A 72,089-nucleotide genomic window follows, 5' to 3' on the forward strand; every position below is an offset into this window, starting at 1 on the left:
AAGAGAGGTGCGCCGATTACGTCACTCGAATAAACGTATAATAGAGCAGTGCTTATTTCGTCACTTGAATGAGCGTTAAAAGAGAGGTGCGCCGATAACGTCACTTGAATAAACGTATAATAGAGCAGTGCTTATTTCGTCACTTGAATGAGCATTAAAAGAGAGGTGCGCCGATTACGTCACTCGAATAAACGTATAATAGAGCAGTGCTGATTTCATCTCTTGAATGAGCGTTAAAGAGAGGTGCGCCGATTACGTCACTCGAATAAACGTATAATAGAGCAGTGCTGATTTCATCTCTTGAATGAGCGTTAAAAGAGAGGTGCGCCGATTACGTCACTCGAATAAACGTATAATAGAGCAGTGCTTATTTCGTCACTTGAATGAGCGTTAAAAGAGAGGTGCGCCGATTACGTCACTCGAATAAACGTATAATAGAGCAGTGCTTATTTCGTCACTTGAATGAGCGTTAAAAGAGAGGTGCGCCGATTACGTCACTCGAATAAACGTATAATAGAGCAGTGCTTATTTCGTCACTTGAATGAGCATTAAAAGAGAGGTGCGCCGATTACGTCACTCGAATAAACGTATAATAGAGCAGTGCTTATTTCGTCACTTGAATGAGCGTTAAAAGAGAGGTGCGCCGATAACGTCACTTGAATAAACGTATAATAGAGCAGTGCTTATTTCTTCACTTGAATGAGCATTAAAAGAGAGGTGCGCCGATTACGTCACTCGAATAAACGTATAATAGAGCAGTGCTTATTTCATCTCTTGAATGAGCGTTAAAAGAGAGGTGCGCCGATTACGTAACTCGAATAAACGTATAATAGAGCAGTCCTGATTTCATCTCTTGAATGAGCGTTAAAAGAGAGGTGCGCCGATTACGTCACTCGAATAAACGTATAATAGAGCAGTGCTGATTTCATCTCTTGAATGAGCGTTAAAAGAGAGGTGCGCCGATTACGTCACTCGAATAAACGTATAATAGAGCAGTGCTTATTTCTACACTTGAATGAGCGTTAAAAGAGAGGTGCGCCGATTACGTCACTCGAATAAACGTATAATAGAGCAGTGCTTATTTCGTCACTTGAATGAGCGTTAAAAGAGAGGTGCGCCGATTACGTCACTCGAATAAACGTATAATAGAGCAGTGCTGATTTCGTCTCTTGAATGAGCGTTAAAAGAGAGGTGCGCCGATTACGTCACTCGAATAAACGTATAATAGAGCAGTGCTTATTTCATCTCTTGAATGAGCGTTAAAAGAGAGGTGCGCCGATTACGTCACTCGAATAAACGTATAATAGAGCAGTGCTTATTTCGTCACTTGAATGAGCATTAAAAGAGAGGTGCGCCGATTACGTCACTCGAATAAACGTATAATAGAGCAGTGCTTATTTCGTCACTTGAATGAGCGTTAAAAGAGAGGTGCGCCGATAACGTCACTTGAATAAACGTATAATAGAGCAGTGCTTATTTCGTCACTTGAATGAGCATTAAAAGAGAGGTGCGCCGATTACGACACTCGAATAAACGTATAATAGAGCAGTGCTTATTTCATCTCTTGAATGAGCGTTAAAAGAGAGGTGCGCCGATTACGTCACTCGAATAAACGTATAATAGATCAGTGCTGATTTCATCTCTTGAATGAGCGTTAAAAGAGAGGTGCGCCGATTACGTCACTCGAATAAACGTATAATAGAGCAGTGCTTATTTCATCTCTTGAATGAGCGTTAAAAGAGAGGTGCGCCGATTACGTCACTCGAATAAACGTATAATAGATCAGTGCTGATTTCATCTCTTGAATGAGCGTTAAAAGAGAGGTGCGCTGATTACGTCACTCGAATAAACGTATAATAGAGCAGTGCTTATTTCGTCACTTGAATGAGCATTAAAAGAGAGGTGCGCCGATTACGTCACTCGAATAAACGTATAATAGAGCAGTGCTGATTTCATCTCTTGAATGAGCGTTAAAGAGAGGTGCGCCGAATACGTCACTCGAATAAACGTATAATAGAGCCGTGCTGATTTCATCTCTTGAATGAGCGTTAAAAGAGAGGTGCGCCGATTACGTCACTCGAATAAACGTATAATAGAGCAGTGCTTATTTCGTCACTTGAATGAGCGTTAAAAGAGAGGTGCGCCGATTACGTCACTCGAATAAACGTATAATAGAGCAGTGCTTATTTCGTCACTTGAATAAGCGTTAAAAGAGAGGTGCGCCGATTACGTCACTCGAATAAACGCATAATAGAGCAGTGCTTATTTCGTCACTTGAATTAGCGTTAAAAGAGAGGTGCGCCGATTACGTCACTCGAATAAACGTATAATAGAGCAGTGCTGATTTCATCTCTTGAATGAGCGTTAAAAGAGAGGTGCGCCGATTACGTCACTCGAATAAACGTATAATAGAGCAGTGCTTATTTCGTCACTTGAATGAGCGTTAAAAGAGAGGTGCGCCGATAACGTCACTTGAATAAACGTATAATAGAGCAGTGCTTATTTCGTCACTTGAATGAGCATTAAAAGAGAGGTGCGCCGATTACGTCACTCGAATAAACGTATAATAGAGCAGTGCTGATTTAATCTCTTGAATGAGCGTTAAAGAGAGGTGCGCCGATTACGTCACTCGAATAAACGTATAATAGAGCAGTGCTGATTTCATCTCTTGAATGAGCGTTAAAAGAGAGGTGCGCCGATTACGTCACTCGAATAAACGTATAATAGAGCAGTGCTGATTTCGTCACTTGAATGAGCGTTAAAAGAGAGGTGCGCCGATTACGTCACTCGAATAAACGTATAATAGAGCAGTGCTTATTTCGTCACTTGAATGAGCGTTAAAAGAGAGGTGCGCCGATTACGTCACTCGAATAAACGCATAATAGAGCAGTGCTTATTTCGTCACTTGAATTAGCGTTAAAAGAGAGCTGCGCCGATTACGTCACTCGAATAAACGTATAATGGAGCAGTGCCGATTTCATCTCTTGAATGAGCGTGTTTAGTTTGAAGAATTAATTATTATTTCCTTCAACGCCGAACCATCAATTCCTTTCAGACCTAGGAAAACCTGCAAGCCTTTGATTGAGTATAATACTTTCAAAAATTGGACTGGAACGATAACGTAAACTATAGTTAAACTTAATTTTATTAAACTTAATTATTAATTAAATATGAAATTTAGTTAATTGCATTTTCTACGAATGGAAATTTTTAATGAAGCTACTTTCGTACATTTTCATAAATACATTGACGTATAATACGTGATTTAAATCAATGATTTTTTCAAAAAATAACTTGATTTAAATCAGACAACTCTGATATACAGGGTTGGCACTTTTTGTTCTTTTTTAATAAATATCTGATCAATCGATTTTTTATTTAAATCGGATTTTATTGAATTTATTGATTTTTATACAATTAATGGCTCTTTTCCTATATAATTAACGGCTATTTTACTTTCATCAGCTAGCTAATCTTGAATTAAATGAAATCTTAAATATAATTACTATTTAATATTTTATTTTGATCAGATTTTATATGTTATTCGATTATTTAAGAACCTTTTTTACCAATTTTATTCCTCCATTGAAATACATTGTGGCTTTTAAATAAATGATTTTCTTTTAAAAAATCACTTGATTTTAATCAAATTGATTTAAATCAGCTAAGCCTGATGTTATACGAGACTGAAAGACTTGTTTAATCCATTTTCCTTGGCACCACAGAGAATCGCTTAATAGAATAAAGTCATTGCGAATATTTTGCGTCTAATATATATTTGGCAGGGTGGCTAGCACTTTCGCCTCGCCGCAAGAGGAGACGGGTTCGATCTAAGCTGTGGTTCTCCTTCCGCGTTGGGTTTCCAAGTTCTCCCTATTGGTTGAAGGAGGTTTCCCCCGAGACCTTCGGTTTCCCCTTTCCATAAACCCTTACTGAGCAGTAGCACCGCCAGGATTTTTTTTCCGGGTAGCGCTATTTGATTTTGAGGCCCGCGCCCTATATATTTTTAATTTAAATTACTTGATTTTTTAAGAGTTCGGGAGTTCTTTTGACCGACCGTTTAAAATAATTATACTTTATAAAAATATTTAAAAAAAAAACTTATCTAAACATCCAGAGAACTGTAATAGAAGTTTTAAAGGACACTCTTCGATTTGACCTTTTTCCAAATCATCAACTACTAACATTGGGTTAGTTTTCAAATAATTCGATATATCACGATTAATCGACAATGTGGCCAGACTAGAAATTCTAGATCCTCCCATTGTTGAGCGTAGACGAGTTTAAATTCTTTTGAGAGAACTGAAACTCCTTTCTGAAATGTTATTGGGCACTTTATAGTACTTGGCTAGGTCCGGAAATTCATTGTCCGTCGTCATCTTATAATTAAAGCACTTTGTTACGCTGTTTAAATATTTAGATTTAATCAAATTTCTAGCTATTTTAATTTGACCCTTTAAGGAATCTAGGTCAAAGTTAAACCGGCTGTATGTTTGGCAATGGGCTAGGACGTTGTTTTCGTTAAGAAAGGTTTCTGACTCGGGATCAGAAGCAATTAAATTCTTCATTAACCCACTGTTTTCCAGTAGTCAAGCCTTCATTTCCGATAGAAATTTATCGATTAATTGGCAACGAATTATTTAGGGTATTTGCTTCCGTTTATCTACTTCCCGTCGTGCATGTGATCACACTATGTCTTAGCCTTTTGTTGGGGATTATTTTTCATTTTCTTAAAGCTAAAGGTTCGCCAACTTCGAAACTTCTTCCCAAATGGAGTCGAATCGTTCAGAGTTCCTAATTTCCTCTGAGGTAGTTACAGTAGCCGAGCAAAATGGCAACGACTTCCGTAAAAACAACTTTCGCAACAATCAAAATTAAGTTGTTAAAATTCTGTAATTGAGAAATTTATCCTCGACATTCAGCTGCTTCCTCAGGTTTACCTTTCTCAACCAAATTTTCTAATGCTAAAACAACAGAATTGAACCTATTTCTAAAATAATGAATTCCCTTCTTTTTGCTCCACCATCTTGTCTCGCAACTTTGAGGCATTTTAAGAACGACTTCATAGCCCAGCTCTTTCTGGGATTCTTCAAAACATTCGCTTCTAATAACTGAATGGCTTTGGAAATTGTAGTTTGCTTGAACTAAACCAAGCAATTCCCTCACTGCCAATATACTAGAGCAAAAACTAACCAAAACTAGATTTAACCGATGAGCGTAGCAGTGCATACTTGTACGAACAATTACCACCAACTGCCACTTCTATTCTAACTCTAACACCTGACACGTGTCCGCTCATTACACTAGCCCCATCGTACGCTTGCGCAACTCAATTTCCAATTAATAAACCGCTTTGCGTTAGAAGGTTTATAATAGCTAAGTTGATGTTTTCAGAATCAAACTTATGCAAATCTGTGCACCCGAAAAATCTCTTTACGAAGAATGTTTGTTTTCTAGTATACCGAACGCAAACACTTAATTGCTCTACACCTGCATTATCACGAGTTTCATCGGCAATAACAATGTAAAAGTCACCGGATTCATTAACTTATTGGACTATGGTTTTGCTAGCTAAACTAGCAGTAATATTAATTAGTTAGTTTTGAATAGTACTATGCATATATTTGGCATTATTTGGCATACTCTCGTACTTGGTCTTTAAATCAGGACATTTCCTTTTCAATAGTTGAAAAATTTCAAACAAATTCCCTGTATTTTCATTTTCGTCGTCTGACGCGTGTACCCAAACCTCGAGATCATGTTGGTCGCGTAATAAAACAATTTCGACGTGAGTAGCTAACACCTCTCTATTTCGAATAACGCCCGGTTTATGGTGGTTTTTGTAGGATTGTTGGTGCAGCGATTTAGACAAAGTAAAATGTTCTTCGAATTTTTTGCCTATATTTTTATAAAAGCTGTAGTTCGGCCACTGATAAAATGCCGGCAACAAAGACAATAATCTTTATCTTTCGCTACCGAGTATTCAAGCATTGGGTACCAAAAGGAATTAAAGCCCCGATTTTGACCATCAATTAAAGTTTTGGGAAAGGAAGTGAGCGTAGGTTGAACGGGCAAACAACTTTTTCCCAACTAATATCTAAAATGTTGAACGGTCTAATAGTGAAATTAGACGAGGCGTTGAGGCTTTCGGCCTCTTCGATGTCAGAGTTGCGTTTGGGGTTTTCAACTCAATCTGTAACATTAGGCTCGATATTAATTGCTACTTCCGAAATCTCACCAACAGTTTGATCGATTTCCATGGCCAGACTGCCGTTTGGTATAACTTCAACGCTATTTTGAACTTTCATGATGAAAAAGTATGATCTACTAATAGGCTTGAAAAAGGCTGTTTGAAAAAGTATGATCTACTAATTGGCTTGAAAAAGGCTGTTTGAAAAAGTATGATCTACTAATTGGCTTGAAAAAGGCTGTTTGAAAAAGTATGATCTACTAATAGGCTTGAAAAAGGCTGTTTGAAAAAGTATGATCTACTAATTGGCTTGAAAAAGGCTGTTTGAAAAAGTATGATCTACTAATTGGCTTGAAAAAGGCTGTTTGAAAAAGTATGATCTACTAATAGGCTTGAAAAAGGCTGTTTGAAAAAGTATGATCTACTAATTGGCTTGAAAAAGGTTGTTTGAAAAAGTATGATCTACTAATAGGCTTGAAAAAGGCTGTTTGAAAAAGTATGATCTACTAATAGGCTTGAAAAAGGCTGTTTGAAAAAGTATGATCTACTAATTGGCTTGAAAAAGGTTGTTTGAAAAAGTATGATCTACTAATAGGCTTGAAAAAGGCTGTTTGAAAACATATCTATTACTAACCTTGAAAAATACTTTTTGAAAAGAGTAAATACTAATAGCCTCTAAAAAGGCTGTTTGTTAAGAATTAATAATAAAAGCCTTGAAAGGCTGAAAATAGTAAATACTAATAGCCTTGAAAAAGTAGTTACCTTTAAAAAGACTGTTCGAAAAATTACACTGACTATACTGAATGAGAGACTTGAAATAGTGAATTGTTTACTTCTCGTGAATAAATCGAAATGAAGACTTCGATAGAGGTCCAACGATTCAAGGAAGTCACTTTAGCTCCATGTTGCAATCCAAAACCAGTATGTACAAGTATACAACCCGTGTCCCCTCCGCCCTATCCCCGAACAGTTATTGGCCGTTCGTCGGAGTTCTGAGAAATTCACCTTTGCACTCCATTACCATGGTTGGTTTATCTTCCCCCTTCCCACTGCCCCACATTGTCCTCTTAACAGGTGCCAAAGGTCACAAGCGTGGTGGGTATTTCGGTGGTCACTAATAATTCAAAGAAAAGAGGAGAATTTGCTCTATAGCGCCAAGGATACTGTATTCAAGGACAGTAGATACAGGGACGAGAAAGTGTATTGGCGGCTTCTGTTGGAATATATCACCTAAAACGACCTAAACGCAAGGAGAGTTAGTTGTAAATAAAAAAAATGGTGGTCACCTAATTTTAGCGGTTCTTGACGAGGCTTAAGTGTTCAAAACAAATGGGCATTTTTTATTTACGCTCGTAGTTTAATTTTAATTTAACATCAAAATGGTAAAAACTAACTACAATAATACTGTCCATGGTGAACCATGTCTTAACAATGACCGCGGTTTGTTTACATCTAACTCCCCGTGAATATGAAGACGTTAAAAATAAATTTTTTTCCCCTGCTTTCTCGTCCCTGTATCTACTGTCCTTGCTGTATTATACTTTTTATAAACAAGTTCGCTAAGGCGATAATATAATTTCGTTTACCTCTTGGTCTATTTTTAATAAATCCCTTGCTTAAACTAAATTTAGGATCACACTGTTCAATATGAACCATTTCCTTTATATACTGTGCTGTTATGGGGGATATCATTAACCAGCTAGGCTAATACCCGAGACTCAAGTCAGCTAGCGACTTTTTATTGCGTTTTATCAGAAGTAAATGAAGTTATTGAAATAGTGCTCAGAATCGGAGGGCGTTTTCCTTATGAAAATGATGAGAAAATCGAGTCAAATAAAAGCTAATTTCCAACCCCGTCTTTTGACGTGATAAATTGCACTTGGGAATTGTTGGTATAGCTATTTCTATGTATAAAAAATGGTTTCATAAAAACAAAAACGTTTTTTTTTGGCCTAGGAGTGCGCAAAATTTCAAATTCGAGGTAAAAAATTAACTTCATAAGGAAAACGCCTCCAACATGGGGAGTATAGCAGTCTGATAACCTCATGCAAAAAATATATTTAATTTCTCTAAAACATAGATGGCAGCAGAAAATTTTTCTCGTTCGCTACGGCGGCGGCGGCAGCGGCGGAGTCGCAGCCTCTTATAAATTCCGTTTTTCACACCGACGTGCTAAACGAAATTAACAAGTTAGCAAGCCAAAATATACCTCTCCTCGGAAGAGTTTTTAATTTTCAGTAAAGCGTAACTGTATCCGTGGTTCTGTGGTAGAACGCTCACCTGTCGTGCAAGAGGGCTCGGGTTCGAATCCCGGCCGATTAAGAGATTATACTACACCCAATGACAAAAAGAGGGCGCTTTTGGAAAACCCTTTTCCCTGATTCTAAGAAACTGGGTACGCAGTGATTACCCTTTGCCCCGAAAATGCGAACGCGTTCGCAGGCCTGACAGACAGACCCACAGACAGACAGACAGACACAGTGGTTGTATAACCCCTCCTAGGGTACAAAATCCCCTTGGAGAGGTAAAAACAGTACTCAATATTGGGCGACGACCAATGGTTTCGCCAAATAATTCTACACCTTAAGTGTAGCCTTCCCCCCCCCCCCCCCAAACATATCTCGGCTACAATTTAAAGTTTTAACCGGTGTCTATTAGGTTGTTTTTCCCCCCGCTTTTTTTGGGTTTTTTGAGCAGGTTAAAAAGTGTAGCCATATGACGTCATTTTACTCCAATTCTGTCTTGACGAAAAAAACGAGTTGGAGTAAGAAGGGAGTAGTTATTTATTTGCCGTAGCAGCCGTAGTTTTGTTTTAAGATGGCGACCGGTGGTGAAGTCATCAATATGTGGCTCATTTTTCTCATTTATTTAATAATAATAATAATAATAATCAGCTAGGCTAATACCCAAGACACCACCTTAGGCCTAAGTCATCAAGCAACTTTTAAAGCTATTAAATAGCGTTAAACAATTCGAATACAAACTTTGCAAGAGAAGCGATGAAAAATATCAGAATTTCGGAAAACAAATATTATAAAATTATATTTTCTTACAAAATCGGAGGCACTCTTTCCCAAATTTGGAGGCCCTTGAAATAGGCTCAAATATTTTTAACGTACCTACTTGTGCCTACTGCTGGTGGTGCTACTGCACTGAAATTATTGGAATTAAATATTATCACAGGGGTTTGGAAAAACAATCATTTCAAATATATGATGTTTTTTTAATTATAAAGAAATAAATTATTATTTATATTAATATTACATATAATTATTTAAAAACAAAAATGCAGTATTATCAATTTATTAATCAAAACATCCCAATTATGAAGTAGAATAGACTAGATTAGCTAGATTAGAAATTTGTTTTTCGGGTTTTTAAACTTTTTATATATCTTTTTTTTAATTTATCCGTATACAGGTGGAAAACCACCGGCCTAGCTGATTATTATACTTTTCTCGACAAAATTGCTCCAAATTAACTGATTTAAAAATTACATTTTTAAGAGCGACACTGCCATGATGAAGTCAAATAGATAAAACCGGACAAGATAAGAAAGGTAAAGATAATACTTGGAACCCTCAACGACACAACAGCGCGGTACACCTAGCCATTTTGGAAAGGAATTACTTCTTCGTAATTTATTTAAGTCAAGGCCTAAGTTGGGGGCCATTAACGAAGGGGGCACGTGCTTCGGAGTGATTTTAATAATGAAGGTGTACGACGCCCTCATTAAATATTCCATGACGTTTCCGCTCGATTTCGAAGCCCCCCCGCCGAGGGTAATCGTATTATCGAAGGTCATTTCCAGCATGATTTGCCCCCGTAACGAAAACTTTAAGCGGGAGACGCAACGAACGAGGTTGCGTTTAATTCCTCAAAACGAAATTATTTAAATCAGGATGGCCCGGGAAACAATGCAAAGGGGGGAGGCGTAAAGGGGGGTAAGAAACGCGCTCTTTCGAAGGGTGGCGAAGCAAATTCCGCTTTTACCTCATTGTTATTGGGACAAGCCGTACAATAACGAACCGATTGAAATGGCTACGCTTTAGAATATCAACTTCACGGGCGACGTGACCCCTTCTAGGCGGCTTCCATCTGCCATTCAGCCGCGCCACCCTACGGCGCCACCCCATTCCGTTATCGCCCGTCCAAAAGCGAGACGAAAAGGGGACAAGGGGGAATTATATCAACCGATTTTGGCGTCACCATGACAACCAGCGCATTCCGCGGAAGAGAAAAGGCGGATGTTGGAAAGATGTAGGATTCGGGAGGGCAGGAGGCTGGAGAGGGGGTTGGTGTAAAGAGCGGAAGGGAATGTTTAAATCCGAACATACTAGAGTAATCTCCTTAAAATCCTATTGTACGGCTACTCAGTACATCACGCTCGGTATTAATAGCCCCGCAGGTACCTATAGGAAGCGGCCCCGTCGTCAGACACCGAAACGGCGAGCTTTATAAGCGGGGAGTTCCCCGAATAAACTTCCGGATTGATGCGCTTATGATAAAGCGGTTATTCCCCGTAGCTAATAAGAAGGCGGAGTGGAGGGTTGACGTTGATGGGGATAGGAAAGGACCGCTCCTTGGGCGCAGTTGACTTAACCCGGCCGAAGATCTTAATCGAATCTCGGTTAAGCCTTCTGACACGGAACCCCGTGTCCCGTATCAGTCCGCGTGTGGGCGCCGTACCGGGGTATTATTAAACGAACCCGAGATGCCTTCCAGCGACTTCCCCTCGTCATGTATGTACGTCTAGTACTCTTAATGCGTTTTGAAGTCCTCGGCTAATTCCCGAGTTAAGATTCCGTTTGCGAAAGCCTCCGCTCGAGTGTGGATCGTACAACCGGATTTTCGTTCTGGCTTTTCGGGAACGCCGATTACGAGCGGAAGTACTCGGCCTCCTCCTGACTCTAATAGCTGTTTTAAGGAAACACGAAACTTCATTAATCTCGAATTCCATCGTTCTCTCTCCATAAATTATGAATTCATTAGTGTTTGTCTCGTAACGTTTAGGATTTCACATTTCAAAACTCCAACTAAGCTTATTTTGGTCTAATAAATAACATTCCAATATTCCTCATCATTTGAGAGCACGCTAAATGTTATATGGTGAAAAATAAACTCAAAATATTCTTTGGATTACCTATTTTCTTATTGATTTTATTTTGGGGTGGCGGAGTGGTTAGCAATTTCGCAGCTTGTGGCATTGGGTGAAAACTCGAAACCACTCCTTCCGCGTTGATTTTGCAAGTTCTCTTCCCATTGGTTGAAGGATTTTCCCCCGAGTTCTTCGGTTTCCCCTTTACATAAAAACTTGTAGAGGTTAACGGTAATAGTGAATGTAGGGAGCTGTTGGCTCGCGTGGCATGTAGGGTTTGCCACCACCCTCTTACGCATTGTAACCCGGTCATCTGTTTAAAGGCATTAAAATTCGCTAGATGACTTGGGTATTAGTTTTGCTGATTATTATTATTATTATTATTTAGTATACTACTAATTAGAGAATTACAAAATAGTTAAGTTCTGTTTACCTGAAGGCGGTGCACGGTTGCACCTGATGCAGATATCAAATTAATATTTTTTTTTGATTTTATGTGAAAACCAGAACGATAATGAGTTTTCCTGTCACGAATTCGGAAAATTTTACGAGCGTAAATAGAAATTATCTGAGCATTTTCAGAAATTGTCTGACATCTTTTAAGTTAATAATTTAGCAATTAAACTTAATTTCTGTACGATGATTAGTCTTTCCAGTAGATCACTTGAAGCTAGTGTGAAATATTCTTTTTCAAATTGGAAAGATTAAAAGAGGCGCCAAATTCAATCCTCAAATCGTAACCCTCTTCATCCAAATCGTTCCTAACACTTAGCTACATGTTTTATGCAGTGGCTTAATTGACCAAAAAGTAAATTTTTTTGTGCCATTGTCATTTAAAGTACCCTTAAATGTTGCCAAATTACAGCTCAATAAAGGAAACAACACACAAAGAGTACCAAGTTTCTGTATTATGGATTTGCTAATCCGTCTACTAGTTTGTCAGTGGGGAAGAAACGTAGTACAAAACAGAAATTAATTTTTAAAGTTACAAGAATCATTCTTACGCTATTAACGTACTTAATACGTACTTGACACAAATAAAGATGGCCGCAACACATAATTTTACTATTTTAAATCGCCGTTAATTACGAAGTTCAAGGAATTCGCTAATTGATGTTTTCCTATTCCAATGAAACAGGAAACGGTATTCTTCAATAATGTAGCGAATATTTTTCTATACATTTAACAAGCAAATCCTGAAAGTGGAGGCCTTTAAGCATTTGATAATTTCCTATCTACGCGTACGAGGTAAACGGCGTCTCCTGTTGCCCATGCATTACCGCGAAGTTCGGTACTTCTCAAATTCTCCACTCCGCTTCGCAATAACTACTTGTATTTTCCTTATAATATTCCCCGGACATTTCTTGTAACATCGTCCATTCTTTCATCAAATATCTCAACATTTCCATCAATTGTCTGATTAATTGGACACGCGTTGTTTTCGATTAATTATAATAGGACACCGCTATTTCCCGTTTCGATATAATTGACGACAATTAAAGTCCTCGTCAGACATTGTCCCCGTCCCTGTCCCAATCCCTCCTTCGCGCAATTCACCAAAGCGTATTAAATTTAATTTCGTCAAAGATTTCCCCCCAATTAAAACCTTCGGCGTAGAAAATGGGCCAAAAGCAATTCTAACCGAAAGCGAGGAGATATAACTTCTTTTATCTCTCGATTCCTTCGCTAGGAGGCGCTGGTGACACGCGCGTCTAAGGTAAACGGCCGAGCGAAGACAACGCCGATTAGCGAGCCAAACTAACGATAATTCGGGAACCCCGAAATCGCCGCTTCTAATTGCCAACTAAAAGCCGCGGACTTAAAATGATCTACGCGACGGCACTCCGTTAATCCGACCCCGTCGACTAGACCCCCTGTCCCGCCTTTAATAGCGATGTTAATCGACGCTTTCGCAAATACTCTCTCCATCTTCCGGGTTTCCAAAAGCGAGAGACCCTCCCGTTTTAAGCTCGTCGGCTGAAGAGCACTCGGAAGTTTAATTTTGAGCGTGGCCGATTTATAGGATAATTATAGACCGTTTTCCTCGCTTCTTACGACCTGCTAATTATTTCGTAAATACCTCTTTACCATATTGAAAAAGGGGGGGATTGGGAAGAGCCCTCTTTGCTTTAAATACGCGTTTTTATCCGCTATTCCTTAAGATTGCTCTTCCAAACTATGTATGTTGTAATAAGGGATGTCCTATTGGTATTTCTATAACGTGATGGCTAATTTAATGATGCGGAAGTTAACGCGTTGGGTCTCTTGGAATTTAGGGAATTAAATTACCAAATTTAATCATTAGGTTTTAAACAAATCACGTGCATTGTAAATAAATATTTGTCGTAATGGAAAATAAAAGATGAAACTTTAGTTAAATTTACGATACGAGTACTAATTGACTTATCAAACGATCTAATTTTAATTGTTACATTTAACAGCTGATGTGAGGGGAAGAATTTTCTAAATTAATTTCCAAAATAACATTTTTATACCAAACAAAAGGTTTTAGAGGTGTCAGTCTACAAAATCTTCAACCGTGGACAGTAAATTAAGAGGACAGGTTTTCGATATCCTTCCACAGTGCATTTTATTTATCCCCGCGTATTAATCAGCTCGAGAGATTCCGAGGGAGTCTTGCAAGGTCGTTACTTTGTACCATGTGATCTTAAAATTTCTATTGCGGTTGATATTGTTACGCAATTTTTGCGCTTTATATTTTAGTAATGTTTAATTTTGGTTTTTTAATTCAATAAAAACTATCAACTGATATTAAGTATATCATATTTAATCTATAAAAACGTGAAAAAATACCTTTTGGCGTAAAAATGTACTTCGTGTTTATCTTTTTTCTTTTTTCGAACAGTATCGTCCACTCTTAGCGATACTTGTTTTTTTTTTCAAATAACCTTGGCCCACTCCCTTAGTGTGATTGATTTACGGGCGCTAAAAACCAGGCTTTTTACCGATCCTCCAAAATCTACTATCCATGCTTCAACTTAAACTTTTTACAACAGAAGTATACATCCAGATAGAAGCTATTTTGAATGGGTGTTTGAACCAATAACTTACATTCCGTAGCGACATTTTCTTATTTTAAACAATAATAAAGAATTACCCCAACACTAGAAAGGTATTTTAAGAAATCAACTTGAACTCGCGAAGGTACATCGTTAGAAAAAATAATACTTTAACTATACAGGGTGTTTCAAAAGTATATGCCAAAATTTTAATGGTTTTGCGCATGTGGCAGCCTACTTCCAGGGGCTAGTAAGCCACACTTTGAAGCTCTCTGGCGCTCTCATCGCACAACTTCTTCAAATTTTTTGCCCAAACTTTAGAAACACCCTGTATACATAGTTTAATCTCTTCGAAAATTCGCTAATGAAAAACTGCTGTTATAGCCCATCATATGCCGAAGCTGTTGGGGATTGTAGGTCAATATTTTCTGTAAAAAAAGAAAGATTTTGGTTTTTAAAATCTTTAAAGTGGCGTTTAGCATCTTAACAGAACTTTAGAATATAATGAAAGTGGATTGTAGGCGTATAATGGTTTATCCGCGTGGGGTGGCTATTTCGTGAATCGATATATCGGACCAGCTCGTAATATGAAAGTTTGACCTCCTTCTTAAACGGGGGGGGGGGGTGAAGTTTTTGCTTATAATATTACTCTTATCGAAGTTTTTGCTATCGTAAGGGAATTAGTGATCCGCAGCGGCCCATACTCCAAACTTTTACGATATTAGGAGGCAAAAGTATGATGGCCCAAAAGGAGAAAAAAATTAATAGATATATATATATATATATATATACAGTATTACCGATTTACTACATAGCGTACATTACGGCTGGGGAAGTGGTAAAGTTTGTTCCTCGTAATTGGTAGCGGTACCTGTAACTTGAGCGGAGGAACCATCTTGTTTATTCATTCACCGTCCGACTATTAATCAATAGCGGTTGGGAGCGAAGTATAAAAGGGACGCGTAACTAGAGTTTGGAAAAGTTGAACCCGCATCAGCGGCGTCCGTTAGATGGCGCGGTGGTAGGTCGAAAGGGGAGGAGCCACTGTCTTTGATATCGTCTCGGCGGATGAATCGTGCAAATACGGAAGCGTTGACCGTATTCTGATTTTCTCTCTTATGGACTTATCTCATACCACGAAGGCCCGTTCGAATTTGAATCCCCTACGTCGATGACGATCTTACCCTGTCATGGCAACCGGACACGTGGCGCCATCTCTAGATTCGTTGCCGAACTATTTATCAGCAAAAGCTATTTTTATATATTTCATAAATACATTGTTTCTTTTATTTAAATTTAAATTTATTATCCATCATGGCATTGGAAAAAAGATTATTAATTAATCAGGTCGTGGCACTCTACAAACTTTCCTTTGCCAAATTGCGGTTCAGTAACGAGTCTAGAGATCGCGGTAGTGTAATTTACCATTTTTCGCCTGCCAGGACAAAAGTATTTTTTGTACCAACTTAGACTGTGTGATAATATTATTACTGCATAATAGTAAAGATATTTTAGAAAATATAAAATATTTTTTTTTAATGCGAGCGTTAACTACGAGATGGCGCCAGCGTTACGGGGTCACGCGGTAGAACCTCGCAATTGGGAACAAAGTCAATTTGACGTGACTATTTTGAAACCCGCATTTTCAGCCGAACAAGACTTCTTAGCAATGCCTTGAGCGATACTTTCGAGGGTTCATAGAGGTCACGCCAGGGGTACAGGGGGGGGGGATTCGGTCGTAAATGTCGCTTTCAGGATGGTCACGCGGGGGTAAGAAACCACTCACGTTCTCTTTACCTTTTCTCTCGCTTGATAAAAAACAGCTGGGGACCCCTTTTATGCCTAACAAGATCAAACTTTTTACGTCTATATTTATTCTCTCATAGACAATATATAGAAGCTACGAGAGAATCAATACAAATTGGTTTCGTCGGCCCCGAGCCCGATGTGGCTCGCACTATATAGTTCCGGAGTACGCCACTAGATGGAGGTTTTCTCGGGGGCGGGGGATCAAGCGTAAAAAGCGCGGGTTAAAGACGGAAGGAGTGTAGTTTGATATCTTTCTCGAGCCATTTCTTTTTCGTGTACTTTGGACGAGATTAAGGGTAGAATTTTCCTAAGAAAGTCGTAAAAAAGAGAGAGAAACTGACTCTTTATTCACGGATGGCGAAATTTCCATCAGTCCGGGCTGGCCTCCACGCCCAAAAAAAAACAACATTTCGTCCCTCAATTTTTTTGAGCTTTTTTACCATCTAGCAACATTTACTGCCTCTATCTGTATTTTTTTGTAGTTTTAACACTTATTATGCTAGACTCGTATGGTATAAACCCTTAAATCGCGACATCTATCATCCGTATTTATTATGAGATGCCCCGGAACTTTTCTACCGGAACGAGCCGTCCTGATTTTCTTTCGGATATTTTTCGACTGTATCGCAATTCTATATTACAATTCTGTAAATTCCACCAGATTTATATTGTCAGTTTTAAGAGATAGGATTTTGTTCGATTCGTTGAACTTGGTTTTCTATTTCGAGATAAAGGATTTAGTAACTCGAATGAAATATTTTACTTAAATTTGGATTTCGTTGCTTCTTTCTGGGGATTTTTTTTATTAGGGAACGGGAAATCATATATATCTAATCCAATTTAAAAATGAAGATTCTAGGTTATTCAAGTTCTAAATATACCTTAAAATCGTTGTTATTAATATTACCAAGAATGTATTTATTGTTGCTTGAGAAAAAATTTAACGCTTGAAGAGTAATATCCTTCCACCAAATCTCGTTAAAGGGGATGGTCAAGTTTTAACCAGTTAGTTAGCCCTATAGCCCGTTAAATACTAAAATTTATATCGAAAACCGCGTCAAATATATTGAGTGGTTAATTTTAAATAAAATAAAGAAATTTCGGGAAATCGAAAAGCGCGCGTCCGCCGCGACACCTGGTGAGAAGTCGGTGAGACAGAAAAACTACGTAAAACCGCGCGCTGCTGATGACGCGAAAAGTATGTTTTGCACGCGCGGCGCGTTCCAGTTATAAGAGACCTAAGTTAGGATAGTTCGCAAATCGCTCATACGGGGTTAGGGGCGCTGGCGGCAGCCCCTAAGATGGCGGTGAAAATTCAAACCTAAACACCTGGCGTTATTTTTCGTTTCAACTTTTTGGGTCAAAAGCTATTTTTTCGAGACAAAAAAAAAGTACGTGTTAGTATATTGAACGTCTTGTTAATCTTTTGATACGGAAATAAGGCCATATTTGGAAAAGCTTGGCCGTTCCCCTTTAAATAATCCCTGTATTTCATTGGCTACAACTGACGTCTTGCGAAGCGATTAAACTTTTTTTAACCCCTTTAGTGGCTGAGGATAACTCCATCATGATGCCCCTGGATCATGTCTTTCACCATAAATACAAATAAATAAAATTAGTGTTGAAAGTCGGAAATCTTTCCGGAAAATGACCGAAGCCTTTTTTCCAAAAAAAATAAAAAAAGTTATCATTCCATGATAAGTCTAATATATACCCCTGATGACGGACCAATAGGGCGTCCGAAACTAGTAAATATTTATGTTTTTAAATAAAATATTTTTGTGCACTTGAAATAACGTTGTGTACCTACCTTTTTATTAGTATATTTGCCCAAGTTAAAACTAAAAATTTTAACCTTTTATAAAAAAAAGTATAATATATTGTTTGAAAATTTAAATAAAGCGGCATTTTCGCCTCATTTTTTTAATCTAAAAGTAAAACTGAACCTCTACACTAGCTTTAATCTGATTAACAATGTAACACTATTAATTTTTTCTAGCATGTTTACTGATATTAGACATTTCATATCGATAAAAAGTTTAAAACATTAAAAACCCTTAAAAAGTGATTTATGTTTCAATTTTTTATTTTTACGATTGGCGAAAAATTTTCCGCATTTTATTTTTCCGGTAAATTAACAACACTAAATAAGATCTTGATTCTATTCAACGAATTTAAATTCAATCCGAAATATGATCTATTTTTGACCTATATACGCCTGTAGAAGTGTTTCAACCGCCGAACTTTGATGCTCAATGGGAAGTTACCCACCAGGAGCGATGCAATACAGCTCGTCGGTGGTTGTCCCGAACGGGAAGTTATAGATCCGAGGAAAAATGGGGAAGGAAGACAAAGATTCGGGTGGTCTGGCATAATAAATAGCCGTTTCTTTTTGCACGTCATGTCCTCTTTTTTTGTCCTATACGCTAGCCTCGTTCCGGCTGTCCCGTGATTTTGCGGTGTCTTACCTGGCGCGGGTGTGAGCGCTGGCGGATTGTGTCCGCGGGAGCCTGACACCCACGCTCGTTTATCAGCCACTCTCTGATTAGAAGTGACAACGCCGTCTGTATTCGGCCATCCGTATCGATGGCTCCGGGACTTCGGACGCGCTTCTCGTAAAAGAGAGGGGCAATTCATCGCGGGGCCTTTCAAAAACAGAGCCCGCGAATTCTCTCTCTTCGACATCGCTCAGATTCCAAGATTGGGTGTGCGCGCTCCACTCCTTTCATCTCCAGAGGAAGCGCTGTATTTGCAAATGGATGGATATCAAGGGTTAAAAATTACGTTCCCAGGCCTGGCTAGAGTCCTCTAATCTGTTCGGTTTGGCCCCGAGCGCCACGGACAAATCGCGAACGAATTTTCGCTCCGTTATTTCTCTAACGTTACCCCCGAGGTCTTTATTAAAATTTGAAGGGAAGATCGTTATTGGGATTACTTTAAACTAGGAGTAACAAACACAAGGAGAACGCAGCTAGCCTTTAAACACGCTAACGAAGGGTTGTGTACGAGCGTCACGAGCCTTTACGCTGAACGTTTTACGAGCGGGGGGAAGACAATTTCCGAATTTCCCCCTTCCCTAACCAATGAAAAACGTAGGCAAGAAAATCCACGACTTTTGACGGGTTGCGTTCTCCTTGTGTGGGGTGTTGTGTTTGTTGCTCCTAGCTTTGAATTACTTAATCACGACTGAAAAATCGTGATTTCAATCAAACTATTAATTTTTAATGAAAATTTCTATTGAATAAGTAAATTGTTTTAAATTTTCTTTTAAATTGCGTATTTATGGAGTGTTTCTCTGTAAATACGATTAAAATAATGTGATAACTATTTAGAATGGCGGATTAAATTTTCTCTCTCGACAGAACCCTTTTCTATCTGAATCTTGATTAATCCTGAAACCCAGAGTTATTCCCCTCGTAAAAGGTCAACAAAAGTGTCGTTTGGGAATGGTGAAAGCTATTCTCCTATACCTTTGATCTAGATCCTGTTATACTTTCCTCAAACACCTCTTTTGATGCCATTTAAAGAGTCACGGAATCGTTTTAGTTTTGAAGGTGAAACTACACAATCAGATATTTTGGGAAACGGAATGATATGCCCTTTGGTCACTCGGGGTGGTCCCAGAATTTGATACCCCTCTCACGAGGAGATAATCACCGATTTTGTTGAAACTAGGTGGGTAGACCTTATGGTAACATGAAATTTCACCAAGGGAAAAGTTGCAATGGACATCCCCCCTGTGAAAATTTTCAAAACCAAACAAATAGATCAAAATTGAGAAATGAAATTAATTTTATGATATTTTGATGAATTTTGGTCAATTTGATCAGAATCGGTAAAAATGGAGAAAAGCGAAATACAAAAATAAAAAGTGGTATTTACCAACTAATCGCCAAATCGACGGTTATAAATGAAATTTATCAAAATTAACAAAATAGAATTTAGTTGCTTGAATTTGATCAAAATTATTATTATTATTTTTTAGAAGTGCTCAGATTCCCATGTCATTTTCAATCCATGAGAAAATATACATACTGTGTTGTCAAAAACATTTTCGTTTGCCATGGCAAAACTAATGCCCATTGCAACTTTTCCCTTGGTGAAATTTTTTGTTACCATAAGGTCTACGTACCCACCTAGTTTCAACAAAATCGGTGATTATCACCTCGGGTAGTCTCCTCGTCAGTATACACCAGATTTTAGTCTCCCTCTCTACTCTACTAATTTACATGGATAGCTCATATCAATAATTACATCCCCCAAAAAAGAGCCCCCCCCTACACCCCTTGCAACGCCACTGAGGCCCGTAACGGATAGTGCATTTTTCAAACTATTATACGTACCTTAAATAGTGTTTCGATAAATATACACTCACCAGGAGAAAGATATTAAAATGGTGGACTTTGATGAGAATGGAACTCGTAGTACTAATTGATGGTATTTAATTTATTTATTAACCGAGTTGTGTTAATTTAATTTAAGTGTATATTTATATAATTTATTTCATTAGCTCCTTCTTACCTAATTTAGTTTTTCAGCGCTTCGCGAAAGGATCAAAACTGAACTTGCTATTATTGCGCGTCTACGCTGGTATCGTGTTTGTTCCATCTTGAAATCGTTTTCGAGTAGGGCGCGTATAGGTTTAATATCCTCTCTTTTACGGTCCTCCCTAATTTCGTAACAACTCTGGATCGCTATAGATATCAAAAGGAGGAGGGGTAATATCCGGAGCACTTTCGGAGCGTGTGTTTTTATTGGGGAGAGATACCCCTTTCTTTTATGAAATTCTCTCGGCGTCGCTTCGATTTCGTTCTTTTATTCTGTCTGCGGGAGATAAGGGCCGAGCCTACGCTATAGGCTTTTTTCTCTTCAATTCTATTTTCTTCCAACTGCGGAAGAACAAAATCATGGTTTGTAAGCCGAAAACAGAAGCTCTGGGAACAGCTTTTTTTGGCCCTTTTTTTTCTGCGGAGATGAGCGCGATTATCTGACACTTTGATTGTCTTTGTTTTTGAGAGCCGACTCGAAAATGCCGCCAGAAATCTCCCGACCGCAATTTGTCTGACTCTCTCTCTCTCTCTCTCTCTCTCTCTCTCTCTCTCTCTCTCTCTCTCTCTCTCTCTCTCTCTCCTCTAATACTCAGTCCTTGCACTTCGGGTTTTATAACTATTACATTCGTTTCAAATGTGGCCGCTGCTGTATTGCTAAACTGTAGTCAGCTTAAGTTTGTTTGGGTTATCTTGGAGAGTTAGCCATATGATAATGAACGGGGTTATGTTTACGTGTATTCCCATTCGACCGAAATCCCATTCGACGGAAAGAATTTTAAAATGTAGCCCAATTGGCGGGGTGATTTGGTATTTTATTTAAAAGGTATGTACTATCGAAGATCCATGTTTTGGTTAGGTTAGGTTAGGTTAGGTTAGAGTTGGTTAAGTTTACTATTTCGGTAACTAAATTGAAAACATAGCAAAGGCCAATTTATATAGCAGCGTTCGGTCAAATGGGACACATAAAAACCGCACGTTTCGGCGGAATTCGGTCGAATGGGACACCTCAAAAACCGCCTTCGGTCGAATGGGATTTCGGTCGAATGGGACTAAAGCTATTTTTAGGGTAGGCACATCCAACAGATTTTGGCGGCTGTAAATGTCGTTTCCCTATTTAATACAGACTGCTGCTCGTATATCTATGGGTAGGCCTATATTCCCTCGTAAGGCTCTCGTGTGTTGTCTCATTTATTTCAAATTTTCGAGTCTGATAATTTCACAACAAAATTTTCAATCGGATAATTTCGCAAAACGTTTGGAATCTGATAAAATCGCAACATGATTTTCAGTCGGATAATTTCATAACACGTTTTACAATCTTAAAATTTCACAAGTTTCAGTATCTGTTAATTTTACAATATTTTAGAATCGGTTAATTTTACAATATTTTAGAATTTATTAATTTTACAAAATTTTAGTATCTGTTAATTTTAGAATATTTTGATATCTGTTAATTTTACAATATTTTAGTATCTGTTAATTTTAGAATATTTTAGAATATGTTAATTTTACAATATTTTAGTATCTGTTAATTTTAGAATATTTTAGAATATGTTAATTTTACAATATTTTAGTATCTGTTAATTTTACAATATTTTAGTATCTGTTAATTTTACAATATTTTAGTATCTGTTAATTTTACAATATTTTAGTATCTGTTAATTTTACAATATTTTAGTATCTGTTAACTTTACAAACTGAATATTTGAGAATTTGTTAGAATCTGAAAATTTTACCAATTCTTGAATTTGATAATTCAATTTTTCTTTGTCTGATATTTTACAAACTCTAGAGTCTGATAGGTTTTCACATATTATTCTGATATTTTATATACCATAATTTTGATAATTTCATAGATTTTGGTTTACAAAAATAAGCCTCACCTTTAAAAATGTCCAAAGTGAGCCAAATAACCTTAAATGCACTAAATAGAAACGTGCTGATTGTCAACTCCGTTAATACCCTCGTGTGCATAAATTTTACGCATTTCATAATCATCTTGTTTTCCTTTTAACTCGCGTTATATTGTCCAGCGTATAATCCCAGTGGAAAAAGCGACTGCGCAATAATATTTTTAAAAGACGGGCCGATAGAAGCGATTAATCTACACGTACAGTCTTTACCCTTTACCTACCGTTAGGTTAACTATCGGCTAAGCCACCGAGTTTAAACGTCTGGAAAGGTTAAAACTATTCGACAGTGAAGGCTTTTATATATTTGTTTCCTTCTTCGAAAAGCCTTTGATCCGTAACCTTTTCCTCGGTGCTCAAAGTCTCTCCATTCTTGGTTCGGAATTCTTCAGTTTGGGCTTCTCCGCGAATCACAGGGCTCCGTCAACCGTGCATCTTCCTCTTTTGAAATTAGAGAAAAATTTGGGCTGCGTCCTTTGATATTAAAAGAAGGAACTCGCTTCGCTGGAAGTTACGTTTTTCCCCTCTTCTTTCTTCTACCATTTGTTTTTTATTTTCATTCTTTTATATTTCCCAAAAATTTTTGAGATATTGTTTCGCTCCTTCTTTTGAAGTCGCTGCTGCCGCTGTAGTGGCTTCGTACTGTTTTCCTTTTGTAAATCGTACGCCGTTTTACCTCAGAAGAAATTTAATTTCGAGTGCTTTTTTAGCCTTTCTATATTCTAATTTGCGGTACTCTCTTTCTCTGGGTTTCTCTCCGCCACTCTGCATTGTATTGCATCGTCACAATTTCGAAATTTAAGAAACCATAAATGTAAAAGGAGAAAAACGTCGAATAAGTTTAGCTTTGTCTCTTGCGTAGTGTCCTAGTGGAATTCGTAAATGTTGAACGCAACGGAATCAGCACAATCTTTAAATATTGAGAAACCGGAAACATAGAGAAGAAATACGTTTAATAAGTTTAGATCTGTCTCTTGCGTAGTGTCCTAGTGGAAATCGTAAATGTTGAACACAAGGGAATCCTCGCAATCTCTAAATATTATGAAACTGGAAACATAGATGAATAAATACGTCTAAAAAGTTTAGACCTGTCTCTTGTATATTGCCCTAGTGAAATTCGTAAATTTTGAACTCAAACTTTTTATTGTCAGTGCCTACGCGGTATAATCTGTGTTGCGTTCATCTTTAATCTTTTACCAACAATATGTTTTAAACATCGGTTTATTAGAAGATAATTTATCAATAATTTTATTTAATTTTCTATATTTATTTGTTATTTATAGTTTCAGTGTAATTTGAAAACAGTGTAATCTGAAGAAGAAAAAAAAAGTTCTTGCCAACCCATATTACCAAAACAGGTAAGTTTCCCTTGGGTACATTAGTAGAGTCATTGTTTTGAACAACCCTGGTTTCTTGTTCTTTAATTAGATACACCATTAATGTTTACCTTTACGTATTTTTGCATCCACTATAAATGTATAATGAACACACGAAGCCTTTTAGGCGTTATAATTTGGTCGTACATACCTGCGGCGGGGGTAATAAAGATCAGGTTTTTGTTTGGGCGAATATTAATGACGTGCTTGCGTGGCTGACGACAGTGGCCGTGTGGTTTAAGGGTCCTGGATGTAATAAAAATTAGGGGAAGGAGCTTGTTGTAATTAAAAGGATGTTTCCGTGCCAATTTAATTTCTGAGATCATTACGTAACTATCCCCCAGCTAGCCCTCTCAACTTTCCATTCTTTTTTTTAATCTTTAACTTCCGTTAACTAATCGATTTATCCGCGACGATATCACAAGCTTGATTCTTACTTACGGAAGCTTCAAGCGCAGGGCCTTCTTACGACCTTTTGGGTCCATGGGCTAAATTATTTCTTAAGACCTTTGCGATCCCCAACGGTCAGCCTTTGTCCGTTGTCTAAATTCAACTACACAATAAGCAAACCAAAGCTTTTAATTTCAAAAGTATAACATAGTACTACTGAAAATAAGATTTTTACTGACAGTGACTCGCTGTTAGGTTTTAGAAATTGTTGGTACCGTATGATACGCGATGTGGCGATGAGTTAAATTACTTTGGACGTAACTAAAAGATACATATTATGAAATGAGTATAAATAATATTTAATTAACTAGTCCCTTATCCCTAGAGTAGAGGCGGTATGGATGGCCTTTCCGGGGCCCCCAAACTGGCTGGAGGCCCTAAGCTGTAGCCCACTTAGCCCATACCTTAAGACGGCCCTGTTCAAGCGTCGAATATGCAAGATGATTGGAGGTTTTCACGCTCAGGGTCGAGCACGGAATATCCTTGATTAAAATGCTATTCAAATTAATGCTATTTTGACGGTAAAATCTAATTTTTTTTATTTCAAAAAGGATCTTAATGTGATATCAGTCAGAAAATAATTTACTTAAAAGCTCTTTTCAATCAAAAATCACAACTAGACGTTCTAAACAAACGTTTTAAAATCGATGGTCGCTGTATAGAAAACCCCTCGAATGCTTTACAGTATTACTTCAAATGACTACGTAAGACAAAATGGTTCAACACGCAAATAAATATACAATTCTTAAAAAAATAGTTAATCTATAAGAAATATGTTTATTATTAAGGTGTGTATCATTCACTTATTAAATTATTTTCGTTTAGTCGTAAATAAATAAAATTTGGTGGTTAGCCTCGGACACAAGTGACAAATAATGGAATTTGAGAGGTAAGTTACTACTTGAGCCCCTTGAATATCAGAACTGATTTGAGAAATTAGAAACTTACTTTGAGATTCCGGGGTACGATTTTCCTGTTGGGTTTTGCTTTTAAAGGTTAATTTCAATATTTTGGAACATATTTTTGAGCAGATTTCGGTATATTCCAGTTGATTTCAATATTATACTTATGAATGTCGGGTTCCTCTCCTTAAACGATAATCAGGTCCTCTTTGCACCCCATCGAAACCTGACACAAAATACTACAATTTCTTCTCAGATGGGTAAAAAAGGGTCATGTAGAATTCTAGGGGTTTTTCGTCCAGAGCATCTAACTAAAACCATTATATTTCATTAACTACATTTAAGAGTTTTCAATTGTTTAACTAGGGAACTATTTGCCATCGAAAACTATCGCTACGCCCCCTTTGGTTCGCCGTTGAAACCTAGATAGGTAGCGGCTAAAGCAGATGCTATTAGTTTTTTCTCATCATTTTTCTTAATTTTTTACTTTAAAAATAATGATACTTGCTTTTAATATAACTATTGCATCGTTCACTTATATTTGGATAAGTTTATTTAAGAAAACACGTTCTTATGACTTTTAAATTTGTCTGTAATTAATTAAAGGAGCTAGAATCGGTACTCCACCTAGACTCGCTTCGGTCGCGAATAGCTAAAGTAGCAAGTCGAGCTCTGTTCTATAACCATGGCTTATTTCCAGGATATTAACAGAAATAAAAACTTGTAGAGGCTAACGGTAATAGTTAGTGTAGGGAGCTGTTGGCTCGCGTAGCATGTAGGGCTTGCTACCACCCTCCTACGCATTGTAACCCGGCTGGCCACCTGTTTAAAAGCAAAATAAGTCGCTAGATGACTTGGGCCTAAGGTGGTGCCTTGAGTATTAGCCTAGCTGATTGTAATTATTATTATTATAAAAAATTTCCTACTGTATTCAGTCTGTACTTGTACAAAATTATTTTAAATTTAACTCGATTTTAACAAATATTTTTAAACTCATTTTAATAAACAAATTTTATACATTAATTTTGACCGTTTTAATTTTAGTAATGATACTATTTTTTAAGCTTTAACATTTAATAGTTCTATTTAATTTTCGTTGAGCTCGTGTTTCAACAGTATCCTTCAAACTCGCGGGTTCAAATCAATTGAGCTAGCGATGTATTTCGCTAGACAAGCTACCCGTCTAATCAATAAAACTCTTAAAGGGAAAAAATGTTGAAAAATAAACAACCCGAAAGTGTTCTCATTTGTAAAAAAAAAATGTTCCTTCAAGCACTCCGGGGTTCGGATAAGAAGTTGACTATATCAGGCGATAACGCGATACCCCGTTTTTAAGAAAATGAGTTCCACTTTTTCAATCATAGTAATTACCCTGAACGGAAAATTACGAAGATGGCGTCATTAGCAGCCAGCCAAGGGCTTCTTTTCTTTCGCGGGCAACGAGGGTATCGCCGTAATCCCTTCCTCGTGTAATGGGCGCGCCGTCATCAAAACCCTGCCCCGCTCTTTAAAGGCGTCACGCGCCATTATAATTTATAAGTCAAGGTCCTAATAGTTATCGATTGGAAAATAAATCCTAGATTCTCCACTTTCTCTCTTATTTCAGGCTCTCTATTTTTTGTTCCCTAATTCCTACGAATAAGCGATTAAAAGACAGACTTCGCGAATCGCCGAATTTTGACAATGGCTCGTTTTCTCTCTATCTTCCGAAATCTATAGTCAGCTCATCCAACATCATCGAGTCCTTCACTCCGAAAACCTCCCTCTCCGCTTTCATTTTGCTTTCGAACTCTACTATAGACGCGTTTTCCGTTAAGCCATTTCGAGCGATTTGGCGTCGCGAAAAATCCGAAGAAGCGTATGGTTCTTTGAAGCGGATTTCGGTCCCTCTCCTTCGAGCGGTGGTGGCGCCCCCTTTCGGTTTAGACGCGCGAGCCACTCGTTTATTTTAATTATTGGGGCAGTAAAGAGATTGGGGTGTTACGGAACGGGCTGGAATGGTAAACGAGCGCCGTTGATTCGGAGAGACGTTGTCGGCGCTGGCTTCTTCAAATGAAGCGTGAGTTTTCCTAATTACGCCCGGGGAACGTTTTCAATTATTTTCACGCCTTCTCTCTCTCTCTCTCTCTCTCTCGGCACCCTCTTGTGGAGCTGATGCTTTTGGCGAAACACGATTTCAGCCGATTAATTTCGCAAGTTTTGATCGGCGAGTGGTTTCGCTACTAACGAACTAACGATGGGTGTCTGAGAATTTCGTTGAATGGTTACCCATGGTTCCTTTTCGTTGATTGGGGGACCGTGTTTTTCCTTAGATTATAATTTTATTACGAAAGCCACACGTTTTGAAATCTGCATTTATCCCATTCGTTATATCTACCCACGAGCTGTCTCTTTCAGAACACGCCAATGGGCAGAACTACGTGGTCGGCTGAAAAGATTTAAATAACTCTGTTTCAAATTTTACAATGGTATGGATTATTATAAGCTCCTATAAGTGCAATGAACTCAGGAAATGTGATGTGCGGGCCCTGGGCAAAGTTTTTTCACCGGGCCCTAATGTACCATTGTATTTCCCCTCCTAAAATAACTGTTAGGAAAACTATCTCTAAAACCTGGGCCTTTTAAAAGTTTAGAACCTAGGTTAAAATCCAGGACTTTCGCAAATGCGGGCCCTAGGCAATTAGGCATAAAATAGAATAGAGTAGAGTAGAATAGAATAGATTAAAATAGAATAGAATAGAATAGAATAGAATGTAATAGAATAGAATAGAATAGAGTAGAATATAATATAATATAATATAATAGAATTGAATAGAATAGAATAGAATATAATATAATAGAATAGTAGAATAAGTATGGACTATTCTACATATTCGCATATTTATCATCCTTTACAATGCAGTCCTTAGGTGGTTCTTATTAACTTAACATTTCGTATATACTATTCTCCACCACTCTCCCCTATTCGGCTTTCTGTTGCTGCGCAACGGGTTTTGAAATTCCAACGTTTAGGGTTAGTTTATCTTTTCGGTGTAATTGGTGGATCTTAAAATTCATTTTGCACATGAAAATACGCCGCCATGTGAGGGTATAAAAGATTCCTGTTATACCTCACAATGTAAAGGTACTGTCACGCGCTAAAACATCATTTTGAGATCGGTCAATATAGTTGCGAGTCCGATTTCCCATATAGGACGAAACCAGTCTATCGTTGCAATTTCTGGCTACTTTATTTAGTTTTTTCCTCGAAGATCAATTTGGTCCGAGATTCGCGTCTTTATGTTTGCTCGAAAACCTATTGGTACGAGTTATTAGTAAGTATTTTAAATATAGTTTAAGCCGGTTTTTGATCTTTATATTTTGAATATATTTCTCATATATGTATAAGCATCTCCATCTAAGTTGAATATAAAATACCATATAATGAGGAATAAAAGTCGTACATTTTACGACGATGATTAAATAAAACATTATTCTTGAAACATTAGTGGAAATAGGTAGCCCTTTCATATTCAGAGATTAACTTTCTATTGCTCTATCTATTTTGTAAGTTTAAGTTTCGACTTAAAACATCAAAGGAAACCTATAAAATTCGGAGAATTAAAATCAGAAAATATTGTGGCAACATTGTGTTTCCAAGAGCTCATAATACTTGGAGTACATAACCCTAAAAATCGACTATTGAATGAACGGGAAATATCCGTTATAGTTTGAAGTAACTTTCTTATGCCTTGAAAAATAAAGGTTGGATGGAGGATCGCATGGACGTTGGGAGCAACAAACACAGCACCACACACAAGAAGAACGCAACCCGTTAAAAGTCGTGCATTTTCGTGCGTACATTTTTCATTGGTTAGACGCTTTAGCGCCTGCTGCCGTCGGAAGGGGAAAAGTCGGAAATTGTTTTCCCCCTTCCTGTAAAACGTTCAGCGGAAAGGTTCGTCCAATGAAATTTGTACACAACACTGCGTTAGTGTGATTTAAGGCTCCTAGGTAACGCCATCTATGGGAATTAAATTTAATATATTTATCGCTTAAACTTTCAGACAGAGACAGTATACGATAGTAGATATTATAAAAGAGGAATAGCAACTGGACCTATAGATCGTCTCGGGGCACGATAGGCCTATAATCTTCCGGTAGTGTTGCTAGTTAGCCTTGTCTATTGAAATACATGATAAAATACGCGAATTATTATTTTTTTAAATTTATTTTTTCACTCGAAGATCTATTTGGTCCGAGTGTCGAGTCTTTATATTTGCTCAAAGACATATATTGGTACGAGCTATTTGTAGGTTTTTAAATTTCTTCAAATTTGTTTGGACTATTCTACTTATTCGTTAATTTTATCATTCTTTGCAATGCAGTCCATAGGTGGCTCCTTTTAACTTATTGAAATACATATTAACCGTAAGAAACCCGGGTAAACCTCTAGCCTTAGAACCTCAAAATAAAATTTAAAACCTGGTCGAAACTAGAGTTTCTATTTCCATTTCGTATTTCAAATGACGCAAAACTTAGCTTAGAGGTGAACTAGAGGCATTCTAGCGATTTGATCCCACATCCTTCAGTTGCCTTAAGGTCCCTAGGAAAATAAAGGCAATCAACTAAAATACAAAAGGAATCGGTACTTGATAAACAATATATGACACCATTGGAGCTTACAATTCGAATATAAATAAATAATAACCTTTGGCCCGTAGCCAGCGGTCATTCGAAAGCGAAAATAAACTGGATCCGCTGATTTCCGGGTCTCGTTGACCCTCGGAACAAATCTCTCGCGTGCGCCATTAATACAAAGATAGCGGAGGACTTTATTTCTGCTTCTGTGGATTTTTCTCTTTTTTCGACAACAGGGGGGGGGGGGATTTTTCCTCGAATACGGTAAACGGAAATGAATAGGGAATGTCGACGGGCCCCTCTATTCGCTGGAGACGCGACGAAAAGCAGAAAGGAAAGAGAAGCGAACAGGAAACCCGTTCTCTCTCTGCAGAATTCGCTTTTTCTCTACTGGGCGGCGATATCGAATACTTTTTTGTTGGTCGCGATGAACCTGAGGAATACATGTTTATCAAAATGTACGAGCGGGGAAAGAGAATCGTGCCGCCGTAATTCAATACCAAACTGGGGAGAGAATATTTGCCGAGTCAGGGGGGGACCGCTGGATGGCGCTGCTTCTTCTTAAATCAATGACCTCCGCGACCTCCAGAATTCCCGCTCTCCGCGAGTTTCGCGTGCAAACCGTACCCCCAAGCGTCGCCTTTCGCGTAGGGTGGTGCGCGTAGGTGGACCCGTATTCCGGTAGTTGTAGCGGTGGCGGTATTAGATGGCCCGACGTCTTTTGATTCCTCCCTTTTGCCATCTCTTTATTGACATCCGCCTTTTAGTCTAAACACGATCCTCTTCGCGTTCCTCAACCTCCCTCCTCTTGCCTCCTCTTGCCTCCCATCCCAGCCTCCTCTTGCCTCCCATTCCAATCCTCCTCTTTCTTCTCCCATTAATGTCACTCTTTTGTCTAGTTTGTTGACTGCACGAATGATGCCACTACTTGGATGAAACGTATTTAAGCCATTCTGTATAGAGAGAGATAAGTTAAGAATGTGAATTACGTGTACGACGGAAATTATCAAGCTTTTTTAAAGATATTTATTAAACCCAGTGGCGTATACTCGGTTGCGGGTTAAGAAAACCAAATACATATGGCGGAAAGATACCCCGTCGAATTTCCGGTAAATCGGCGGCGATCATTTTTAAATTGGCCGGTTTACGGTTGAATTTCTAAGTATACCCGCGCGCGTTATTTATTTTGGAAAATACCGTCTATATATCAAAGTGATAATTAATTAATTAATTAACATAGATAAGATTTAAAAACCCTTTGTATTAATTTATTTTTAGTACTACAAGTGAGGCATAATAATAATAATCAGCTAGGCTAATATCACCCAAGGCAATGCGTAAGAGGGTGGTGGCAAGCCCTTCATGCCACGCGAGCCAACAGCTCCCTACACTCACTATTACCGTTAACCTCAACAAGGTTTTAGGGAAAGGGAAACCAAAGAGCGTACTTATGATACCTAAAAAATCCCGTTTGTCGAGTCCAGGGTAAGTATAGAACGGGTAATGCCGAGATGACCACGTTGACGTACATAAACTCACGATTTGATGATTGTTTAGGAGCTTTATACTAAAAATACGCTATAATGAAGTTTAAAAATTATAAGGTACATTAAATATTCATTGATTACTTTACGAAATTTCTCAAATTGATTAATATAATACGCGTAGGAAACTTAAGGAATTCAACAGAAAATAGGCGAAATTCGAAATTCCCGCCACAGATTTAATGGAAATTAAGTGCTAGTATCTTTCCGCCACATGTAATAGATATTTTGCCTTTCTTAATCTGCGACTGCCAAGGAGACATCCCGAGGTGTTTCTCCACGATTTATTTCCAACTCAGGAGTTAAGTAGACCTTCATACATGTATGTATCTTGAAAGCTCCTATAGGGAAAAGTTTAAATGGACATTCGTTTTGCCATGGCAACCAAAAATGTTTTTCACAACTCAAGTTTAAACTTTCTCTGCGTAAAATAGCATAGTAAAATCCCGGATTATAAACCCTTACGATTTGACAGAATTTTTATTGATTTTACCCATTTTTATCGATTTTACCCAATTTTATCAATTTTGCCCAATTGTTTTCCGAAATGTTATTTTTTTTAATTATGGAAAATAAAATTGCACGTGATTTTTTCCGAGATACATGAAAGTCTACTTAACCCCCAAGTTTGAAAAAAATCGGGGAGAATCACCTCGGGGCCATGCCCTTAGCTGCAGGAGTCCACTAATGCAATTGCCTCATCAAACATTTTGGTCGGTTAAAAACTACAAATTGACCAATTAAAAATATTAGAGGTTAAATGGAGATAATATTAACCTTATAACTCATATCAGCACTTGTGTATAAAATAATAAAAAAAAACTAGAAAGGAAACCACTTTAGTTACACAATAAAAAGTTTAATTTTATTAACTAAAATTCTATAATTAGACGACTAGTTTCGCCTTCTATACCGAAGCATCATCCCCTAAAAAGTTCCTACGCCACAGCTAAAACCTTGAATCGATTGGAGGTATAGTAAGCGCATACTGACGCATACTGATTTATTTCGCTGTTAGAATATTTCCGAAGAAGATCTGATCGCTTTGAGTTTTGCCACGAATAGAGCTCGGAGTATGGATAATAAATATCCGTTTTATTGGTTTTTATCCATCACCGAAAATTATCCAAATAAAAACTTATTTTTTGCATATTAAATCGTTTTATAACCGCGAATAATATCCATCAATAAACAGCTAACCGAAATTTTTATGAATAACCGAAATTTTGGTGGTTAATTTATCTGTTCCGCGGAGCTCTAGGCATATTTTCCGGTAATCATGGACAAAGTAATCTGTAGGGAAACAAACAGTTTTCGTTTAACAGTCACACCAGGGGGGCGATTCTGTAAAAAATCGAATGGGAATTCGATCTCGATAACCTATACCATGTCGAAATCGACTTCGACAATTTGCATTGATTTATGCTTATTCGAAATCTTTACCGGATACCATTCATCGAGATCTCGAAGTTCGAAATCTAGTTTTCGATCGAAAATTGGATTTCGAATATTTACCGAATAGGCCCCCAGTACCGTAGCTTGAAATTCGTCAAGGGGGTCAGACTATGTAAAATTACATAAGGGTGAATATCTAGTACAGGAATAGCTACACAAAAGGAGGCTTGGCACTGAAAACCTTCTTTTCCCACGCCACTTATTCGCGCGTTTTTTTTCAACCTTTGCTGTAAATATTCTACAGTGAGCGTCTATATAAATGTCTTACGTCGACTGATACGTATGTGTTTTGACAGATGGCGCCACTGCATCCGTTTAATAAACGTTCTCGTGAATCTAGAATCTGTCTTCTGCTAAATAATACGTCATTAATGTACATGGTCCTTATTCAGTGGCGTAACTAAGGACCCGCAGACCCCGCGACCGCGGGGGTGGCTGACATATTCACCAAATAGGGGGCTCTTTCGTTTTAAGTTTTGATTTTTAATTTATTTAAATTTTTAAATAATTAAAAAAATTATGCTTTAACTATTGGTAAAAATAGAGAACTTGTAAAAATGGGGGAAATAAAAATAAATTGTTTTTTATAAAGGGCCCTTTTGATATCCTGCGGGGGAGACCAAATTTTGTCGTTACGCCACTGTCCTTATTATTATCACCTTTGAGGCTTGATCCACCATATTGCATATAAGTGCTATTCAATATCCAAAATTGCTTTCCGAAAGGCCATCACAATGTGGCTCTCCAACCCAGATTCGTCTATTATTCTCAAAATTCTTAGTTCATTGTTATTATTATTCATATTCAATTTTTATTAAGCTCAATTACTCAGTGTATATTAACTTTTATCTATCATTTATAAATTTGTAACTAACCAATATAAATAAATAAATAAATAAACAAGATGACCGCCATGGCTATAAAGCAGGGAAAAGGGATGACACTATATTGTTGATGAGGTCACGAGAATACACCCTCCTATACTCTCATTAAGCGAGACTGTTCAAGTGTTTGGCCAGGTACTTTCCGAAGGGGAAATCCTACACCCACTAAAAAAGAGGAGTGGAAATGAGGGCTGCTTCCTTCAACATCTGAGCCGTCCTTTGATTACCTCGATCACTGGTTTCCTCTGATGGGAAGGTGGTCGCGGGGTTCGGTTGCTCACTACTTTCATACTCTCCCGCTGAAGGAAAAGCTGGATTCCCTGCCGAAGGTTCTTTTTTCCATTCGTGGGGCCGACAGACAAATTGACGCTTGATAGTTGATTGGTGACTCGACTCACGTGATCCGCCGTTCCCCGCGGACCTCCCTCCCTCCCACTCGCTGTTTTCATCCTGAGGCGGCGAAGAACCCCATCGCGTTACTACCTAAATACAGGGTGCTTCAAAAGGTTATGCCAAAATGTTCAGGAGTTGTAGGGGGTGAGTTGAGATGTACGCCTGTTTTTCCCCATTTTCCGACGATGAGTTAAAAGAGCGCCAGAGAGCGTCAAAGTGTGGCCTACTAGCCCCTGGAAGTAGGCTGTAACAATGGCGAAACTAAGCAGCAGGGACTTTAAATAGTGTTTAAGTTTACTTTTTTACGCTGGTTACCTCGATTTGTTTACAAAGTCCTTTTTTACCTATCACACGAACCCAAACCTTAATGTTCGCGTTTCCCTGCTGCTTGATTTAACGCTTGTTAAAGCCTACTTCCTGGGGCTAGTAGGCCACAGTTTGAAGCTCTCTGGAGTTCTTTTCACTCATCGTAGGAAAATGGGGGGAAAACAGGAATACTTCTCAACTCCCCCCCCCTACAACTCCTTAACATTTTTGCCAAATTTTTTGCATAACCTTTTGCAAATACCGTGTATAAAATATCAAAGTACTACAGGTGGCGCTACCGACCAATACAAAATGGTGCAATTGTCAAGGAAATAGGCTATTTAAAATCTAAATGTTATTCAGCGAATTTTAACTGCCTTTCACCATAAGTAACATAGTAACAAAGACCGAACTGATTTTCAGAGTTAAATTGCGCGATCATAGTTTAGTTTCTAAATATACGCAAGGAGTAATATATTAGGCCAAAACTATTCGCTCGCTTTGGGACGAAAAGAGTACACCTTGAACCCCAAACTACCAACTTCTTCCATACTATAACAGCCAAGCTGTATTTTGAAGTTGCTCGCTATTTCCTAAAAAATTACTCCAAAACTAGCGAATAGTTTTCACGTACTATTACCAAGGACGATAATATACTACTCAATTCAGTTGCGAGTCCGAATCGGAGCTGGGTGAGTGTCAGTGTTGAAAAATGGTTCAGTAGGAAAATAAGGATTATAACAATAAGAAGTACCATATTAAACATTTTTATGTTATTTATTAGCCATGTTCGAGTACTCGAATATATAAACATAAATGTTTCCACCAGATGTCAGAAAAATAGTGCAACGTTGCTTTAAAACAAGATAACTTAATTTTGAAATTTAGGTGGGTGCGATTTTTTATTATATTTTGACAAAATTAATTAATTTAAATATGTTGCATTTCTAAATCATATAACGTATTCCATCAAGACTGCGATATTTGGACGTTTTTTCATATATTTTAGTTTAAAAACTAAAAAAGGAGTAAATAATAAATTTTGAATTCGACTTTTCTATAATTTTTTTAGTATAATAAACTTTAAACGATTCAAAGGCACACAAATGAAATAAATACTTTATCAAATAATATGCACATGTTTTACCCGAAAGCCAGTGGCGTAGCTGAGAACTCAGAGCCCCCCCCCCCCCGCAAAAATTTCTATGAGGCCCCCCTTGTTAATTTTTTTATTCCTAACATTATTAAAATCAATATATTTCATAATTATTACAATTATTGTAAAATATTGTAAATATTTTTTATACTTAAAGTTATATATAATTGATGAAACTTATTGTTTTATACAGAAGCCGTACGAGGGTTAGGTGGTTAGCTAATTAAGTTTTTCTTTATCAATTAATTATATTTTTTCTTTCTCCCATTGGTTATTTAGTCTTTTTGTGATATATTGACAGTATCCAACACCGATTTACGCAAAGAAAAACCACAGCGTATAGAGATAGTGTTATGATGTTACACCGACGCTCCGCCCCATTTCAGACTCCATCTTGATTTAGGTCCATAGCGCCATCTCTTAAACAGAATACGAAATATTATTCATTAGAATTATTTTATTAATTAATTATTAAATATTTTGTAATATTTAAATTTTGCTCAATAATAATTTTACTCATTTTAGATTTAACATCCTTGTTAGCATGTTTCCCAAAAGCGTATTTAGGCGTAGTTTAGAAATTTTGAAAATTGCGCATTTGTGAAAGTTGACATTATTAATAGTTCCCATTTTGCTCGATAGATGTCTTCCTTCCTTTCTTTTTGTAACGCTGTAGCTCCTCTTGCGTAGGTCGAAAAGTGCCGTCTAGATTTTCAAACTCAAACAAGTCAGCCTTCCGTTTTCGCAATGAGGCTGCCAGTAAATCGGAAAGTAGGCTAAAAATAGAGTTCAGTTGGGAAATCTAGATCAATATCAAATGTAAAGCGAAAGTAATTTAATATTATATATTTATGTTTGTGTGTATTTTCTGCGTTGAAAAGTAGTTTTACTTATTAAAATTGTATAAGGAAGTAATTCATATTAAAATTTACCTTTTTAATAAGAAATTAGGATAGTTTTACTGTAAAACACTATTTAATTAGAATTATTAAAAAATGACTTATTAGAAAAATATATTTTGTTTAAAAGCAAAGAAAGAATATTCCAATTGAATTAATTTAAATTTGTTTCGTGATTTTGTTTATTTCGATCTTTCCGAGTACAAATCTTCTCTTATAATATTAAGGATTAATTTCGAGTATAGAATTCTCTATAAATAAAAATTGATTCATCAATTTCGGAAAAGAAAAGTTTTCATTTAATAATTCGTAACATTCTATTAATATATATGACGAATAAATATGGAAGGAAATTGGTTTAGAAAGGGAGATACTATACATATTTAAAGAGAGACAGGCGATGGTAGATTCTTCAAATCTAATTAAGCATTATTGTAACTAACGATGGAAGGATGGAAAATTCAAAATCAATGAGTGAAGCGACCCCGTTATTCAACCGAAGAGCGGATGGCGAAGAGAGAGCGATGAGGTGATGCCGCCTTCCGACCAAGTTCTCTCGACTTGAAAGGCCCATGCCGGTCACGTGCCGATAAACAAATGACGGAAACTCAAGCTGCCAGTCGCCAACGCTAGAAGGCAGCACCGGCGCCCTCTCTTCCCGCGCTCTCAGCCGTTGGCGTCAATCTATGACACACGAGCGGCACTCCCGGGCTCCCTCCATCACTCCGGGACGCGGAGGCTGCGGATGAAGAAGAGCGAGAGGGTGACCCGCCCACAGCTTTCTTCGGCGCAATATCGCCGCTTCGAAAGGGCATCTGAAACTCGTATAATAAGCGGCGAAAGTTGGGTCCGAGTCCTCATCGTGCCGACGTCCCCCGGGAACGGCCAACTCCGCCACTCCGAAACTAAAACTAAGAGTCTAAGACCCTCTCTTATATAATCACTCGACCAGCGGGGCGGATTCTCGCTATAAATAGTCTCCGCTTTGGGGTGAAATGCGTCAAACGCAAACTGCACCGGTCCCCCACAGTTGACGCGTTATCTTTCGGTATAACTTTGGCTAAATTATCGATGAAGTGGGGGCCGGGCCGGGAGCTATATACGCGCGAGTTCGGGGAGTGGAAAAAAAAGTTATATTTATAATAGAGGGGGAAGTTTCGTCGTATAGGGTAACGCGTTCTTGATAGCGAATCCCCGTTTCTACACTAATCCCGCTCTCCCGCATTTTTCTATTTCCAATTTAGAGAATATTTTTCTACCAGTGCAACACACTCTTTAGGCTTAAAATGATTTATGTAGCAGTCGACGGTACATACATTATAAAACCGGGTGGTAGACTTAGTCGTCAGCGTATAGCCGTATCCCCGTCCTAGTGAAATATATAAATCCCCTTCTAGTTGATATAAATCCCCGCGAACCGCCTAAACGCGTTCTACGACTAGTTGTAGAATCAAAAAATAAAGTATAGAAAAGTTGTAGTTCGGAGTTGGAGAAATCTCCGGGGATAACGAAATTAAAAATTCACTCTTCGTGACCCCGCTTTCCGTTCGGGGTTTTTTTCGGGGTTAATTTATATTCTACTCTTTACGGGGGTTAGGATACGTGTACCTCGCGGATTTTACCCTTATACCCCGGGTTCTATTTAACTGTTAGTCCAGGATTGTGTCGACGGGAAAGAAAAGACGCGGGGATTTGGTTGAGGAGGGTTAAAAATGTGTACATCACGTTTCTCTTTTATTTTGGGTAACGCTTGTCGTCGAGGGTAACTTTTTTCGCTCTTGGCTCAACGAAATGTTTTTGTACGGGCGGGATGATGTGAAGTTTGGAATGAGGATGGCGTAATGCCGGGGATGCTGGATGCTGGATGTTAAATTGATTGTGTTTCCGGAGAAGTAGTTACTACTACCGTTTTTCTCGTTTATTTTCTTCCTATTTTTTATACTTTTCTGACTTGTTGTTTTTGAGGGTTTTGGAAATGAACGGGATTTCGCTTTTTCAACTCTTAGTTTGTGTAATATATCTCGAAACACGAATCGACCCTTTTGCGAACGTTCCAAAAAGAAGAAATAGTAAAGTATCGAACTGAGAAAAATAACGATATTTGGGCCGGCCACTGTTAGGATCAATTTCGAGATTGAAAATATTAATTTCTCCGATGCGGTCCGTTCTCTTCCATTTCTTTATTGCCGATGTCTCTGATGCCGGTACTTTTGATTTGTTGTATAGTTTCTATTTGACCCAGTTTTCTACTGAAAATGATATTCCATCTCTTTTTTTTTGGCTTAAAATGTAGTCGCCATGTTTAGTCCTTCATTATTAATGGTATGGAAATTGCGGTTTCAATTTTATATATTTATAATTCTGTTGAGAGAGATTTTAAGTACTCAATAATTAGTGCTAGTCGTTTGAGATTGAAAGGAAGTTAACTTGAAGTTTTGAAAATAAGATAAGTCTTTTATATATAGCAATGGTTCCCAAGTTTAATTGGATAAAAATCCTCAAGCAACCAAATGCAATTTTTGAACCTAACCTTAACCTAACCTTACCCTTAACCCAAACCTAACCTTAACCTAACCTTATCCTTAACCCAAACCTAACCTCAGCGTTAACCCAAAACTAACCTTAACCTTAAACTAACCTCAGCGTTAAGCCCAATCTAACGCTAACCTAACTTCAGCGTTAACCCAAACCTAACCTTAACCTAACCTTAACCTAACTTCAGCGTTAACCCAAACCTAACCTTAAACTAACCTTAACCTAACCTTAACCTAACCTTAACCTAACCTTAACCTAACCTTAACCTAACCTTAACCTAACCTTAACCTAACTTCAGTGTTAAACCAAATCTTAGGCTAACCTTACCTCAGCGTTAACCCAAACCTAACCTTAACCTAACCTTAACCTAACCTCAACCCAACCTCAGTGTTAAACCAAATCTTAGGCTAACCTTACCTCAGCGTTAACCCAAACCTAACCTTAACCTAACCTTAACCTAACCTCAGTGTTAAACCAAATCTAAGGCTAACCTTACCACAGCGTTAACCCAAACCTAACCTCAGAGTTAACCCAAAAATTAACCTTGCCCTAACCTCAGCGTTAACCCAAACCTAACCTTAACCTAACCTCAGCGTTAACCCAAACCTAAACTTAACCTAACCTCAGCGTTAACCCAAACCTAACCTTACCCTAACCTCAGTGGCGTAGGAACGGGGGGGGGGTACAGGAAAGGGGTGCCAAAGTGGTATGAAAAGGGCGCCAAATTGTTTTAGAAGGGGCGCAAAAAGCATGCTGATGAGGGGGCGACAAATTTAGCATCCAAGCTGTACCCCCCTTAAACAAAAACGTTCCTACGCGCCTAACCTGTCGTTTACCTAACCCCAACCTTAACCTAACCAGTGTTCCAAAAATACCACTTTTTTCGAATATTGTGCATATCACTGGTAAATAGTGGTAAATAGGGTTCATTATGGTAAATAATGGTTTGTCTATATATATAAAAATGGATGTTGGTATCTATGTATGTATTTATGAGATTGATAAACTCCAACATCGTTTGACCGATCACCATGAAAGTTGGCACATCTAAGGGTTTTTTCATGGAGAAGGTTTTTATGCTATCCATTTTACTTAAGCTCGCCGCTAGATAGCGTTCAACCGATCACCATGGAAATTGGCATACATAGATATTAAAACACGGAAAATATTTACGCGATACCTATTTTGCTATAACTCAACTATTTATTACAACAAATAGTAATAGCAACAAAAAATAACATATAGCGATTGTGACTGTGATTACAACAAATATCAATTAAAACAAATAGTAACAAATAGTGATTGTGACTGTAATTACAACAATTAGTAATAGGAACCAACAATAGCAAATAATGATTGCGACTGTGATTAGTAATTGTATAAGTTCAATAATAACAAATAGTGATTGTGACTGTGATTACAACTATTAGTAATAGCAACCAACTATAAAAATAGTGATTGTGACTGTGATTAAAACCAATAATATCGAATAGTGATTGCGACTGTGATTAGCAATCCCGTTCAAAAATTGTGTATAGAATATCTATAGAAATATATAGAGATTTATAGAAAGGCTATGGGACACCATAGGAATATCTTTTTCTATACAATTTTCGAAGAAAATACCACTAACTTTTTTTTGGGAAATGTTTATGGTTTTAAAAACTTCAAATGTCTATAGATATTCCCAAAGTACTCTATAGGTTTTCGAGCTATCCCATCAAGCCCTTACAAAAATATTTCTATTGAAAACCCGAGTTTTATCTCTATAGTTTTCCTTGGTTTTTAATACTTCTCCTAGGTTATTGTAATGGTTTATCTTTGGCTTTTTGGTAGATTTTATTTCGATACTTGAGTTAATTTCTGAACCTTTTATTAAAGTTATTTATATAGATTTACCAAATGTTTTGAAAAAACTTCACTGGTAATTTTAGTCAATTGCTAAAGAATTTATTGGGTTTTTTGTTGTTAAAACACCAGTTTTTCACTGGTATATAGTGGAATTTCCGTAGAATTGGCCGTTATTTTAAACAGCAATTATTCATTTGTAAATTTAGTGGAATTTCTACACGATTTACCAATTGTTTTTTTTTTAGAAAACAGCGTAACCGGGTAGCGGGTTCCAGATTTGGCTTGTTGAAACATCGCATAAACTGTATGAGCATCATCCTTTAAACACATTATTCGCCTATTTACATGTATCACAACTAACGGAAGAAACGATAATTAATAGCAAAGACCTGGGACTTATTATGTTGCAGACAGTGTGATGCTTTTCAAGAAAATACCCTCAACTTTACGTAATTAAGCAGCTTGTCGTGTATCAGAAATAAGGTGTATTTAATTGACTATGCACAGTGTTACCGGTCATAGCGTATAAATAGTCTTTGAATACAAGTTTTCGGTCTCTACCGAAAGATATGATATCCAAGTCTCAAGGTCTCATTCGGAATATATGGTCTCAAGGTCTCCGTCGGAAGATTGGGTCACTTGGGTCTCCAAATCGCCGCCGGAAGAACTACTCTCCAGGTCTTTGCCGAAAGATCTTATCTCCGGGTATTCAGATCTCCGTCGGAAGGTCTGGCCACTAGGTCTACGTCGGTAGGTCTCGTCTCCAGGTCTCCGATGGAATTTCTGTTCTGCAGGTCTCTACCGGAAAATCTGGTCGCCAGGAAGATCATCCTCTGACGGTTTCTGATATATAATTTCCACTTTGTTTTGGTAACAAGTCTCCGGTCTTTCGTCTTAACTGAAAGTCTTGGTTTCCGGTTTTTCAATAATTGTTTTTCTAAGTGAAATTTAATTTAATATTTGAAACCGTTTCGATTACTAATAGACTTTGGATCTTCTTAAAAATCAAGCCAGCGAAGGAGATTGTTCAGGCCTAGCATTTCGTATGAAATGTGGATGCTACGGTTCGCCACATCTGTCGTAATTTTTTATTTCTTTTGCATTTTACCGTTTGCATAAATTGAATCATTTGTTATGAATATTTATATCTCGAACTCAACGTTAGCTTCTCGGCCTTTTGGTTAAGACAAAAGTGTAGTATCAGTGTTCTAAATACTCTTAATGAGGTTCACTTGGATGTTATTTGTTGTGGCATGTACCCCAAGTCAATCTGAGCTGTTAAGAGTTTTCGTAAAAGGATATTATAATATTCAAAGAATTCTCTAACACACTCCAATTATCCAATTTAATTCTATAATAAAGCTATAAGAACTCTAATAAAATTCGAAAGTTATACTATAGATATTCTATACAGTTTTTCTATAAAAACAACCAATATAAACCTTTAGTGTTCTAAGATATTGTTAAGAACATCTTTCGATGGGTTATAATGTTTTCTGAAATAACATTCGGTAAATTCTATAGATTTTCTACTATAATTAACAGTAAAAAATTGGTGTTTTCTAAAACACAAATCAGCCCATTCTATAGAAATGCCACTATTTAAAATTGAAAATTTTCTATTTTCAAACAAAAAACATTCGGTAAATTCTATAGAAATTTAACTATATTTACCAGTGCAAAAGGGTTTGTTTCCTCAAAAACCCATCAGATAATTCTATAGAGAAAACTTTAAAAGGGTTTTTTTTATAGAAAATTGACCCAAATTTCTAAAGAAAACCCATTGAAAAACCAAGGAAAAGCTATCGAGATATAACGTGGGTTTTCTATAGACATATTTTTGTACGGGATTGATGAATATGTTTAATAATAACAAATAGTGATTGTAACTGTGATTACAACCAATAATAACAAAGTGATTGCGACTGTGATTACAACAAATAATAACAAAGTGATTGTGACTGTGATTACATCAAATAATAAAAAATAGTGATTGTGACTGTGATTACAACAAATAATAAAAGATAGTGATTGCGACTGTGATTACAACAAATAATAACAATATGATTGTGACTGTGATTATAAAAAATAATAAAAATAGTGATTGTGACTGTGATTACAAAAATAATAAAAATTGTGATTGTGACTGTGATCACAACAAATAATAGCAAATTAGGATTGCGACTGTGATTAGTAATTGTAAATAAATCATGGAATTATATTATTTACCATTATCTACTATTATTTACCACTTTTCATTTCAAAGTATAGCGTTTATATGAAATTTTGTAAAAAATAAACTCTATTTTATTTGCACTAGCAAAGTAATAATTGAAATGTGATAAAGAAAGAACTACATTTTTGTCTGGTAGCCCTGTTAAAAAATATTATAAACCGTCTACCAAAAATGTATGGTCATAGTATAGAAATGACACTCGGTAAATATTGAACACGTGGAATCTAGGGAACAGAGATACTTAAGGGAAATTAATTTTCCGCGTAGTCACGTGGTAGTTGGAAACTTGTTTGTTTATTGAGATTATCCATTCCCTAATGGCGTAGTCCCGCGGGTATACGTATACAAAATCGAAGTCGGCCGAATAAAAGTCGCCATTGGCTGGAGACCTCATCACGAGTCCTCGGCCTCCCAGGGGTAATCTTCTCCGGGAACGGAGCGAACAGATTTAAATGTTTAAGCCCCGAGCGCTTCTCTACTTCGATTCGGCTAATGCGTACGCTAATCTTATAGTTTTAGTCGTCCTTAACTCCTCGAAACAACGGCGTATAAACAAAGCTATTGTCTATCTATTAGACTTTTGTAGAACGAATTAAAATGTCGAATAAACCGCGCGAGTTGCTCACCAGGGGCTTAACTAACGCGACAAACTTTCCTTCGAGTTGGCACTCGAGAAATGGGAAAAGGCTTAAACGAGAATCCTTTATTTTACAGTGGCTTTGGGGTTGGGGAAGCTGTTTCTCTCTTTCCGCGAAATTCGGGCCTCCGCCTGACTATTCCCTATTAGAAACGTTATTTGCCGCTCCAAAGTGTTTTCGAGGCTTGGCTCTTAAAAAGGTTTTCGCATCCCCCGTTTTTACTTTTATTTATCGAACCAACCTCTCTTCTCTCGGAAGCTCTTAAGAACAACGTGGACTGGCTTAATTTAAAGCGAAATATGGTTGGGCTTTAACGTCCTTGCCAATATCAACCCGTAGTCCGGACCTTTATCGTCACTCGCTGACTTTACCAGCGACGGTTCTTCCTCCGGTATTGTCCGGTGAGCGTAGAGAGATTTACATTCGACGAACATTATTTATAATTTAGACCAGCTTTCGGGAAGATGAAGGGTAAACCCAGGCGCGATAAAGATCTTAGGAAATAAACGAACATTGGATTTTTGAAAGTCGCGCGAAGAGCTCGCTATATTTTAGAGATTAAAAATACGCTTTTTATTCGGTTTTCCGCGTTGAATATTTCGCGGCCATCTTTTCCGGCGAAAGGACGATGAACCGGCTTTTAAATTAAGAAAAATGACTTTTGAATAATAAAATTACGCGCGGAATGCTGGATTCGAAAATTTAATTAAAAATGCTTCCTTTTTTGCAGTTGGTTTTTCTTATTTCGTCATACGCCTAACTCTACTACGCGTTATTTTTAAGCTCGTTCTTAATTAGGGAAAGTTGAGGAACATTTTTCCAAAATAACGACAACGAAATGAAAACTTAAGCCTGGGTTAATGTTTGTTTTTTAGCAAAGTGAGCATGACGAAACCCCAGCAAATCATTGCGTAAGACTAGACGTTCCCGTACACGTCGTCAATTTTTTTCCAAATAGACAAGAACCCCGAAATAAGTGGTTAACAGATGGCTGACATTTTTTTCTATAATTGAGGAAAGTCTTAGCGTATTTTGCGATTTTCGACGGATTTGGAAAGAACATTTCAACCTTTATTTTTAACAATTAGAGAGGTTAAGCAAGTGCCAGAAAACGTGTAGAGTAACGTGTAAGAGTGAAGAAGGTTGAAGAGCCTACACCTTCTACAAGTTCCCCTACATGTGTGAGCTTAATCTGTGTAATATTGGAATTGGTGTCAATATAGTCTTAAAATTATCGTTTCTACCAGATTTTAAAAATAATTGGTTAATTTCTTTGATATATATTTAAATTAATTTTCATTTGGAACTCAGGTAGGGATTTCATCTACAATTATCCCCTTGAAAACTACTTTTTAAATATGGATGATTTAGATAAGATGTTAAAATAAATAAATTTCACCCTGTCATGGTCATATATAGGAATGTTATGTTTTACACCCCTTCGATTCCTTTCAGGGGAGTTTGAACACCACAAACCCCCCCTTAAATATGGACTTGGTTAGAGACTAGCGCCGCCGATCCAACGCCGCCGACGCCGATATTTTCACTGGTGCCGAACCGCCGAACCGCCGCCGCCAGTCATTTACTTTTCGGCGCGCCACTGACGCTGCAACCGATAAATTTTGTTCCCTCCGCCGAAATATTTTGAGTTTTCCTACGTAATATTTTCTTTAAATTTGTTTTTAAATTTCCAAAAAGGGGGGGGGCGGTATTATTTCCCCTTCACGCTACCGCAGCCGAAAACAAATCAACGCCGCCGAGAATTTTTGAAAAATGGGCGGGTATTTTTCGACAAACGGCCCCGCCTACCGAAATTAAATCGGCGCTATGCTCTACACTTGGTGGCGCCATCTTGAGATTCATTGCTGAACGATTAATTAGCAAATTTCTTCATTGTAGAAACTGTTGTCTGCTAACTGGTAGTTCAACCAGAAAACTAGAGATGGCACTAGGGTAATTACAAAATGTCGTCTGATACGAGATGCATTTACGGTTGGCTGAATATCTATTATATATTTTGACAAAAATATCATCGCTTTATTAGATTCTATTATTATTAGTTTTTTTTTGTCGTCAAAGATTCGGACGTTCTATATTTAGACGACAAATGTCCAAAAGCTCGATGATATATCCCGGGAAACCTTGTCATTTTCGCATTGCAAAGAAGAATTTGAAGATAGCGACCCTATATACTTTTCGTGTTGGCCGAAAAATATACTTTGAGGCGGTGCTCGCGATCGTTTCGTGTATTCTTCCGCTCCTTCCGCTCCCTGGAGATTATTCCGAACGAATTTGCATTTTTGAATATATTCGGGGAAGGAAGGCTTTTTAGTCGGTCTGTTATATTTGGCTCTCCTTTCTCTCATCTTTCTCTTCGCTTTTCTCGTCTGATCTACTCGCCTTTTCCCCAATGGGAGCGTTTGTACGAAGAAGGCCATAAGCCAAAACCATTGTTAAAGAGCCCATCTTCTCCATCTTCATCCGCATCCCGTTCTCTCCGCGTCCCGCGCGTTAGGCGTAGGACAGATGCGAAACTTCTTCTTTCCCACATTAGAACACAAAACCCAACTCTTCTTTTTCCCTCTCTTTCCCCTTTTATTCCGTTTGTGATTTGCAATTCTAAAAAAGAGCTTTTTTCTCTTTCGATCCATTTTTGGTCATTTTTCTGCCTTCCCGCGTTTCGTTCTTTTCTCCGCGTCTTCTTCCCATCCTCTCCGGACTCGCGGAACCTTTTCACAGCTGGTGACTATGAAAATAAGCTAGGCCTTTCCACCATAGGTTGGCAAGAACCAGCCAGACTGGTTTAATCCACCGAAAAAATCCATGGTTAAAACCACTTTTTTAATAAAATAAATATTGAGAAATGAATTAGAATTATTGAAAAAACTAAAACTTAACCTTCACTTTTTGTCGTAAGTAATGAGAGCTAGATATAAATATAAGTAACATAATAACAATAAGTATGACACTTCCTATTGCTTTAATGCTTATTTTCTAACCGAACCTTTTTTCGGCACTGATACTCTCTTCAAGCTGTGACTTGGACTCACCACTTGTTGTTTTGGATGACTACTTTTTGATAAAAATTTAAGCCTAATATTGGAGAGCACGTTTTGGAGTCGCGAGGGGCTTTGGCTTTGTTTGGAAGCCCGCGTGCGAATCACGCGTGATAATTAAAACATGAGCTCGTGGCGCCGAGAAAAACTTTTTTAATTTTTATCATTTTAGCCTAATATTCCGCCTATCTATCGGAAACCAGATATTTCGGCTTAGCGGAAGTCTCGCATATTTTAGACACTAGAGGGCTCTTGATTACGCAATAGCTACGAAAATCAGTTTGGTTGTAAATCTCGTTAATTGTCATCCTTATTGTTATTATGTTACTTATGATATAAACAATTAGGGGATCTTAAAATTCATTTTGCACGTGAAACTACGTCGCCATGTTAGGGTATAAAAGCGGGTAAATAAGTTTGCTATACCTCACAATGTAAAGGTACTGTCACGCGCAAAAACCTCATTTTGAAATCTGGCAATTTGAGCATTTTCGAAGTAATGAGGGCTTGATATAAGCAATTTGAGCATTTTTTATTTAACCATACTGGATTTTTAAATAAAAAAAAAGCCGGTTTTTATCTACCCCTATTTCCATCTCACTCTACCTACTGCGTTTGTCTAGTTTTAAAACTTGTTTTCATTAGGACAAAAACGCCACGACGGTGAACGACGACGCGAAAAATTTCCATTAGGCCTAATGCAATATTTTTGCGTCGACTGTCCCCTTAGATTAATAATAGTGTTACCTGGATAAATCACTCTACAGTAACGCGTTCGCCGGTGCGCCTTTGCGGGGGGTGAGAAATGGGAATGCGACGATATGTTTTCGACGGAAGTCGAATGAAATCCGTTTCCGTTTGTTACGGGCTCTGCTCTTGCGATCGGGATTTTGAAAATAACGGCGGTTAGGCTTAACGACTTGGATCTTTCGTACGCGTGTCTCGTATCATTGAGTTATTCATTATTATTAGTTTGAAAAGTAAATAATAAATTGGTTTTTATATTATATTTATTATATCCGCGATGTAGAAATGATTCAAGATATGCTCAAAACGATTATATCAAAACACGTTTTTAGGACTAGTATTAAGAGCACTAGGTTTCTTTTTGTTTCGGTAGTTTCAAGAAGTTCCCGCTACGTGGTGCGGGGACCGTAAAAGTCATTTGTAGTCAGAAAATTGTCGAAGTGGTATATCCAGGTAACACTATTATCAATCCAAGCTCTCACCGTTGTGGCGTTTTTGACCTAGTGAAAACAGCCTTAAACCCTATCTTTTTCGACTCACTCGCGTTTACTCAAATTGACGGATTTTGAAATGACGTTTTAGCGCGCGACACTACAGGTACGTGTCTTGGGCAAACAGCCTTCTTTGCGTGCTTTTTTGACCATAACATGTAGAGGTATTTCCACGCGCAAAATGAATTCTAAAAGCCGTCGATTCTGAAATTGGGGCTAAATGTAATAATGTATATTGTTCCTTGATGTATAGAAATGATAATAGCGTTGAAATAACACGGCGGAAATTAATAATCATATTATTAAAAATTAAATAATTTTTATTATTTCAAGGCTTACCAGTGCCGTTGATATCTGGATAATTGAAACAAAAACATTACTCCCCCCTCCCCGATAGGTGAAACTACTTTTAAAATTTTCCCGTAATTCGCTCCCCTAATTTGATGTAAAATGCTGAAGATTATCATTAAGGATTTTAAAGTTGTATTTGATGTTTCTTCCTAATTTGAAATTTCCGGTTGTAAAAATATAGAAACAGTAAAAAAGGAAACCTAAAAAGTAAAATGTTGACGGAATTTTTGAATTGGCCGATTTCAAAATGACGTTTTTGCGCGTGACAGTCCTATACATTGTGAGGTACAGTAGGTTTACCTACCTGCTTTTATACCTTACATGGCAGCGTATTTTCACCTGCTAAATGAATTTTCAGATCCACCAATCGGTGTTTCCATTAAATAAAGCAATAAAAAAATTAAAAGTATGACATGTTTTTCTCCGCGTGGACTACAAATTCCAAAATAAATATAGCTAGTGACGTAGAAAAAACATTTACACGTGACCTCCGGTATTTTATGGAAACACCTATTGGTTTTATTGGACAATTTGTCGGGGCTGTGTGAAAATCAGGTTTAATGCTTAGATTTATTATCGATAATTTGGTCGTTTAAACTTCTTCTTCAAAGCTATAGTTGAATTTTTCCAAGGTGAAATCTTTATTTAGCCCGTTCAGGACATCTTGTTAAAAAGCAACCATTTTTTCTCTAGATCTTTTCTCGGTTTCCATTTCGTTTCGTTAGCCGCTGCCTTGTCATAATTAGAGACGAGATATGCTAAAAAGGGCCTTGGGAAGAAATCAAAAGCCCCAATTAGAAACAGAAAATAAGCCAACTCCGAATACCCTTTGTTAAAGGGGAACGGCCAAGCTATTCCAAATATCGCCTTATTTGCATATCAAAAGATCAACAAGACGTTCAATATACTTACGCGTACCTTATTTTGTCCTGAAAAAATAGTTTTTGGCCTAAAACGTTGAAACGCAAAATGACGCTAAAATTTGCGTTTGAATTTTCGCGGCCATCTTCAGGTGTATCGCCAGGGCCAGCAAGACCTTAGTGAGCGATTTGCGAACTATCCTAACTTTTAAAATCTCGCAATTTAGGCTTAGGTCTCGTATAACCTTGGAGGAGAGAAGTATTCTGGAGTGGAAAAGTCGGGCGCCACCTGCGGCTTTGTAAAATTCCCATCATGCACTTTTTGGTCGGACGTCATCAAGCCAGAATGATGGCAGATAAAGCTGACGTCCGACCAAAAACCGGGGTAGTCTGGGTAATTCTAACAGCAATAGGCGGGAAAGAACGTTCTTATTACCGCTTTGGGATTTTCCAGTCCAGAATACTTCTCTTCTCCAAGGTATAACTGGAACGCGGCGCGTGTTCTTTCGCGTTTTCAGCAGCGCGCGCTTTTATGTTGTTTTTCTGTCCCACCGACTTCTCACCCGGTGTCGCGGCGAACGCGCGCATTCAATTTCCCGAAATTTCTTTATTTTATTAAAAATTAACCGCTTACTATTTATTACGCGGTTTTCGCCATAAATTTTAGTTTTTAACGGGCTATAGGGCTATCTAACTGGTTAAAGCTTGACCGTTCCCTTTAAAAATGAATATCCGCCTATGGCTATCGTCACTATTGTACGATTTTAATTCAAAACTCTTTTATAGGGTCCTATTAAAATCGGGACAACTGGTTAAAATTTCAAATAGAACAATTACAAAGAAATATTATCAAAAAATTAAGTTTTCCAGTTACCTAGTTTTGGAAATAAGGTAGCGAAACGCGAACTCCTCAATTTAAGTTAATTTTTACACAAACCGAATTTTTCGAGTTACCTGGTTTTGAAAATAAGGTAACGAAACGCGAACCCCTTAATTTAAATTAATTTTTACACAAACCGAATTTTTCGAGTTACCTGGTTTTGGAAATAGGTTAGTGAATGTTTGTCGGAGTTAATTGGCGCCTGTATCAATTGGTAAGAAATTGAAATATCACAATAGTGCGTACGCGGGTTGTGGAGTCCTGCGAAATGGCCAGAAATCTCACTGAAAATTAAAATTTCTTTATGCGACCGAAAATGTAGTTCAGAAATGATCAGTACTAACTAAAAAATATAATTTTCAACGAAGTCGGTCTAAATGTATATTTAAAGTCGGATATCGCCAAAAAGCACTAAAATGGGAAATTACCCACTTGTGGGCCCCGATCGACCAACTTGTGGGCCCCCAATCTCCAAAATGCAATGTGGGCTACCCAGATTATGATATTTCCTTTCGATTAAGATTACATAGGCCCTTTTAAACGTTCTTGGAGAGTTATGTGCAATACGGCGGCATCGGCTACACTGTACGTGAAACTAGTACATTAGGACTGTGTGTAAAAAAGTGGGAAAATATTTGTATAGAACCGAGCTGTAATAAAAAATTAAAAATGTTTGACGCATCAGTTGAAATTATTTTAACGTTTTTAATTATTAAAAGGTTTTTATAATTGAAAAACCACTCATATGTAATTCTTCTATTTAAAATTCTAACGATAAATTCTGAACCATGAACAGTAATAATTTTACTATTTAAAATCGGCACACATTTAAACATATTTTACCCGCTGTTAAGCTCGTCTTAGGTTTGATTAATTTCCTTCGTGCAGAAAGTTTGGCGGCGGCTGCTCATTCAAACGTAGACATCATCCATTAGACAAAGCTTCAGAACTTCGTTTCCAAAATGAAACGCTTTTGAAAGCTCGAGTCCAGCTTTCGAATACTTCCGCTTTCGGCGGACTTAAACCATTAAGGCATCTTCTGACGATACTTGTGTTGGTATTTCATAAATTTAATTTCAACTACTGGTCGACAAAAATAGAAATGTTTGAATGTCTGCGAGGACCGGAAATTGAAACTACTAATCCTCCTAACCACTGGTGCTACCATAGGTCTATTATACGATGTATTGTTTCATAAGTACGACAATTCAAATTCTTAACACGCAAAAGTCTTTGCACAGACTATAAAGCCGGCTTCGGCACAATTTGGATAGTATAAAACTGCGAATCTTATAGGCTTCGAGCTTAAAAAGGATAGCGCCATCTACTTTAATAAATGTCAACTAAATGTGTGAAGAAATAGCAGACGAGTTTTGAATATGAATGTTCTTTAACTGAAGACTTCAGCTTTTACATCGAGATAATTTTGAATGAGCAGACAGCTTTCACACATTAGATTTTAAACTCAGTCGGTAGGCGATACTTCTGACCAAAGTTTAAAGTATTTTCTACTTGAGTATTTTCTCCGAGGGGTCCGACAATCGCAAAATCCCGTACACTCGAGATAAAATAATTTTAGAAATCAGCCTAAAATTAAATAGAAATCAACACGAAAATTGAGCTCTGAAATCTTAAAATCCGTTTCTGATTTTTGAAATAACTTTGAGATCAAAAACTCATACGCAAAATTTTCACATGTCGGACCTAGTGCTCGGATTTCGATTAATTTTTATCCATGAATAAAATAAGCTCGGCGATATTGAAATAATATTTATTTAAATAACCAATAGTTGAATAAAAATTGTAAAATGTTTAAATAATCGAAAGTGAATAAGCCTATTATTTAAATAAAACAAACAATTATTTAAATAAATGCCACTTTTATTCAAATAAATGCTTGGTTGCGTAAAAAACGTAATTGAATAAGTTAAAATGATATTATTTTTACCAACGTTTTTTAAATAAATCGGAAAATGTTTGGATAGTGAATAAACAATTCCGAGCACTAGTCGGACCCCTCAGTTTACCCGGAGGATGGAGGCAAGATAACACGAGGATAATTTCAGGAGCGTTTTTTTTCTTCCGGGGATCACTTGGCGAACAGGGTGCCGCCCACATAGCCTTCGTCCACCCAAATTCATTGTTCGACATACTTAAATAACGATATAATATACCTGCGGTTCCCAATTTATTTAATTAAAAATTCTGACGGAACCCCAACTCATATTTTTAATTTATCTTAAAAGAATCTTGACACACACAAAGATGACCTCGCTGTGAATTCTCGGAACCCCTGTGACCCTTCCATGGATCACCTTTTAGGAACCGCTAATAGACATTATAGACTTATCTGCCGTGCAAAGCACAAAAGCATTAACGACCAAAACCAAAATATGGAGAAAACCCGCGAAATTCAAACTTTCTTTGCCTTAAGATACCCCAACTTACTTCTTTCAAGTTTATATAGTAGACTTGGATTTTTCAACTCAAATTATATTCTGATACTAAACAATTTACAGGCCAAACGATATTTCAGAAATATCATTAAAACCATGTCTTAAAACGCGGAAAAAATGCGTTTTGATTTGACTTTTAAAGAAAATAAACACATTAATGCGTTTTTGGTTTGAAACTAATGCAAAAACCTAAAATAATGCGTTTTGAAACGAGTCATTTCTCTAAGAACAAAAATTTTAAATTCGAAAATTAGTTCAAAATTGAATTTAACGTATAAAATAAGGAGAAATAAAACCAAAATCTGTAAATCAAAAATTGGTCGTTAATGCTTTTGTACTTTGCACGGCAGTTATGGTATACATATTTTTAGATATTCATTTTTATATCCAAAACATTCCCCAGTAGTTCTGTAAATTTTTAATATCTGGAATTCGGCGTTCCGAGAAGATAAGTGGTATAGTTGGCCGTTATGAAAACCAGCTAACTTGCCGCGAAAGTAGAGTGCAGGAAAGTCAGCCGGGAAATGGAATATATAACTGGGGGCTTCTTTCGCAGTTTTTGGGAGTAAGTGGAGAGGCTCGATTCTGTTTGATAAGGAGGGCGACCGTATCCCGGTATCGTTTAAATTTGCATAAACCACGAGAGGGCGTTTTCCTCGGTCCTTTTTTCCTCCCCCTTTCCTCCCCTTTTTCAGGGTATGATGATAATATAGACGCTCTATGTTCATTTTCTTCTTTTCGCTCTTATTTCTGAAGTTTTTGCTTTCATTTTTCGGTTGCTTTCTGATATTCCCAGAAAAGACAGAAATCGCGAGAGAGGGAGCTGCGGGCGTTCTTTTCTTTATCCGCTAGTTTAGTCGAAGGTTGCCGAAATGGTAAAACACAGGCGTGGTTAGGTTCAGCCTTGGACGCTAGTATCAGATGAGTCCAGGCACATATAAGTTGGCTTTAGGAAAGGTCGGATTTCAATTTTTCCAAAGTAATAGATAGTAGGATGTATTGATGAATGCAATGTTGTAGAAAATGGCGGGTTTCCCAGCACCCACCTGGCTCTAGCGTTGACTGTACTAAATCTTTATCCTAAATTTTAAAATCTCACGCCCTCCCGTTGGAACAATATCTAGCTACACTGTTCAATGTTTGAAAAAATCATTATATATATATATATATATAGATAAATATAAACAATTCACCAGAAATAATAAAAAACCACTATTGTACAGTAAAGGTTTATTGTAAATTTGCCTGACGACGACGCTAGTATTGGTGTCGAAACGGTCATAGCAGTTTTAAATAAACTTTAATTGTACAATAGTGTTTTTTTATTATTTCTAATGAATTTTAATATGTACTACAAGATTGTCCTTCGACATGTTTAGAACATACACAAGATGTTTTTCTCTCAAAATTAATTATTTATAAAAAATTAGTTAAAAAAACGTTTATTTTTAGCAGTCATACAAACATTTCTAGGTAATATCGTTTTTGAGCAAAATGCCTGGAGCGATAAAATAAAAACACCCTGTATATTCCTCTGTTTATGGTTTAAAATTACAAAGAACTTGTTAAATTTATATTAGCTATAATTGACCTTTCCTTAAATTCGCTGCGATTGCCCAACGGGTGGCCAGAATAGTACGTACACCCAATAGTCGGTAATGGTAATAACGCGTAAAATGCTCTATTCGAGAATAGTCGGTGATCGGAAAAGTAAGAAATTGGAAACGCGGGTACTTGGAATAGCACGGAACGATATAGCGGCTACTCGGAATAGCACGGAACGGCAAAAGCGGGTACTAGGAATAGCACGGAACGATATATCGGGTACTCGGAATAGCACGGAACGATATAGCGGCTACTCGGAATTGCACGGAACGGCAAAAGCGGGTACTAGGAATAGCACGGAACGATATATCGGGTACTCGGAATAGCACGGAACGATATAGCGGGTACTAGGAATAGCACGGAACGATATATCGGGTACTTGGAATAGCACGGAACGATATAGCGGCTACTCGGAATAGCACGGAACGGCAAAAGCGGGTACTAGGAATAGCACGGAACGATATATCGGGTACTCGGAATAGCACGGAACGATATATCGGGTACTCGGAATAGCACGGAACGATATAGCGGCTACTCGGAATAGCACGGAACGGCAAAAGCGGCTACTCGGAATAGCACGGAACGGCAAAAGCGGGTACTAGGAATAGCACGGAATGATATATGGAGTACTTGGAATAGCACGGAACGATATATGGAGTACTTGGAATAGCACGGAACGATAAAGCGGCTACTCGGAATAGCACGGAACGGCAAAAGCGGCTACTCGGAATAGCACGGAACGGCAAAAGCGGGTACTAGGAATAGCACGGAATGATATATGGAGTACTTGGAATAGCACGGAACGATATAGCGGCTACTCGGAATAGCACGGAACGGCAAAAGCGGGTACTCGGAATAGCACGGAACGATATAGCGGGTACTCGGAATAACACGGAACGATATAACGGGTACACGGAATAGCACGGAACGGGAAAAGCGGGTACTCGGTATGGCACGGAACGATATATCGGGTACTCGGAATAGCACGGAACGATATAGCGGGTACTCGGAATAACACCGTGCGATATAGCGGGTATTCGGAATAGCATGGAACGGCAAAAGCGGGTACTCGGAATAGCACGGAACTGCAAAAGCGGGTACTCGGAATAGCACGGAACGATATAGCGGGTACACGTAATAGCACGGAGCGATATAACGGTTACTCGGAATAGAACGGAACGATATAGCGGGTACTCGGAATAACACGGTGCGATATAGCGGGTATTCGTAATAGCATGGAACGGCAAAAGCGGGTACTCGGAATAGCACGGAACGGCAAAAGCGGGTACTCGGAATAGCACGGAACGATATAGCGGGTACACGTAATAGCACGGAGCGATATAACGGTTACTCGGAATAGAACGGAACGATATAGCGGGTACACGTTATAGCACGGAGCGATATAACGGGTACACGGAATAGCACGGAGCGATATAACGGGTACATGGAATAGCACGGAGTGATATAGCAGTTACTCGGAATAGCACGGAAGGATATAGCGGGTACACGTAATATCACGGAGCGATATAGCAGTTACTCGGAATAGCACGGAACGATATAACGGGTACACGGAATAGCACGGAGCGATATAACGGGTACACGGAATAGCACGGAGCGATATAACGGGTACATGGAATAGCACGGAGTGATATAGCAGTTACTCGGAATAGCACGGAAGGATATAGCGGGTACACGTAATATCACGGAGCGATATAACGGTTACTCGGAATAGAACGGAACGATATAGCGGGTACACGTAATAGCATGGAGCGATATAACGGGTACACGGAATAGCACGGAGCGATATAACGGGTACATGGTATAGCACGGAGTGATATAGCAGTTACTCGGAATAGCATGGAACGATATAGCGGTTACTCGGAATAGCACGGAAGGATATAGCGGGTACACGTAATAGCACGGAGCGATATAACGGGTACACGGAATAGCACGGAGCGATATAGCGGGTACACGGAATAGCACGGAACGATATAGCGGTTACTCGGAATAGCACGGAGCGATATAGCAGTTACTCGGAATAGCGCGTAACGATATAGCGGTTACTAGGAATTACACGGAACGATATAGCGGGTACACGGAATAGCACGGAGCGATATAGCGGGTACTCGGAATAGCACGGAGCGATATAACGAGTACGCGGAATAGCACGGAGCGATATAGCGGGTACACGTAATAGCACGGAGCGATATCACGGGTACACGGAATAGCACGGAGCGATATAGCGGGTACACGTAATAGCACGGAACGATATAGCGGTTACTCGGAATAGCACGGAGCGATATAGCAGTTACTCGGAATAGCGCGGAACGATATAGCGGGTACACGTAATAGCACGGAGTAATATAACGGGTACACGGAATAGCACGGAGCGATATAGCAGTTACTAGGAATTACACGGAACGATATAGCGGGTACACGGAATAGCACGGAGCGATATAGCGGGTACTCGGAATAGCACGGAACGATATAGCGGGTACACGTAATAGCACGGAGCGATATAGCGGGTACTCGGAATAGCACGTAACGATATAGCGGTTACTAGGAATTACACGGAACGATATAGCGGGTACACGGAATAGCACGGAGCGATATAGCGGGTACTCGGAATAGCACGTAACGATATAGCGGTTACTAGGAATAACACGGAACGATATAGCGGGTACACGGAATAGCACGGAACGATATAGCGGGTACACGGAATAGCATGGAACGGTAAAAGCGGGTACTCGGATTAGCACGGAACGATATAACGGGTACACGTAATAGCACGGAGCGATATAGCAGTTACTCGGTATGGCACGGAACGATTTATCGGGTACTCGGAATAGCACGGAACGATATAGCGGGTACTCGGAATAACACGGAACGATATATCGGGTACTCGGAATAGCACGGAACGATATAGCGGTTACTCGGAATAGCACGGAGCGATATAGCAGTTACTCGGAATAGCACGGAACGATATAGCGGTTACTCGGAATAGCACGGAACGATATAGCGGGTACTCGGAATAGCACGGAACGATATAGCGGTTACTCGGAATAGCACGGAGCGATATAGCAGTTACTCGGAATAGCGCGGAACGATATAGCGGGTACACGTAATAGCACGGAGTAATATAACGGTTACTCGGAATAGAACGGAACGATATAGCGGGTACACGTAATAGCACGGAGCGATATAACGGTTACTCGGAATAGAACGGAACGATATAGCGGGTACTCGGAATAGCAGGGAGTGATATAGCAGTTACTCGGAATAGCACGGAACGATATAGCGGGTACACGTAATAGCACGGAGCGATATAACGGGTACTCGGAATAGCACGGAGCGATATAACGGTTACTCGGAATAGAACGGAACGATATAGCGGGTACACGTAATAGCACGGAGCGATATAACGGTTACTCGGAATAGAACGGAACGATATAGCGGGTACTCGGAATAGCAGGGAGTGATATAGCAGTTACTCGGAATAGCACGGAACGATATAGCGGGTACACGTAATAGCACGGAGCGATATAACGGTTACTCGGAATAGAACGGAACGATATAGCGGGTACACGTAATAGCACGGAGCGATATAACGGGTACACGGAATAGCACGGAGCGATATAACGGGTACATAGAATAGCACGGAGTGATATAGCAGTTACTCGGAATAGCACGGAACGATATAGCGGTTACTCGGAATAGCACGGAAGGATATAGCGGGTACACGTAATAGCACGGAGCGATATAACGGGTACACGGAATAGCACGGAGCGATATAGCGGGTACACGTAATAGCACGGAACGATATAGCGGTTACTCGGAATAGCACGGAGCGATATAGCAGTTACTCGGAATAGCGCGGAACGATATAGCGGGTACACGTAATAGCACGGAGTAATATAACGGGTACACGGAATAGCACGGAGCGATATAGCAGTTACTAGGAATAACACGGAACGATATAGCGGGTACACGGAATAGCACGGAACGATATAGCGGGTACACGGAATAGCACGGAGCGATGTAGCAGTTACTCGGTATGGCACGGAACGATTTATCGGGTACTCGGAATAGCACGGAACGATATAGCGGGTACTCGGAATAACACGGAACGATATATCGGGTACTCGGAATAGCACGGAACGATATAGCGGGTACTCGGAATAGCACGGAGCGATATAGCAGTTACTCGGAATAGCACTGAACGATATAGCGGGTACACGTAATATCACGGAGCGATATAGCAGTTACTCGGAATAGCACGGAACGATATAGCGGGTACACGTAATATCACGGAGCGATATAGCAGTTACTCGGTATGGCACGGAACGATTTATCGGGTACTCGGAATAGCACGGAACGATATAGCGGGTACTCGGAATAACACGGAACGATATATCGGGTACACGTAATAGCACGGAGTAATATAACGGGTACACGGAATAGCACGGAGCGATATAGCAGTTACTAGGAATAACACGGAACGATATAGCGGGTACACGGAATAGCACGGAACGATATAGCGGGTACACGGAATAGCACGGAGCGATGTAGCAGTTACTCGGTATGGCACGGAACGATTTATCGGGTACTCGGAATAGCACGGAACGATATAGCGGGTACTCGGAATAACACGGAACGATATATCGGGTACTCGGAATAGCACGGAACGATATAGCGGGTACTCGGAATAGCACGGAGCGATATAGCAGTTACTCGGAATAGCACGGAACGATATAGCGGGTACACGTAATATCACGGAGCGATATAGCAGTTACTCGGAATAGCACGGAACGATATAGCGGGTACACGTAATATCACGGAGCGATATAGCAGTTACTCGGTATGGCACGGAACGATTTATCGGGTACTCGGAATAGCACGGAACGATATAGCGGGTACTCGGAATAACACGGAACGATATATCGGGTACTCGGAATAGCACGGAACGATATAACGGGTACACGGAATAGCACGGAACGATATAGCGGTTACACGTAATAGCACGGAGCGATATAGCAGTTACTTGGAATAGCACTGAACGATATAACGGGTACTCGGAATAGCACGGAACGATATAGCGGGTACTCGGAATAACACGGAACGATATATCGGGTACTCGGAATAGCACGGAACGATATAGCGGGTATTCGGAATAGCACGGAGCGATATAGCAGTTACTCGGTATGGCACGGAACGATTTATCGGGTACTCGGAATAGCACGGAACGATATAGCGGGTACTCGGAATAACACGGAACGATATATCGGGTACTCGGAATAGCACGGAACGATATAGCGGGTATTCGGAATAGCACGGAGCGATATAGCAGTTACTCGGAATAGCACGGAACGATATAACGGGTACACGGAATAGCACGGAGCGATATAGCAGTTACTCGGAATAGCACGGAACGATATAACGGGTACACGGAATAGCACGGAACGATATAGCGGGTACACGTAATAGCACGGAGCGATATAGCAGTTACTTGGAATAGCACGGAACGATATAACGGGTACTCGGAATAGCACGGAACGATATAGCGGGTACTCGGAATAACACGGAACGATATATCGGGTACTCGGAATAGCACGGAACGATATAGCGGGTACTCGGAATAGCACGGAGCGATATAGCAGTTACTCGGAATAGCACGGAACGATATAGCGGGTACACGTAATATCACGGAGCGATATAGCAGTTACTCGGAATAGCACGGAACGATATAACGGGTACACGGAATAGCACGGAACGATATAGCGGGTACACGTAATAGCACGGAGCGATATAGCAGTTACTCGGAATAGCACGGAACGATATAGCGGGTACTCGGAATAGCACGGAGCGATATAGCAGTTACTCGGAATAGCACGGAACGATATAGCGGGTACACGTAATATCACGGAGCGATATAGCAGTTACTCGGAATAGCACGGAACGATATAACGGGTACACGGAATAGCACGGAACGATATAGCGGGTACACGTAATAGCACGGAGCGATATAGCAGTTACTCGGAATAGCACGGAACGATATAGCGGTTACTCGGAATAGCACGGAACGATATAGCGGGTACTCGGAATAGCACGGAACGATATAGCGGTTACTCGGAATAACACGGAACGATATAGCGGGTACACGGAATAGCACGGAACGGGAAAAGCGGTTACTCGGTATAGCACGGAGCGATATAGCGGGTACTCGGAATAGCACGGAGCGATATAGCACTCACTCGGAATAGCACGGAACGATATAGCGGGTACTCGGAATAGCACGGAATGATATAGTGGGTACTCGGAATAGCACGGAGCGATATAGCAGTTACTCGGAATAGCACGGAACGATATAGCGGTTACTCGGAATAGCACGGAGCGATATAGCAGTTACTCGGAATAGCACGGAACGATATAGCGGTTACTCGGAATAGCACGGAACGATATAGCGGGTACTCGGAATAGCACGGAACGATATAGCGGTTACTCGGAATAAAACGGAACGATATAGCGGGTACACGGAATAGCACGGAACGGGAAAATCGGTTACTCGGTATAGCACGGAGCGATATAGCGGGTACTCGGAATAGCACGGAGCGATATAGCAGTCACTCGGAATAGCACGGAACGATATAGCGGGTACTCGGAATAGCACGGAATGATATAGTGGGTACTCGGAATAGCACGGAACGATATAACGGGTACACGGAATAGCACGGAACGATATAGTGGGTACTCGGAATAGCACGGAGCGATATAGCAGTTACTCGGAATAGCACGGAACGATATAACGGGTACACGGAATAGCACGGAGCGATATAGCAGTTACTCGGAATAGCACGGAACGATATAACGGGTACACTGAATAGCACGGAACGATATAGCGGGTACACGTAATAGCACGGAGCGATATAGCAGTTACTTGGAATAGCACGGAACGATATAGCGGTTACTCGGAATAAAACGGAACGATATAGCGGGTACACGGAATAGCACGGAACGGGAAAATCGGTTACTCTTTATAGCACGGAGCGATATAGCGGGTACTCGGAATAGCACGGAGCGATATAGCAGTCACTCGGAATAGCACGGAACGATATAGCGGGTACTCGGAATAGCACGGAATGATATAGTGGGTACTCGGAATAGCACGGAACGATATAACGGGTACACGGAATAGCACGGAACGATATAGTGGGTACTCGGAATAGCACGGAGCGATATAGCAGTTACTCGGAATAGCACGGAACGATATAGCGGTTACTCGGAATAGCACGGAACGATATAGCGGGTACTCGGAATAGCACGGAACGATATAGCGGTTACTCGGAATAACACGGAACGATATAGCGGGTACACGGAATAGCACGGAACGGGAAAAGCGGTTACTCGGTATAGCACGGAGCGATATAGCGGTTACTCGGAATAGCACGGAGCGATATAGCAGTCACTCGGAATAGCACGGAACGATATAGCGGGTACTCGGAATAGCACGGAATGATATAGTGGGTACTCGGAATAGCACGGAACGGGAAAGTGGCTACTCGGAATAGCACGTAATGGAAAAACCGGGTACTCGGAATAGCCAAGAACGTCATTAAAGAGTAAATATTTTATTTCGGAATATAATAGGGAACTTGGAAAGTGTTTACTTGGAATGGCAAGGAATTAGAATATAATGTAAACCCGGAAATATCTTTCAAAGTAATTTCATCAAATTTAAAATTTTATAAATAAAAAACCTTGATGAAATGATGGAGTACGTAAAGTTTATTATCTGAAACAGCGCGTAACGAAATAAACTTGTTTTTCTGGTTTCAAATATTTGTTAGTTTAATCACGGCCAACATTGATCTCGCGCTTTAGCGCCCAACCCATTCGCCGAAATTCCGTGAGCAAGGATTTTCCCGCTATAACTAGCGTGGCGCTGAACGCATACAGTTTTTTATATTGGCTCCAATGCAAAAACTATTCTAAAAAAAATATTCCGCTAAGGCCGCTCAACTCATATAGATATCTTTGCTCGTAGTTTAACATAGAAATGTCAACGAATTGGTTGGCTGGTATAGCGCGAGATCAAAGTTGGCCGTGATTTAATTGAATCTTTTATGCAACTACGCATAAAAGTTATGGAAGAGCGTACTTGTAAAATTGTAGTATTTTCGCTGATGGTGGCACCGCCTATACGCGAGGAAAATATATTATCTTATTCCCCAGATCGTATTTCCGGTATCACAATGGAAAATATAGCCAAGGCTTAAGTGATTTTTTTGCGTATATTTTGTCTAATTTCTTTTAGGAATACCGTAATGTATAGAAAATAGGTTTAAATGAAAGATAACAACTTTGTTTACCTTATGTGGTTCGTAAATAGGGTCGGTTATGTGTAAAAATAGAATGCTTGAAGAGTTAACTCCTCCCCCCTAAAAAGCCAAATCAGTCAGGTTCAGTTAATGCGGTATATAAGGCTCGTTCACATATTGAAATAAATATTGACAGCATTATATAGTTCACACGTACGCCACGAGCTAACTGGGCTCTGTATGTATCATCCACTTAACGACACTAGGAAAATCCTTCATTAGCAAATTTTCCCTTTTAACCAAGGCCTATTGAACATTTAAAATCTTACAAACAGAAAATAAGGATTTTTTAAAACTTCCTGCTCCCACTATCATTGACAATTGCTAAATTTTAATATATATTATGACGTTAAAGTAAGTGACGACTGTTGTGTAGTACCTGGATGGTACGATTGATGTCGCTTTCGGCAGCTCCACCAACCTAGTGTATTAGGTACGATCGGTTGAGATTTACAAAGCTTACTAACGGATTAAATTGCATATTTGCGTCACCATTGAAATCCTAGTCTCTCGAAATTAACTCATCCGTCGTCTTATGACCGAGGCTTAGCGTGAAATATTAATAGCAAATTATATTACACTTCTTTTCGGAAAGTTGCACATCTATATTAAGTTTATCAACAAAGATTGTTATAGATTAAGTATTTTTGTAGAGCAAAGAGTTAAGAGGGTATAATATTGTTACATAAGTGTGACTCTTCCTATTCTTCACATGCAAAAGTTTTACTGAGAGCTATTCACAAGATAGACTGCATTACGGGCTTCGTCACCATTTTGCATCCGCTTGCTAACGCGTCACACGTAGTCTTTGACAGCACCTCGCTAGGGAGATTTTCATCTTGTGAGGATATCACTCCTCAGTAAAATATTCCCAAAGTAACAAACTTATGGAACAATATTATAGACTTATGGTTAAACTGATAAGTATTTCGCGCTGCTACCACAATAAGGGGCGATACTTTACCGCATATTTTGGGTGTTATATGGAAAAGCATCCAAAGGGTGTTCTTTGAAGCCGCCAGTTGCTTTAAAGTTTCAATTGAAAATTGTTCCATTGCGATATTTACCAACACCATATGTTGAATTTAATAATCACCTTTGGGGTATAAAAGGGTGTTTAGTTTTTCGGGGTCAAATCAGTCTTATAAATAGCTTCGAAATTCTTCATCGCGTACCATTCCTTCGCGGTGTATTCTTTTATTTATTAAAATACATTCAGCCATGAAGATGCGAGGTCGAAAATGTTCCCGCCTGTACCTCCATCATTAATTTGTCTTCGTCAGTTGTATACCAACGCCCTGAGGGCTACTTTCGGGCTTCAACCTTCCCGGGTTTAAAAAAAGGCTTATTTAAGGGAATTCTTGAAGGCAACCTGAGAATGCGCTAGTATATGTCAGAGGGCTACCGGGAAATTTTTCAACTGGAATCGGAGAGAAAGTGACTCGGGGGTGGGTTGAGAGGGGCCGAGGGCTAAACAGAGCGAAAAATAAGGGTCCCTTTCAAGATTAATGGAATTCTTGCTTCTTGTTTTTAGCTCTCGCCGGATTGACCCAATGTTCCTTTGGCAAAACACGCTTGTTCTAGTTCCTTTCTTGACTGTTTCGAAGTCTCGGTTTGATTGTGTATGTCGTACGAGAGGGGGTGAAGTTTGCGTAGGTCAATTGTACACGTTGGATGGGTTGTACACGTTGGATCTTGGCTAATTCCTAATAACCTGTACCATCTCTGATCATCGTTTCGGTGGTCAACGGTGACCCTCTCCCGTACTTTACCCTAATGCTATTTTCTATTATCCTTTTTATACAGAATTGCTGGTCCATGAGGTAGTTGTCGAATAGCGTGCTACCATAAGTTAGTATTGATAACGCTTCTTATACTTCAGTTGCAGATTTATAACAGAGAATACGGTGATAGTACTTATATGATACTACATTGTTTTATTCATTTTGTTGCTGTTTGAAATATTTTACTGGAAGCTTTTCACAAAGTTAACTCTTTTGGTAATATTTGGATAGTTTCGGAGTGACCTCTTTAGGAATAATTTGGACAAAGTGACATCGTCATATAGAGAAAATGACCATCGAACCCGACCTGTTAAAGGCTTCGTGAAACTCGAGAGCCAAAGGGTGCCGAAGCCCGCTATAGAGTGAAAACATTATCAGTAAAGTGTTGTATGTAAAGAATAGGAAACTGTATACTTATGAAAAAAATATTATAAACTTCTGATACCAATATAAAGAACTTAATGGGCCATTTTTATAAGCTTAATTTTTGTGCCTGTATGGGTTTCGGTTATTTTTAACTAAAATTACTTAAAACTATCGTGAGCTTGTATGAAAAAAATTACTTGGAGGATGTGGTAAAAAGATTTACAATAAAGTCTAGACCGTCACGGTACCCTAACTGGAGACCGATGACAATTTCGTGTTCGACCACCGTTTTTTTCTACGGTTCTTCGTTTTTTCGTATTTTTGGGTATCTGTCTGGAATTCTCAGCAGACCAAGGGCACCATTTTGCCGCTCTATGGTCAATCACTATAGCCCTAGTTCCCCCACCCTGGGCGCAGCGGGGGGGCTCTTTCATTCCTCTTGACCAATTCGGGAAGCGAGCGAGGATGGTGGCTATACAGGTCACGTCGCTGTAGAAGGCCGTGAAGAGACGATCCAACTTTTCTGGTCAGTGGCTTTCGGGTCGCGCGCGCTGGCGTTCGGTCGCCGTCCAAGCTGAAATGACTGACGACGTGGACTCTGTCGAAAAATCTGCGCGGACAATCGAGAATTCAACCATCCTCCCCCAACGACGGTATTCCCTCGTCATCAGCCTTCCTCTGGTCCTCAACCCATCGGGTTTTCGAAATCGCTACCTTCGTTTTAATGAATAATTGGAAGAAAGGGAGAATTTCGAAAGGGTAGTCATCGATCCGACTGCTTCTATACAGGGTGTTTCAAAAGGTTATGCAAAAATTTGAACAAGTTGTGGGGGGTGAGTTGAGAATAAGGCCTGTTTTCTTCCCATTTTCCTACGATGAGTTAAAGGAGCGTCAGAGAGCGACAAAGTGTGGCCTACTAGCTCCTGGAAGTGGGCGGCTACAAGCACGGGGATGCGCCGGTTCGGGTACCTTTCCTGGTAGAGATGTTGAGCAGCCAAAGCATTGCCATCCGCTGGTCCATACACGAAATGAATATCCGCCAGTTCTTCCGAAGTGAACTCCATTGTTGCAGTTTGACTTTAAATACTGTTTAAGTTTACTTTTGTACGCTGGTTACCTCGATTAGTTTACAAAGTCCTTTACCTATCACACGAATCCAAACCTTAATGTTCGCGTTTCCCTGCTGCTTGGTTTTGAGCTTGTTGTAGCCTACTTCCAGGGGCTAGTAGGTCACGCTTTGAAGCTCTCTAGAGCTCTTTTCACTCATCGTAGGAAAATGGGAAAAAAACAGGCATACTTCTCAACTCACCCCCTACAACTACTTCAAATTTTGGCATAACCTTTTGAAACACCCTGTATTATCTATTCTTCGTCTGTTCGATATTATGAAGCATCTTCTCGGAATTTTCATCACCAAAGTTTTACGGCTTTTTGTCGCCTAACGCGACGATTCGCTTCCCCGTGAAGCGGTGACTATGACTACTTTTCCTTTGAAAGAGATGTAGGGTTAGCGCGCAACGACGCGCGAAGCGTAGAATGCTTAATCCTTTTTTACGGGCCACTTCATCCCGTTTCTTTATCTTTCGTTCATTCGTTAATTCACTTTGAAAAATCAGATGGAGGCGGACGGGTCGCGGCACTCCTTTGATTTTTATCCTACTTTCTCTCTCTCGCTCCATCCCTCATCTTCAGCTTCTCCGATCCCAAATTTTCCTTCGCTCCGATGCTGGTATCAAAGAGGGGATTTATTGACATTTTCTTCTTATTTTCCAGATCTCTAGCTCTTTGGAAAAGCGAAGCACTTTCAATTTTCTAAATTCGTTTCGATTTATGATTTTTATCTGTTTACTTTTAAAACTCGAGTTTCTTGGAAAAGGGTTTTAGACTTTTTTCTCTCTATTGAGAACGTGCCTTTTAACTAAATTAGTGTTGGCTCAAAAATAAGTCAAATGTTCCTGCGGTGGAATTTTTTTTCGGGTCTAAAAGGGGGATTATTGTTTCGATGACTTAAAAAAGGTTTTTTTCTCCTTGATATAATGTTTTGGTAGAGTTTCGACTTCGTACTGCCGTGTTTTCTATTGGAAATTCCCCGTTGGAATGGATAAAGTCTTTATCTCGTTGTAAACTTATGTTTGATGTTATTCGTTGCGGGTACGTGTTCTGTTATCAAAGTGCTTTTTAATATTTCTTGGAAGTGGTTTGATAACAATTAGAATATAATTACATAATTAATCGAATAATAAAATCATACTTGATATAAAATAATTAATATTTCTATGTCCGTATATAGCTAATCATAATATTATTGTATGCCTTAGAATTTAATCCAAATTGACTAATAAATACCGCCATTTTCCAAGATGGCGTCGGATATCACTTAAAAACAACAGGTATCATCTTTCTGCAGCGTGCCAATCAACACGATAGAGAAATCGGTAGTTATCAACTAAACCAAATCGACCAATAATTACCGCCATTTTCCAAGATGGCGCCGGATATTTTTTAAAAACCACATTATGTAGCGTGTTACTATTATTGCGAGGCACTTATCAACTAACAGAAAAAGTAAAACTCGAGAGGAGGGACCAAGCTCGGGCACCCAGTAAGCACGGGACCGGCTAATTTTTACTTCCTCTGTCTTAACGATATGGCCATAATTCATATTTCAAAATGATTCTTAATAGGCGATAGCATAAATTGCAAGGTATGCTGGGTAAAATTTCTTTCGGGAAACATTTGTGCGCCATCAAACGGTAGAAGCCTTTAAAAATAGTCACGTGGTCTGGCTTCATTGAATAAAAAAGTTTAACTTTTAAAGAAAGTCATACTTAAAATTTTGTGGTAAGTCATGGTGTTAAATATTTATACTTTTTTAATAGAAAAAGAATAATTTGTTAAACTTAATTTAACAACGACTTGGACATTAGTATTATTAATGTGATAGTGTAAGCCAAATGAAAGACTTGGACTAGAACACGTTTTTAACCTAGGCTTAGTGAAGCCGCCCCTATGTTTTGACCACGGCCAACCCAGATCGCGGAAGCGCGTTATAGAAGTGGGCCGTGCTATGACGAATTTCCGGAAACATTTCAACAAGTTAGCTACGACCAAAACAATTTATGCTATCGCTTATTAATAGTTTTGCGTAGCGGTATCTTCAGCGTAGTCGGGATTAATATTTTGTTCGCGGTACGCAGATTTGAAGGCAAAATAATGCTCGAGTAAACCTCGCTCGCTTCGCTCGTAAGAATGTTATAAATCTAGTCTTTGAACTGTTAGCGCAGTATGAAAGAGGTGATGGCAATTTTAATGAGTCGGGTTAACGATACAAGAAGTAGGCGTGGAAAAGCATCCTCAATATTCGTCAAGACGAAGATGGCGGGAGTCTTTTGTTTGTCGAGGGGCCATTGCTGTTGGCAGCGCGATCTGGTGGGAATAAACGCGCTTTTATTCGGCATCAGCGACAATAAAAAGAAGCCTACGCAAAAAAAACTCGAGTTGTAAAATCCTTTGAGAGCGGCGGAAAAGAGTTTGACGTGGCGCGCCAGTAATTAGAAGCGAAGCTGTTTTCGTCCTTCATTAAGTTTCGCTCGCCGAAACAAACCCGACAAAGAAACAAACGAGCGCTTTAATTTGATAAATTTAAGAGCGGCTCTTTCGCAACACCTCTGTCGCCGAAACTCCCTCACGACTGAAACTGACGCCCGAGTGCAAACATTCGCCAGCTAAAGTTTTACTAATTCATTCGACGGTTACCCTTAGCTTCATTTCTCATTCGCGTATCTCCTCCGAAGAATACATCGGAAAAGTGTTCAAAAAATTAACGTAAGTGATTCCCCCCTAAAGTCGAAGAAACGAAAGAGTTACTTAAAATATTGTTTAAAATTTTATTAATTATTTAATTTTTTTTTAATTTTATTACTTAGTTTAGACAATATTTTTCAATTTTATTACTTAGTTTAGACAGTTTTTAATTTTATTACTTAGTTTAGACAATATTTTCAATTTTATTACTTAGTTTAGACATTTTTTTCATTTTATTACTTAGTTTATACACAATTTTCTGTTATTACTTAGTTTAGACATAAGTTTTTGTAATTACTTAGTTTAGACTTAAGTTTTTGTTATTACTTAGCTTAGACATAATTTTTTTGTTATTACATAGTTTATTCATATTTTTTTTTAATTTCGTTGTATAGTATAGTTATTATTTTTGAAATTTTGTTATACAGTATTGTTATTATTTAAAAATTTTATTACATAGTTTAGTCATTATTTCGTAAATTACATACATATGTAGTAGTGTTGTAAGTCGGAAAATTTTCCGCGGAAAATTACCGAGGCCTTTTTTCCGGAAAATTTTCCGTATTTTTCCGAAAAATATTAAAAACGTTTTCATTCCATGATTTGTCTAATATATTGTTTGCAAATTTAAATAAAGCGGCATTTTCACCTCATTTTTTCGAATCTAAAAGTAAAACTAAACCTCTAGACTAGTTTAAACTGGTTGAAATGTAACACTATTAATGTTTTGTAGTATGTTTACTGATATTAGTCATTTTAAATCGATAAAAAGTTTAAAACATTAAAAACCCTTGAAAAGTAATTAATGTTTAAATTTTTTATTTTTCCGATTTGCGGAAAATTTTCCGCAATCCGGAAAATTTTCTGAAAATTTTTCCGCATTTTATTTTTCCGGAAAATTAACAACCCTAATATGTAGTTTAGTAATTAAATTTATAACGTAGTTTATTCATTATTTTTAAAATTTTATCAGATAGTTTAATCACATTTTTTTGAGTTATGATATTATTTAATCAAATTTTTTTTATAGTTTAGTCCTATTTGTGTTTATTTTGTCATAGTCTTGTCATATTTGGTTTTTTTCCATAGTTTTGTCATATTTGTTTTTTTTTATATTTAATAATGTTTTTTCTTCATAGTTTATTAATGTTCGTTTTATTTTTCTCATAGTTAGTAATATTGTTTTTATTTTGCTCATAGTTTAGTAATATTTGTTTTTATTTTTCCCATATTCAAGTAATATTGGTTTTTATTTGTTTCACATTTTAGTAATATTTGTATTTATTTGTTTCACATTTTAGTAATATTTGTTTTATTTGTTTTACATTCTAGTAATATTTTTTTATTTGTTTTATAGTTTAGTCCTATTAGTTTAATTTTTTTCACTAATAGTCATATTTTTTCATAAAAAAACAAATGCAACTCTCAGGTTTTACTAAACGAAATGATAAAAGTTCGAGCCATTTAGGTGTCCCAGCTTATATTCCCCTCTAAGTGTAAAGGAAAGATAATTTATAGTGAGAGGCATAATGTATTTTTTATTTTGACCGTAAGATGTCTCTATCTAAATTCTTCAAAGAACTCCATTGTCTGAGAGAGAAAGCGGCGAGTCTTTGTAAAAAGAGTGTTATTATCATAAATCATGAATGGGAAAGCGACGCTGTAATGCGGGTAATATAGTTTAGTCCCCTATCTACATTCGGCCTGATTAGGTAACAGAAGCGAGAAAAGTCCTAGACGCCAGACACAGACCATACATATAGTTCACGAACAACTGAACATTTCGGTAAAGGCCATTCGTAATAACGGCCCGTAAGCGCGCGTTCCTAATCTACACCTTTTTTCATTTTCGTATCTTTTTTGCGTCTTTTCGTTTTAGGTAATGTCGGCGATTCCGGAATTCTTGGAAGGGTTTTCTCCTGGACCGTTTCTCGCACCTACGGATTAATATGATTATATTATGAGATTCTTATCATATTTCAGAGTACCAACCCGAATACGTATTACGCGGTATTACAATATTTTATTCGCGGTAGTACAATATCTGTTCGTGGTAAAACAATGTTTTTCGCGGTAGTACAATATTTGTTCGTTGTAAAACAATGTTTTTCGCGGTAGTACAATATTTGTTCGTTGTAAAACAATGTTTTTCGCGGTAGTACAATATCTGTTCGTGGTAAAACAATGTTTATTCGCGGTAGTACAATATTTGTTCGTGGTAATTTGGTAAAACAATGTTTATTCCCGGTAGTACAATATTTGTTCGTGGTAAAACAATGTTTATTCGCGGTAGTACAATATTTGTTCGTGGTAATTTGGTAAAACAATGTTTATTCGCGGTAGTACAATATTTGTTCGTGGTAAAACAATGGTAAAACAATGTTTATTCGCGGTAGTACAATATTTTTTCGTTGTAAGACATGGTTTTTTCGCGGTAGTACAATATTTGTTCGTGGTAAAGCAATGTTTATTTTGGCGGTAATTCAATATTTTTTGGCAATAATACAATATTCTATGCGGTAATACTATTATTTTTTCGCGGTAATGCAATTATTTTTCACTGTAATAATACATACAAGATTAAATTTAAATGGACATTTCTCAATTACCTTACTGTTTAAATTACCATATATATAAGGTTCCAACACTTTAAATTTAAGTTTTCGGAATTTTAACTTTAAATCAAGTGATTAGATTGATTTAAAAAATATTAACTATTAACGACAATTGACAGTTATTTACTATTATTTAACAAAATACCGTTACTTACCATTCATTACCAAAATTCCGTTATTTTCCTTTATTTACCAAAATACCTTTATTTACCATTACTTTCCAAAATATCGTTGTTTACCATTATTTACAAAACTAAAACGTTATTTACTATGATTTAATAAATTACCATTATTTACTCTTATTTACTAAACTAGGGATGTTTACCATTATTTACCAAAATACCCGTATTTTCCATTATTTAACAAAACACCGTTATTTACCAAAAATACATTATTTACCACTATTTACCAAAAATACATTATTTACCACTATTTACCAAAAATCCATTATACCAGAATTTGTAGCGTTATTTTCCAAAACACCGTTATTTACCAGTGGTATGTACAATATTCGTGAAAAGTGTTATTTAAGGTCAAACCGGTTGTGATGTCTATTTCTGTATCAACGTATCGTCGTACGAAGGGGGTGGGGGTGTCTAAATCTGGATGGATCCTAACTAACTATAAAAAGGAGTCGGGCCCCGTCTTCATCTTCTGGCGCGCCAATGTCCGCCAGAATCTTATTTTCTCGCGGCTCTTTTCCTCTATTCCTTTCTTTTTGCGCTTCTAGGTTCCTTTTGGTCATTACTGGTCAAGTAGAGTGCGCGTCAAAGCCCGCCATCAGGAAGAGCTCGGACAAGACTCTCCCGTCCCTGAGGCGTTCTCATTTTTTGGCGGTCGATTTGATTAGGCTTTTAGTCGAGAAGTTAGCCCTCCC

The sequence above is a fragment of the Leiobunum rupestre genome, chromosome 8 (genome assembly GCF_980474605.1).
Source record: "Leiobunum rupestre chromosome 8, qqLeiRupe1.1.hap1, whole genome shotgun sequence".
Lineage (NCBI taxonomy): Eukaryota > Metazoa > Arthropoda > Arachnida > Opiliones > Sclerosomatidae > Leiobunum > Leiobunum rupestre.